The 72,089-nt window shown below is 35.0% G+C and overlaps 2 protein-coding genes and 1 non-coding gene across 3 annotated transcripts; 1 reads left to right on the forward strand and 2 right to left on the reverse strand.

Moving 5' to 3' along the window:
• Positions 1-1,956: 1,956 nt before the first annotated feature.
• On the reverse strand, positions 1,957-2,041 carry TRNAM-CAU (transfer RNA methionine (anticodon CAU)). Its single transcript is given in 2 exon segments — positions 1,957-1,992; positions 2,004-2,041. It is a non-coding gene; the product is annotated as a tRNA-Met (tRNA).
• A 10,524-nt stretch (positions 2,042-12,565) lies between these two features.
• LOC133870796 (protein TRANSPARENT TESTA 9) lies at positions 12,566-41,795 on the reverse strand. Its single transcript, XM_062308018.1, has 21 exons — positions 41,393-41,795; positions 33,841-33,892; positions 33,661-33,737; positions 33,447-33,580; positions 33,233-33,329; positions 33,036-33,093; positions 32,768-32,876; positions 32,558-32,681; positions 32,283-32,469; positions 31,510-31,835; positions 29,045-29,133; positions 28,900-28,970; positions 24,626-24,733; positions 23,842-23,907; positions 16,757-16,894; positions 14,874-14,979; positions 14,711-14,782; positions 14,530-14,588; positions 14,121-14,280; positions 13,500-13,666; positions 12,566-13,230 (listed from the first exon to the last, which is right to left on the reverse strand). The coding sequence occupies exons 1-21, from the start codon at positions 41,443-41,445 to the stop codon at positions 12,901-12,903; spliced, it is 2,583 nt and encodes an 860-aa protein (XP_062164002.1). The 5' UTR covers positions 41,446-41,795; the 3' UTR covers positions 12,566-12,900.
• Positions 41,796-68,941: 27,146 nt separating this feature from the next.
• On the forward strand, positions 68,942-69,584 carry LOC133871160 (uncharacterized). The gene has a single exon (XM_062308542.1). It carries the CDS (start codon positions 69,188-69,190, stop codon positions 69,389-69,391), a length of 204 nt encoding a protein of 67 aa, XP_062164526.1. The 5' UTR covers positions 68,942-69,187; the 3' UTR covers positions 69,392-69,584.
• The last annotated feature ends 2,505 nt before the right edge of the window (positions 69,585-72,089 follow it).

A 72,089-nucleotide genomic window follows, 5' to 3' on the forward strand; every position in this document is an offset into this window, starting at 1 on the left:
GATGATTAAAAATGGAATTTATGCTCCTAATATTGGCTGGCTGATTGCTAGCAAGTAGCAGATCTAAGCTGCAGGATGATTTATGACAAATAGATGATGATCTGATAACATGTCAACTTTCATATTCAACTATGTAGTTACATGAGTTTTGGCTCATGTTGGTTTTACACCATTGGGGTGGTCGATTATGTTTGCCTTTATGGTGTAGTCTGTTGTATTGTTCTTCTCAGTAATGAAAGTTCTAACATTTCCTCAAAAAAATAAATCGCCAACAGAAAAGGTGAATTGTTTATCATCCATTCCAAGCTAAATTTTAATTTAAAAAATTTATCTATATTGCTTATTTTTATTTTGAGAAAATTACACATATTTCTTCCAAATTACCACTCAATTGTCAATGTCCTTCTCAAATTATCAATTGTGTCAATGTCCTCCCTCAAACTACCAAAAAATGTTAATGTCTCCCGACCAACAAAAAGACAAAAATGACCCTAAAATTTTTTGAACAAGACAAAAATGTCCTTATAAAATCGAAAAGAAAAAAAAAACTAATAACTAAAAAAAAAAAAAAAACTAAAAGAAAAAAATTAAAGAAATTAACGAGAAAAAGAAAAAGAATGATTTTTTTTTTAAATAAAATAAAATGAAATGAAAAAATAACTGGAAATTATATAAAAAAAAAATGGAAGAAAAAAAAAACAGTTTCTTATTTTTTTTTGTCTCTATAACTTTTTTTTATTTGATATCTTTTTAATAATTTTTTTTTTAATTTTAAAAATTTAATAAAGGGTATTTTTGTTATTGGGGTAACATTGACATTTTTTTTTTATTTTGTAGTTTGAGGAGAAACATTAACACAATTGATAGTTTGAAGGACATTAACAACGAGGTAGTAATTTGAGGGGGTTGTGTACTTTTTCCCATTTATTTTTTATATGAATAAGCGAATAATTCTAAGAGTACTAGGGTTGGCAATTTTTGATACGACCTGCGAACCCGACACGAACACGACACGAAAAAACCGGGTTTGGGTTTGTTATAATCGGGTTCGGGTCATAATCGGGTTGACCAGATTATAATCGTGTTTGGCGGGTCAACCCAACATGATTATGACCCGATTGCACGGGTTGACCCGATAACACGATTACCCGCCAACACGATTATAACCCGATTAAGAAAAAAAAAAAAAAAAATTGAAGGTAAAAAAAAAAAAAAAAAAATGAAGGTTGAAACATGTGAAAACAGTGAAATTGATGCCATATCGGGTCGGGTAAACGGGTGACACGTTTTTTAGTCGGGTTTGTCGGGTCGTGTTCGGGTTGACACGTTTATATAATCCGGTTGACCCGAACCCGACCCGTGAACCCGAATTGCCAACCCTAAAGAGTACATTAAGTGTCCATCAAAAAATGAGATAGCTTTTAAAATTATCATTAGGCGTGTGATTAATTAAATGATGATTTTGATCCAATTGTGATTTTAAAAGTCACCCTATTTGTTGATGGACACTTGATGAAAACATAATATACTTCTAGAATTACTTTGAAAAACAAACCAGTTGTTAGAAGTGGGATTCGAACCCACGTCCTCTCACAAGGACCAAAACTTTGGGTGCGTTTGAGATTACGATTTCGTAGACAAAAAAGTGCGATTTTAAACCAAATCGCAAAAAATGAATCATTTGGCAATTGCATTTTTTTAAAAACTGCGGTTTGAAAATGTAGAAAAATGCTTTTTTAAATCGCAGGTAATAAGATGTTTCTTTGAAATCGCAGAATTTTAAAAGTTAACATGAAATTTTAAAGGTCAAACTGCGATTTTGTCAAACGCTTAAATACGTTTTTAAAAATCACATTTTAAAATCGATATTTTTAAATTGCACTTTTTAAAATCGCAAATGAACTCTTAGACCACTCAGCCATCCTAACTGGTAAAATATTAAAATTAAGCAAAATTTGGGGTGAGAGAGGCTCGAACTCTCGACCTCAGGATCACTCAGAAGCTATGAGACCTACGCGCTAGCCAACTGCGCCACCACCCCTTGAATGCTCTTGTTTTGCTAAAGGGAATTAGTCTTGCTAGGTGCGCTTTTTCACTTTCTAAATTTCACATATTTTAGATTATTTATTATTGGTGGGCACTTTGCGTGTTCCACGCCCATTGGAATCCAGGGCATCCCAACTTGAGCCTATATATAATTCTAGAAGGCGTTCTTTACGGGAAAAAGGCGCCTTGTAATATTCCCCCTTTTTAATTTCTTTTCTAATTTATTAGCATCAATTTTAATCCACATCTCTAACTTGCTTTCCTTCCCAACAAATTTTGATTTTTAAGAAGAAGAAATGTTACATATCACTAATGTTACAGTTTCCATCAATACTTGCATTTTTTTTTTTTTTTAAAGTAATATAAGAAACCACATTTTTATTCTACAATGCCGACATGACAGTTCTAAATAACTCGAGTTCTTTTTTTAAAAAAAAAAAAAATTAATTTAAAAATTGGTTGGAACTGTCATAGCAAGTGTGAGATAGCTGTAAAATAAAAATATGATTTTTAACATTACCCTTAAAATAAAAAAAAATAAAAAAAAATAAAAAGATCGAAAGATTGATTGAAACTGTCACAACATTGTCGTGAAATAAAAATATAATTTCACAATTTAAGATCTATACTCATTCATCGATAAGCTATATATAAAGCAAAATTATGTATAGTTTGAGAGTATCCACGCTTTCTGACCTGAATCTAATCTCTGGTTCTGGTTAAGATCACTATATATTACTATTGCCCAAATAACACCTTTAATGGATATCAAAAAACTTCACAATTTTTAAACTCTTCTTTCCAAGATAAAGTGATCTATTCATCATTGCACCATATAATATTCAATGGGTACTTGTTTATAATTGTTTTAAATTGAAGCAAAAGCATGGGAAATATACAGTGTCATTCTCCTTAAAATGAATTAGGTTACAAAACCACATTTTTAATCTATAACTATTTTATAAAGCTTACGTATCGGTCTAAAACAATCATTTGGATTTTTTTATTTTTTTTAAAAAAAAAGAAAGAAAGAAGGTGATCTAAGAATTAGTTGAAACTGTCATGTCAGCATTTTAAAATGATTATGGAATAAAAACATGGTTTCTAACATTACTTATGATTTATTATTTAACACATTATGGAAAAGAGAAATGCAATATACCACATTTTATTCTACAATTATCTCAAAATACTAACGTGACAATTCCAATTAACCTTTGATTTTTTTTTTATTTTTTTTTTTTGGTAACAATGATTAATCCAATGGTTGGTTGAGACTGCAATATCAACATTGTAGAATAATTGTAGAATAAAAATACACTTTCAAGCATTACTTTATAAGAAATGCTAGAAACCACATTTTTATCTCATTTTACTAATACAGTATTGCCAATCGGCCATTATATTTATATATATCAAAAAATGGAGATAAAAATTGTAGTTTATAGCATTACTCATACATTATTACCTAAGCAAATGTCCTTGCAACTGTTTTAAAAAATAAAAAAAAATAAATAAATAAATAAATTGCCAAGTAATTGTAAGAGGATATTGAATAAAACATGATAAGTTTATAAAGTCAAGGTAAGATTAAAAAATGAAGAAAGTGGAAGATTTTAGCATATGGTGTTGGTGGAACTCACTCACCACAATAAAGGTTTCTAAAAACCCTTGTCCTAAATAATGTTATCCCCATCATTGTAAACCCTTCAACACTTTAGATGGCAATCAAAGGCCATACGTATGTGTATGTGTGTGTATATATATATATATATATATATATATATATGGGGTCATTATAACCAAGAAAAAAGAGCAATCACATATAATTCATTTGGCTTCCACTAAAGCCAAGAACCCTTTTTGGTTCACATATTTTTTTTTTTCAAAAATAAAAAAAATAGAAAAAAAATAAATAAAAAAATTAGCATGATTACTTTGACCTAAAAGAGAGTTGATAAAAACGAAAGTGATAATTCTATCGAACGGCGGACGTGGGGCCTGTCCTCCCGTGATACAACAACCATCATCATTTCTTCCATCTTAGTGTGGTTTGATTAAGATATGATAATCCAATTCTTGCACCGCTTTGAAAAAGCTCTCTCATCACTCCTCATTTTATTACCAAAAGCTTGGTCTCTATCATAGGGGAATGATTGACTTTACTATCATTGCCACTGTATTTTCAACATTAATACTCATGTGACCCATCTCGATCTATTAAGAATTTTATTCAAATCCTTACCGGTAGAACACTATTTGTATTATTCTACAGTTCAAGACTATCACCTACCTGTAGTTAAAGACTATTATCTAATTGTACTTCAATTCGTCTCCTTTTTCCTTTCCCTTATTGTTGCTATATAAAAATAAAAAGGAGAGAAGAAGATAGATTTGTAATTTACTTTATTGTTGAACTAGTTTTCGAAATAACTATAGTAAAGTGTGAAGATTGAAAGCTCAAAGTCTTATCATTTGACAAGAAAAAAAATAAATAAATAATTGTGAATTCTTCCACTTTTATTTTCATGTATATATATGGGAGTCATTTTCTTGCTGATCTACCTTCCACCACCCCGAAAGGTGTGCGAATGTTTAGAAAAGTTTTAGAGAAGAAATTAATTGTTGGTTCTGGTTTCAATGATGATGAGCTCCATCTTCTTTATTGTTAGACTAATTTTCAGTATTGGGGGGCCCTTTGCTTTTTCCTGCAATTAGTGCCAATCGTATATCTTCAATTGGTGCTGATAAAACACATATTTTATCAAGCTGTTACACCCAATTATGAGAGTGTTTAAGAATGCAATTACAACAATAATATATAGCAATAAAAGTTTTTTTTTTTTTTTTATGAAAAAAAAAAAAAAAAGAAAGGAAAAAAGAGAATCGAATAAGGCATTAGATTTGTATCATTTCATTTGTACTGTTGCTCTGCTTTACGAGATTCTTATATCCTGCGTCAAAAATACCATCTGAGATGGCAATGTCGTAAACTACCACCAATATATTTGATAAAATTCTCATATACATATATTTGGCTGTTTTTGGAGAATTCTATACGACTTTCTTTTTTTCTTTTTTTAAATGTCCCAAAAATATTACATCTGAAAAGAGAGATGTGAGACGGTTTGCATAATAATAATAATAAAGTTGTTAAATGAAGGTAATATGGTCATTACTTTTATAAAAAATTAAAAAAGAAAAAAAAAAACATTTTTATTTGTATTTGTGTTTTTTAAGAACTGGGATTCAGATTCCATGAATTATTTGCAACCAAACAAGGAAAAAAAAAAAATCTCTTTTAATTCTTTCAAGTAACACCACCACACCTTTATCCCACTTTTAACTCACTATGCTGAGGGTCTAGTAGCAATTAGATTTTTTTATTTTTTTTTATTTTTAAACAATGGCCGATCTAAGATTCTGAAAGCTACTACACCATGTTACATCGGCATAATAAAATAAAAGTGTGATATATAACATTTATTTTCTTTAATTAATTATATTGTAATTCTACATACTACACAAACATCTTGCAAATGAGCAATTCTACACTACACATCTCATCTAACTGGGTTGATGTGACAGTACCCATCAACCCTAAAATTTTTTATTTTTTTTAAACAATGATTGATGGGCATTGGACTGCCACGTCAGTCCTGTATATAATATCCAGCATTACTCCACACATTCATCAAAACTGAAGTGCAAAGTCTAATAGCCAAAATTTTAAAAATAGGACAAATTGGCATGATTGGTATGCGTTATGTTTTTAATCCAAAAATTTGAGGGATGATGTAAAATTTAGAAGTACAAGTGAGAGTAAAATGATAGTTTGGGAATATAGGTAGAGCTTTCGAAATAAACAATTTTATGTTATGAATGCATTCATGCATTTGGTGGATGACCATTTAGTTTCATCTATTAGAATTCTACACATTCATGTCATCTTTTAGAATTCTATAACATTCATGTAATACATTGATGTAGCCTTTTAATTCATGTCCTATCCCTTCCTATTCCTTAACCTCCCACTATGATTCTATGTCTATAAAAGGGAGTATTGGGTACTTTGTAAAACACACAATTATAGAGAAGAATCATACATAGTTCCTGAAGAACTAGTTTTATATTTACAATCTATTTATCTTGTCTTGTTATTTTCATTAATTTTACAACACTTTATCAGCACGAAGCTCTAGCCAGTTGTTGTGTTCTTTTGATCTTCAACATCAAAAGCTATCCGTGTGATATTCTTCAATCATTGTAAGTCTCTTTAAGATTTAGTAATCTTATTATCTATTTTGTTAATTAACATTCTAACATATGCTTAGAAATTTTTATTGTTTTAAGAATCATATTAAAACATATGAATCTTATGATCCATATGCGATTAATATGAACTAATATGTTATCATTTTTATAATGTTATGAATATTGATGTTATGAATCTTAGAAATGCACTATTAAGAATGAAAATCAAGCATCCTAGCAGGATCGTGATAAAGTAATGAATGAAAATCAAGCATCCCAGCAGGATCGCGCTAAAGCAATAATTTTTCTTCGCCATCATCTACATGATGAATTAAATAAAAATGAGTACCTTATAATCAAAGATCCATTGACCTTGTGGAATAATTTGAAGGAGAGATACAAGTACCAGAAGATAGTTATCCTCCCAAAAAGCTCATTATTGTTGGATGCACCTGAAGTTGCACTCTTTAAAATCAGCTCACAGTTAAAACTGTGCACTTATGATAATATATACCATATTTCATGCCTCGAATGTGCTCCTGCAGCAGCAATATCGAGTGCGTAATTTTACAAGATATTCTGAACTAATATCTTGTCTTCTAGTGGCTGAGCAAAACAACGAGCTATTAATGAAAAATCACCAATCTCGTCCAACGAGTTCTACACCATTTCCTGAAGCAAATGGAACCTCATTTTGTGGTAATAAAGGAAACCATTATCGTGGACGTGGACGTGGTAGAAAAAAAAATATATATATATATATATATATATATATATATATATATATATATATATATTATAGAGGTCAATGGGAACGTACTCATAATTCTTACAAAAGAAATGTTCATTTCCACCATAAGTGGAACCACACTGAGGCGAAAGAATATAAAAACAAAGGTTTACAGAATAAACCTACAAAGAACTATGAAGATCGATAATTGTTACAGGTGTAATATGAAAAGACATTTGTCGCGTACCTGCCGTACGCCTAATCTAATCGACCTATATCAAGCATCCATAAAAGAGAAAGAAAAGTGGATTAAAATGAATTTTGTTAATCACAGTAATCTTGTAGTAATATATATATGTTTTCATTATGTTGTCAATTTTAATTTTATTTTGTTATTTTATTTTGATTAATGAAATTTAATATTTATTTTATTATGTATGGAGGTATGGGTCATACTGATGGAATGATTAATTCCAAAATGATTGGTGAAGATTTGTGTTTAGCAGACAGTTGTACAACGCACACAATTCTTAGAGATAAGAAATATTTTCAATACTTAATATTAAACAAAGCTAGTGTCAATACAATATCAGGTTCATCAAACCTAATTGAAGGCTCTGGAAGAGCAAATATTATATTGCCAAAAGGAACAAAATTTTGTATTGATGATGCTTTGTATTCTTCTAAATCTAGAAGAAATTTAATCAGTTTTAAAGATATTCGTCTAAATGGTTATCATGTTGAAACCACTAATGAAGGCAGTGACGAATATCTTTATATTACTTCAATAATTTCGGGCCAGAAGCTCATATTGGAAAAACTGCCTGCTTTCTCTTCCGGGTTGTATTATACAACAATAAGAACAATTGAATCACATGTTGTGATGCACTAGAAGTGCTCTAATCTAAAGATGTTTATGCTTTGGCATGATCGTCTTGGACATCCGGGAACAATTATGATGCGTCGAATAATTGAGAACTCTCATGGGCATCCCTTAAAGAACCAGAAGATTCTTTTACAAAGTGATTATCCTTGTGCTGCATGTTCTCAAGGTAAACTTGTAATAAAACCATCCCCTTCTAAGGTAATTCTTGAATCTCCATCATTTTTAGAAAAAATTCAAGGGGATATATGTGGGCCAATTCACCTTCCATGTGGGCCATTTAGATATTTTATGGTTTTAATAGATGCATCAACTAGATGGTCACATGTTTGCCTACTTTCTACTCGTAATGTTGCATTTGCTAGACTTCTTGCCCAAATAATTAGATTACGGGCACAATTCCTTGATTATCCAATTCAATCTATTTGGATGGATAATGCAGGTGAATTTACATCTCAAGCATTTTATGATTATTGCATGTCAATCGGTATTAATGTTGAGCATCCTGTTGCTCATACACATACTCAAAATGGTTTAACTGAATCGTTTATTAAACAACTTCAGTTAATTGCTCGACCTTTGCTTATGAAATCAAAACTGCCTGTTTCTGCTTGGGGACATGCAAAATATTACATGCTACATCATTAGTTCGGATCAGACCAACATCTTACCAAAAATATTCTCCTTTACAACTTACATTTGGTCAACCACCAAATATTTTTCATTTTCGCATTTTTTGTTGTGCTGTATATGTTCCAATTGCTCCACCTCAGCGCACTAAGATGGAACCTCAACGTAGACTTGGGATTTATATTGGTTTTGATTCTCTATCTATTATTAGATATCTTGAACCTTTAACTGGTGATATTTTTAAAGCACGTTTTGAAGATTGTCATTTTGATGAAAATATATTTCCATCACTAGGGAAAGAAAAGTCGTTGCCAGAAGCACGACAAGAAATCAGTTGGAATAATTCGACGTTATCTCATTTTGATCCTCGTACAAATCAGTGTGAACTAGAAGTTCAAAGGATCATTTATTTGCAGAGTATTGCAAATCAATTGCCGGATGCATTTACTGACAACAAGAAAATAATTAAGTCTCACATTCCAGCTGCTAATACTCCAGCAAAGATAGAAGTCCCTGTAGGACAATTAACTAATACAGCAGCAAATGAGTCTAAGACACGCCTGAAGCGTGGAAGACCTATTAGTGCAAAGGATAAGATTCCCCGGAAGAGAAAAGCACAAGGAAATGAAATCGACGCTCCTGAAGAGGCCTTACCCACAAAACAGGCAACGGAAATTGATCCATCCAAACTTTCTGTACAAAATTCTCCTGGAAAGAAATCCCTTGAAGAGGAACCTCTTGAAGAGGAATCTCCTAAAGAGTTACCCGCTGAAGAGGAACAGGTACCTGAAAATAATGAGATCTCAATACATTATATAAGTACAGGAGAAATAATGGATAGAAACAAAATTGTTGTCGACAACATATTCTCATTTAAAGTTGCATTTGACATTACCAGAAGTAATGATGATATTGAACCACAATCCGTCGAAGAATGTCGACGTAGAAATGATTGGCCAATGTGGAAAGAAGCAATCAGGCAGAATTGAACTCACTAGCAAAACGTGAAGTATTTGGACCTGTAGTCCAAACACCAGAAGGTGCGTCGCCTGTTGGATACAAGTGGGTATTTGTACAAAAACGTAATGAGAAAAATGAAATTGTGAGATACAAAGCAAGACTTATTGCACAAGGTTTCCTGCAGAAACCAGGTATTGATTATGAAGAAACATATTCCCCTGCAGTGGATGCAATTACATTTAGATTTTTGATTAGCTTGGTAACTACAGAAAGTTTGGATATGCGTTTAATGGATGTGGTTACAGCATATTTATATGGATCACTTGATAATGATATATACATGAAAATCCCTGAAGGATACAAAATGCCTGAAGCATGTAATTCAAAATCCCGAAGTATTTATCCTATCAAGCTACAAAGATCTTTATACGGGTTAAAGCAATCCGGACGCATGTGGTACAATCGTCTTAGTGAATATCTATTGAAGAAGGATTTGAGAATAATCCAATTTGTCCATGCGTTTTCATTAAGAAATCAGAATCTGGATTTGCTATCATTGCAGTTTATGTAGATGACTTAAATCTTGTAGGGACTCCAGAAGAGCTTATAAAAATTGCCACTTATCTAAAAAATGAGTTTGAGATGAAAGATCTTGAGAAGACAAAATTTTGTCTTGGCTTACAGATTGAACATTTTCAAAATGGAATTCTTATTCATCAATCAACATACACAGAAAAGGTCCTGAAGCACTTTTACATGGAGAAAGCTCATCCTTTGAGCACTCCAATAGTTGTTCGTTCACTTGATGTGAAAAAGGACCCTTTTCGTCCTCGAGAAGATGACGAAGAAATTCTTGGTCCTGAAGTACCATATCTTAGTGCAATTGGCGCACTCATGTATCTTGCAAATTGCACACGACCTGATATAGCATTTTTAGTTAATTTACTAGAAAGATACAGTTCTGCACCAACTCGAAGGCATTGGAATGGGGTCAAACATGTTCTACGTTATCTTCGTGGAACAACTGACATGGGATTATTTTATCCAAGAGGTTCAAATTCACAATTAGTTGGATATGCAGATGCGGGTTTTCTTTCTGATCCGCATAAAGGTAGATCTCAAACAGGATATCTATTTACATGTGGAAGTACTGCTATTTCATGGAGATCTGTCAAGCAAACACTTGTTGCTACTTCTTCAAATCACTCAGAAATTATTGCAATTCATGAAGCAAGTCGGGAATGCATATGGCTAAGATCACTAATTCAACACATTCAAGAAAAGTGTGGTTTATCCACAATCAAAGATAGCCCGACAATATTATATGAAGATAATGCTGCTTGTATCACACAGATCAGAGGAGGATACATTAAAGGTGATAGAACAAAACATATTTCACCAAAATTCTTTTATACACATGAACTCCAGAAGAGTGGTGATATTGATGTGAAGCAGATACGATCAAGTGACAATTTAACAGATTTATTTACCAAAACATTACCAACTGCAACATTTAAGAAGTTGGTGAATAACATTGGAATGCGCCGACTTAAGGATCTTTCGTCATAAACAATTGAAGCTCTTCATCCTAATGAGGGAGAGTAAAATGATTATGCTGATTGTACTCTTTTTCCTTCGCTAAGGATTTTCCCACTGGGTTTTCCTTTGCAAGGTTTTAATGAGGCAATCCTAAAGCATATGATGACACACAAGAATAATGTACTCTTTTTCCTTCACCACAGGTTTTTCCCACTGGGTTTTCCTTGGCAAGGTTTTAATGAGGCATATTCTTAGTGTATGGTCAACCAAGGGGGAGTGTTATGAATGCATTCATGCATTTGGTGGATGACCATTTAGTTTCATCTATTGGAATTCTACACATTCATGTCATCTTTTAGAATTCCATAACATTCATGTAATTCATTGATATAGCCTTTTAATTCATGTCCTATCCCTTCCTATTCCTTAACCTCTCACTATGATTCTATGTCTATAAAAGGGAGTATTGGGTACTTTGTAAAACACACAATTATAGAGAAGAATCATACATAGTTCCTGAAGAACTAGTTTTATATTTACAATCTATTTATCTTGTCTTGTTATTTTCATTAATTTTACAACATTTTATTCTTTTTGGAATTTTATGAGTAATTGAGTAATGATGGATGATAATTGGTTGGGCTGAGATAAAAATTGAAGGAAATTGTAGTAAATTGTGTTGATGGAAATTTAAGAGAAACAGATTAGGTTATTCGAGGATAATAATCAAATTTAAGTTGTATGCATTTCGTAATTGGGTTGTGTATGTTGTAAATGGGCTGAGATGAATAATGGGCTGTTAGTTGTTAGAATCATTGTACCATAGTTGTGTAAAAGGCCCCCCACGTGTGTAATTGTAGCAAATGTTCACACCTTGTGTGCTTGGCAACAAGCTCTTTTTATCTTTTTTCTTTTTTCTTTTTTCAAAAAAAAAAAAAAAAAAAAAAAAACCTTTTTTTTTTATTATTATTACTAAACAACTTTCTTTACTTTACTCACAAAAAATTCAAATTTTATTTTACCTTTATATCTCATCAATTACTTACTACTATTCAAACAAAAAAATCTTGAATTATAATTTCTTTTTTTCTTTTTTCTTTTTTTCCAAGACGGCTTATTGGTGTTCGAACTATTCTAGTACCAATCAAAGCATGGGATAAGATAGATTGCTTTTTCCAATGAGTATTCGAACCATAAATTGCTTAGGTCTAAAGAAAAAAAAAAAAAAAATCTATAGAACATCTTCTATAATTTTTTTTCAATGATCTAGATTTATTTCTACTCTTTTTTCTATGGACAACTTGAAATTAAATATCAACCATTCAAAAAAAAAAACTCTTGTAGTCCTTTCCTTCCCACCGAGCATTTTAAGTTGGAATGTTTTTTTTTTTTTTTTTTTTTCAAACAATGGTCCCCAAGATTTTGTAATGTTTAGGGTTCCATCGTTAGCAAGGTTATTCTTACAGCCTCCTGGCATATTAGGTTGCATATATTCTCCCTCCCTCTCACTGTCTCACACACTCTGACACAGTTAATTTGTAGCATTCATTATGAAAAAGAAAACAATACAGAAAGCCTTGCACTATGGGGTCGCCTTAAATATACAATGTTTTTACATGGCTTACAAACAAGGGGAAGAAAGAAGAAAAGCCTAGGGTTAGAGCTGCCAAAAGAATGAGGAAAAAAGCCCGATAAACATACAAACCAGGGCAATAAAAAAAGCTTGTATACAAAGAATGGGACTAAATTTCGGGTGCTAATCTACATTTCTGGGTATATCTCTAAGGTTACCAATTATATGTACAAGGGTGACTAGACATAATATATTGCCACCCCATGGCCATGAGTAAAGCAAACTTCAGAACGAATTGGATGGTGTTATATATGAAGAGGAAGCCTCATTAGGCCGTACAGAAGACTCTGAAGATTCTACATCTTTTTCAAGGTCAAATAGAGGTTTCAGACTTCTCTCCACCTCATTACTTTGTAGCTTAGTCTCTTCAAGAACCATAGACAAAGCAGACTTGCAAGATTCCTCGTCCCTGAATGCTAGGGTCCATCTCCCATCAACCAAAGCTTTTGTCTTCACTTTTCCATAGGCACTAGATTTAACGGGATCCAGAAACGGTAAAGCGGACGGTCGGATCCGCAAGTGTAACCATCTCGAATGCTTATCGTCAATTCTGGGCTGAAGGCAGAAAACGTGATTAAGCATTCACAGGATCACATCATCTTGATAAAGCTCAAAGTTATGGATGCATCAACAAAGTGTCAATATTCAACACCATCTCAATCTTGCCTGTGAACTAATTGGAACCGTGAAAGATTTACTCACATAAAACATCTGTGACAAAGATTCTAAACGAGCAAGCATAATTTTAAATGAAAAGGCAACATGGAAGCCCGGCCACCAAAAATAAAAATAAAATGCGAGGAAACATTTTAAGTTATACATACATTGGCGCCAGCCAACGGTGCAGAAACACGGACGGCTCCAAAATGCTGCTTCAGGGGTGAAGCCTCGGCAAGCACAATCCAGCCAGATGCTCCCATGGACAATGCTAGAAAGCAAAAATGCCGTTCTTTACCCCTTTCAAATGCAATTCTACAAGGCACAGCATCAACTGCAAATGGCAGAGACCAGAAGGACAAAGGTATACATTAAATGAAAACATCAGTCATTTAACGTTAGTGCAGGAGAATCTATTGAGTGGCATCACTGTGGAGCCTCAACCTTTGCACATCTTTACAAAACAAAATCATTCAGAAAAATAGTCACAATTAAGCATGAAAATCTCCAAAATTTCCTTTGATGAATGAAGTAACACAGTCTAAATCTAGGTTCATAAACATCAAATAGCATTGTGTATAAGCCACCCCAAAAAAAAAAAAAAAAAAGTTTCTGAGATAACCATCATTTTATTGATACCTTATCATTTTTGTAAAATCCCACCATTTTACTAAATTCAGGAAGCCCTATACATCTTGATGTGCCGCCATCCTAGTAAAATCCTATTTGTCCCCGTATATCCCGTACCATTTAATGGGGTACTAATGAGTTCAGGATAGAAAACTGACCAAGCTTTAATTCAATGCCAGGCTTTGGACCTGAAGCATCTAAACCAGCAGTTTTAGCACGAGAGCTTTCAGGAGAACTGGCTGGTGGACAAATAGGAGGTTGGTCGGGCAAAGCTCTACCAAGGGAGAATATTTGAAGTTGATGTAGGAGTACAAATACCTAAATTTGAAAGAAATTAGCAACAGAAACAATGAATTACGAATCACCATAAAGTGTTAACAAAGCCAAATGTGTAATTTGCATAAGTTTATATTTGCTCAACTACAAAATAAACTTCTAGTTTTCCTCAGGATTTAAACGTCAATGATGAAGCCCGAAATCCAGTGAGAAGTAATGTTTTACTAACTCTACCTGAAATTTCAGAAGTTTGACTAGAAGAGATGGATATTAAAAAGTACAAACACAAACCTTCACCGACTCACACATTCTTTCACCATCAGAAAACGATGATTCAGCTGCAATAACATCTGAAGTACAACAGTTACATCAGTTCAAAGAAGGCGGTAGAAAAATCCAATGAAGAAACAAGAAACTTTACAGAAAGCATTAATTAAAAATCAACCAATTTAAGAACAGTTTTCATTCTTACTGTCAGAGCAGTACTTCTGTGGTGGCAGGAGAATTGACTTGGGCTCTTTCCGAGGAGACGAAGCCTCGATTGCTACAAGTAGAAAATTTCATTGCACAAACACGTCATCAAAACATTTAACATACCAACTCAACAGTCAGAACATCAAACTTACAGTAAATACCTCTTTTGCATTTCTTCCACTCATCACAAAGGACTGTTATGAGTAGATCAGGCCAGACTCCTCTAATTTCTTGTTGAAGAGCATAAGTACAGTTCTTGTATGAATCCTGTGTGAGCAAAACAAGAAAAGTACATTATTTGTCATTTTCTTATGCAAAGATGGTAAAAGGATGAAATGTGAAACAACAGCCACAGATGTAATGAGAAAACAAAACCACCATTTTCTTATGTCATTTTATTATTTTCCAGTCCTAGAATTAGTTTTCACATTGTATTTGACAAAATGGAAGCAACAGAAAAGACAAGAAGAGCACATCTTTCTCTCGAATCCTTGAATACCACAAGGAAGAAAAACAAAGAAGAAACTCTCATTTATTTATTTTTTTGATAAGTAGAGAAACTCTTATTTATTGAGAACTCAATAATAAGTTTGATAATAACTCAAGGTGAAATAAGGTTCATTACAAGCCCTTATATAGGCTGCAAACTCTAGACCCTAGTCAGAAATCCTTAAGTTACTAGAACACCCTAAAAAGAAATAAACAAAGCAAAAGAAACAGAAAGAACATCCTAGTATTAAAATAAAGAAAATTACTAACCCCTGAAAACAAAGAAACTTTCAAATTGAGTCCTAAATAAGGAAAAACATATATATAACAAAAGCTAAAGCAAAAGACCCTAGCGGCCACTTACATTTTGGATGTAACTTCCTACAACAGCCCCCTACAACTCTCCATCTCTTTGAAACAATGACCAGTGTCAGAATGCTTTCACTATATTCTATACTCTCATTTTGAACAAATTTTGGATGTGATAATGAATGTTCATCCAATACATATTTTGGGAGTAATTGAACTTGCAATAGACCAGTTTATATTTGTTGGAATCTTAGACTTTTTCCCCGTAAATCTTATAACTTAGAAAGGTAACAAATATGTTCCATTGAGATCTCAACTTAATGAAACTAGATATTATAGTGATTTGTTTTTCTCCCGTAAGTTTTTGGACCATGTAGTAGAAGTGGCTCTTTTATATTTCTCTTTTTTAATGTTTTGTCTTTAGTTAAAAAATCAGGGGTCAACTATGTTTCCCAGTAGAAAGAACAAGGTCTCCATATTGACCTTTTATCTCTGTTTCTTGAGAAGGGATGAAGTTGTGGGTTGAATTACATATTAGCATACAAGTTTTATTTAGCTATCGTTAGTTTTATGGTTAGTGATTTTCATAAGTTTCTTACACTAAATAAGCATAAATATGTACTTGCCCATAGTAATGTGTATTCTGTCTCTCTTCTATTGGGAAGTTAGACATGCACCCAATAATTTTTAACCTACGACCATACCCTCCATCCCATTCTCGTGGGAGGAGTCTGATCTTAAAGTCCTGGTCAACTTGGTACTTTATTGATGTAATGACTTAATTTTGAAATGCCATATTTTCAGTTCAAACTGTAAATTCCAGGTTCTCTGATATAACAAAAAAATCAGACTGATCTTTGGGCCATTTTTCTGGGCTTAAGCTCACTTGGCAGCAGTGATTCATTGAACTTATTGAGGCAGAGTCTAAGGTAATCTTAACCTTGATTAACAAAAATCAGCACACACACAATAGAAAAAATTTCAGCTGATTGGTTGTCTAACTTTAGGAACAATATGCTACGGTACTACAAAGTCATTTAATCATTTTTGCATTTCTACCCTCTGCCACAAGAACTGATAACTCTTGGCACTCAACATCATTTGCTGAGTAACTTAAGTTGATAGCTATCAATTAGTACTGTCACGCTATCAAAAACCACTGAGTTCTATTATTTCAAAAAAAATAAAAAATAAAATGCCATGAGAATCCAAAAAGCCAATGGTATCACCATGAGTCTTAACTTACTTTCAGCAATTTAAGATGATGGCTGTTAAATTCAGCCTCACTATAAGGAAGCAACTGCCGCAAAAGCCAACCACCATCCCACAATGTCTCTGCAGATATAGTTGAACGGCAAAAGAGGTTGACCAGCGCATCGAGCACCTAAAATAGATATTCCTTTAGAAAAATATATATCAAGTTTCAAACTGACAGAAATTCAGAATCTTTTAACTTGGACAAAAATTTATCTAAACCAAAAAAATAAGTAAAATATCAGAAGCAAGCACACTCTCCATCCATATCATAGGTGCTTCTTTGGACAAAATAAACTTTAAGAGCACTCTGTATGGTGGCCTATATGTGCACCCTAGTCAAAGTGAAAGCTAGGGATGGCAATGGGGCAGGGTGGGCTGGGTTTCCCCATCCCCATACCCTAGCTCCGCAACTTAAAGCCTCCCTCCTTTTACCCACCACCAGTCCAGAGTGGCATAAAGTAGTGATCTCATCCCGTTCCTACATAAAATTTTCAATACTCAACCATCCTAATTGAATAGGACAAATTGAAAAACGAGGCAAAGACATCTACTTTCCAATCATGAGCCACTCTAGCAAAGCTTGCTTTCCACATATTGGAGCCTCCAAAAAACTCCAAGAGAGCCGCTACGGAAGTATCCTTCGCATAAGCAATACCATACAAATCTGGAAAGGCTTCCTTATGGGCCTTGCCCCCATACCACATGTCATGCCAAAATCTAACCTTGGCACCAACTTCCACCTCAGATCTGGTATGACTTGAAAACATCTCCTAACCCCTCCTGATATTCTTCCATAACCCCACCCCATACGACCCAACAGGTTCACACCACCCACCTCACGAACTGTCAAATTTATAGTCCACCACAACTCTCCACCAAGCCTCTCTCATGCACATAGTGCCATAGCCATTTTTCTAAGACAGCCAATTGAACTTCAATAAATTCCAAACCCCCAACCCGAGAACAAACCTTGGACTAGTTTACCAAGTGAAATTTGAACTCTTCGCCTAGCCCACCCCACAAGAAATTTTGATGAAGCTTCTCTATGCGGTTTGCAACACCAGCAGGAAGAGAAAAGAGGGACATGAATCGTAGGCAAATTGGAAAGTGTACTCTTTATAAGGGTAACCCTACCTCCCTTAGAAAAATACATCATTTTCCAACTAGCCAACCGACACTCTATCCTTTCAATAACACCGTCTCAAACAGACTTAGCCTTATAAGAGGCCCCCAACGGAAGACCAAGATACTTCAAAGGCAACGAAGAAACCCCGCAGCCCAAAATGCCAGTCAACCAATTCACATTATCAATATTACCCACAAGAACCAATTCCGACTTAGGTAGATTAATCTTCAAACCGGAGGCAGCTTTGAAGCATAAAAATAAAGCACACAAATAGCGCAGGTAGTCAAGCTTAGCCCCACAAAAAAACCAAAGCATCATCTGCAAACAACAAATGTGAAATGTTAACACTAGAGTGCCTAGACCCCACAAAAAAACATGAGAGAAATCCCCCATTAACAGTTGCAGAAAGCATTCAACTTAAGGCCTCCATAACAATAACAAAAAGAAAAGGCGACAAAGGATCCCCCTGTCTCAAACCACGGGAGCTACTGAAAAAACCAAACAGATTGCCATTCACCAGAACAAAAAAGCACACCGAAGAAATACAATGTCAAGGGTGCCATTTCCCCCTGAAACCACACCTCATCAACAAGTAAGAAATCACAATTAAAATGATCATAGGCCTTCTAAAAATCCAATTTGCAAAGCACCCCTGGCTCACCAATCTGATTCTACTATCCATATATTCATTTGCAAAGAGAATGGAATCAATGATTTGCCTACCTTGAACAAAAGCATTCTGGGACTTCGAAATAATCTTCTCCACAACCCTTCTCAACCTATTGGCAAGGATTTTGGCAATAATCTTATAAACTCCACTCACAAGACTAATAGGTCGGAAGTCCTTAAAAATCAATACCCCTAAATTTCTTTGGAATGAGAGCAATGAAGGTAGCATTAAGACTTCTTTCTAACTTTCCACTAGTATGAAAATCATGGAGCACCCCCATAATATCTACCTTGATCACATCCCAGCAAGTTTGGAAAAAAGCCATAGAAAAACCATTAAGCATAGGCGCCGTATCACTCTATTCATACCTTTCACCACCCCAAGAACCTCACTCTCCTCCAACGAACTCTCTAACCTAGAGGCTTTCTTTACATCTAGGGAGTCAAAAGCAAGGCCATCCAGCTTAGGCTGCCAGCGAAGCTGTTCTGAAAGCAAACTATCATAGTATTGCACAATGTGTTCCATGATAGCAGATTGATCAGAAGAAACTGAGTCATTTACTAACAATGCTTCAATGGAGTTGTTTCTACTATTCAAGTTGTCCACCCAATGGAAACACTTCATGCATTTATCACCCTCTTTTAGCCAAAGAGCCCTTGACTATTGCCTCCAACTAATCTCCTCCATTAAGGTAAAATTTTCCAATTCACTGATAACCAAGGTTTTCCTCAAACTGCCACCAACCTGTCGAGAACACACAACTCCTCCATAAGAATTTTTTTATGGGACTCCACGTTGCCAAACACCTACGCATTCTAGGTTTCTAAATCAACTTTCAAGGCCTTAATTTTACAAGCCAAAATGAAGCTAGGAGAGCCTTGAAAGTGATAAGAAGACCACCACCGCCTTACCCTGTCCACAAAGCCTTCTACCTTTAGCCACATATTCTCAAACTTAAAAGACTTTTTGCCTCCAATAAATCAAGAAACTTAGCTTCCCAATCTAGAGAAACTAGAAACCTATCAATTCTTGACCAAAAGTGAGAATCCCAATTATTAGACCACGTAAAAGTTCCCCTACAAGGGGAAGATTCCTGAGGCTATGCTCAAATATAAAATCAGAAAACTCCATAGCGGGACTAAAACGCAATTACTCCGATCTTTCACTAGGAAAGCGGGTGATGTTAAAGTCTCCCCCAATGCACCATGGCAAATTCCACCAAGCAAGCAAACCAGCCAACTCCTCCTATAAATACCTTCTATCACAATTGAAACTAGGCCCATAAATGCGCATAAAAGCCCAAGAGAAACCATCTTCGACATTTCTGAAAAAGCAAGGCAACAATATACTCCCCAACACTCTTCGATTTTCCCCACCACCCTCCTATCCCACACGACCAAAATACCACCAGAAGCCCCTCCTATAGATGGAAAATAGCCATTTATAGATGGACAATAACCATTTCTTCCTAGTGAAATGTATGACAATAACTACGTTAGCTATATGATAAAATTGATAATCTTACATCTCAAAAGTGAGAAACCACAAGGCCTTCCCAATAATCAGCAAAAAGTCTATTAAAAACAAAAACATCACTGTTTGTATAACAGAACTGCAAATCTTTCATCTCAAATTATCAATATATTTGCCCTTTCTCAAGGCATTTTTTTTTTTTTTTTTGAAAATTAATTCCATGATGTGTCAAATAGAGTGAGGCTCACATGAGCAACTTTCCATCAATAATTTGATAGAAAGTTTAACAGAGATCTTGAGTTACAAATGTCCAAAAAAAATAAATGATCTTAATTTCATCAAATTAGAAATTAGGGTCTCAATATCAAAAAGCACGAAAGCACAAGGGGTGGTGACATAATTTCCCAATTAATTATTTACTCGGCAAAAAGACTTATATATAAGTGAAGCAACAGGATGAAGTGGGGGAAGAAATAAATGAAACCCATGCTTTTCAGGTCTCTAGAGGTTATTTTCCCAAGAACTCCCACCAAAAGTTGCCCAAGAAGAAAAAAAAATTTGGTCAACCATGGATTTTTTATAAAACTTTTCTGGTTAACTTATTCATTCTCATTCTTATCGAGTAGGTCCTGCTAGGGATACAACTCAGCTAAAATAATTGTGCCAAGGCACACATACAAGCCTCAAGAATAGAGCTCTCATAGCGTCCATCCTTTATGGGGGTTCATGAAGCAAAAATAGAAAAAAGCAGCAGAGGATTTTCACTTCGCTTCCCATCAAAGGACAGTCATAAAAAAATAATAATAATAATAATAAAAAAAAAAAAGAAGCGAAAACCCAAACCCTCAGGAAGCATTCCCCACTACCGCACGTAAGCCTTGCCTTTTCTTATGCCAAGTGGACGCACTTGCATCACCGTAGTTGGAGCTTACCAAATTCAAAATCTCCCTCCTGCCTTTGGACTTCAGGTGCGCAGCCTTAACTTCCTGAAAAAAGTCCTATTCAAAGGCATAAAGAATCGTCAAGGACGGATTCTCATCCTCAACACTATCCGCCTCCCAATCCAAAGCCATGTTGGCCGGAAGAACATACAAAGGATAAAGGGAATCTCTAACGTCCCCATCCCAAATCTCATCACCATGCTCCCACACAACTACCTCCCCAGACGAATAAAAACCTACTGGCCACTTTTGAGATTGGGATAAATCATTCACCCTGAAGTCATCGCCCTTTTCAAAGAAATGAGTGACACAACCACTCAGGGGAGGGAAACCCTATTACCCCATCTTCCTTAACATCCAGTGTCGAAGACGACACGACCGACTCCAAAAGAAAGGAATAAGTAGAAACTTTCACGGTAAAGCTCGGGTTGAGAAACACCCTCTAAAGGAAACCCTTCTTTGAAATAGATGGCTATCCTTCACGGAATCTACCACTCCCACAAAATCCATCACTGGAAGCACTACAGTTGCTTCCTCAGCTGAAAAACTGACAGGCAACCTCATTACTACCACAGATTTTGCAAATAAATTATCATCCAACTGCACTGATCCGCCTTCCCTTGCCTTCCGGTAGTATTTATGAAATGGCTTAGATATCGGCGACACAGAAAAAGAAGAACGAATCCTCTCACCCAACTCAGTCACCCCTGAAAAAGAAACATATGAAGTGGCGAAGATGGGCTGAGAAGACCGCTCAAGTATGAGCTAAGGGGTCAAACAAACACCACCGAAGTTGCTTGGCAAAGGAGGAGAGGTACCATAAGAACCAAACCCAACAACAGAGCTTACCGGAGCCAGAGAAATCCCCTCTGATCTGTGAGAAGCATCTAGAGACACCGAAGACAACACCTCCGGTGTCGACAAAAGGGGAAAGACAAATTGTGAAGACGCAGACAACTTGGCGGAATCGACCGCTGGATCAGAATCACACCCACCTCGGAAGTCGACAGACCCAGGTCCACCCCAAAAAAGCCGTCGGAGTCGCCTCCGGCCAATGACAACTCCTGTGGGCAACCGTTGAACATTGAAAACACTTCACAAAAACAAGACCCGCTTCAAGGTCCAAAACAGGACCAGTAACCTCAGAGACCTCCATCGTCTCCTTGAACTTGGGTTTAGGCATGAACCGGCCCAAACGAAATCCTTTAATCTTACGGCCCAGACCGAACCCAACAAACCAACCTAACAACTTCCCAGCAACCCAGCCCACAACTAAATTGAACCTGATGAACAACTTACTCCATGTAAGCAAATTCAAACGCGAATTTGTCTTCCTTGCAGAGCCTACCGAGCCTTGAACAAAGAGACCTGCTTCGAGATTCTTCTTACCTAACTGATGCAGCAGCTTCCCCTTGACCATTGGATCAAGCGGAGGTATCTCCAACACAGAACAATCCATCGCTGATCTCAAAACCTTATAGTCTACAGACCTCATCGCCGAAAGGAGATCAATCGCACACGGGTCCGCCAACTGAACCCACAACCTGGTATGAGGTAATGGCTCTGACCACACCACCTCCGTGTACGACGATGGAAAACCACCCACGATGGGCATGACCGTCGCATCAGGGCACGAGTCCGACCTCACCACCTCCACAAATGAAGGTCCCATGCAATTCAAAACCATTCCCAGCCCTGGCCCCTCTTTCCCACCCTTCTTCTCTGCCAAAGAAGAAGACCCAAACCCACACCCTATCGTCGCAAAAAGGAAATCTTTTGCCTTTCTCAGCTCACTGGCAAATTTGTGCCAGCCCCACCCTCCACGACCCTCAAGGATCAGTAGAAACCCTCTCCGTCCGCCCATCCCATAAGCTGCCACCTCTAAAAACCGGCCATCTTTGTTCCCACCTCTACACACTATCAGAACCTTTGTCCCCTCCTTGAAAGATTTGACGCTAGCCAAGGAAACCCAAAAGAACCTCCATCGTCGACACTAGCCAAACGATGCATTGGTTGCTCCTCTTTTCTTCCACCCGCAACACCAACGCCCCATCCAAGGCCGAGAGCACAAAAGATTTTGACTCCACTAAGAACCTCCTTTCCATCTCAAGGCTCACCTGAAATCAGCTCTCCGTGAGATGAAAACTTCATGCATGCCCACCCACTTATCTCCAAGACACAAAACACACACGACTACACACGCCTTCAGTGGAGGAAGGCAAGCCAGAACCCTACAACAACACCTAAAGCGCGCTACACGAACCATAGAAAACTACAGCCGTAACAGCCCCCACAAGAGTACCTACCGCAACAGACAAAGATCTTCACTACAGCCAATAAACAAACCAAGGCCAGCCGAATTGTTGAAAGGGACTACATCCCGGATCACCATAACCAGATGCGTTGGAAGACAAAGAGTCGAAACTGGAAGCCAACGTGACACCAAAGAGGAAAAGATAGCACTTCTAACAGAATGCATTTTGAAAAATAACTATCAAGAAGTGGCACGTGCAATCGCGTGTGCTCTATGTCATTGTTAAAGAAGTGGCGCATGCAGTCGAATGCATAATTAAAGATTTTTTAATCTCAATGTTTCATTGCACGCGCCACATAGTTATAAAACTTCAAACCATGGTTATATGCAAGCATGTAAGGGAAGACATGCATTTTATTAGCTTAAGCAACTTCATTGGGCACTTCACACAACAGCAATCAAAAAGTAAAATGCCTCACCTATATTTTATAGCTTGAATAACACTAGACCCAAAAAATAGAGAACTGTTAACCAAGAATAAATTGATTTTTAACAAAAAAAAAAAATTAATAACAAGATGAACAAAGTCAGTGCTAAAGACATGAAATACCTGAAATCCATGTACACAAGGGCTTGCACCCATTTCTGAAGAAGAAGATGACACTCCATACTGCTCCTATTAGATATAGAAGAAAAGAAAAAATTTAACCAACTCGTCAAGCCAAGAAAAAGGTAAGCAACAAGGAGACTTGAGACAAGCTAAAATTTCCCCTACAAGAACAGGACACAATGAAACAATGAGATTCAAAAATCTTTAATTATGAATTCTTATAACTATCAAGAAGTTTGCCAAATCTGAAGCCCTGAACTAATCAATCACTATTACACATAGAGTCCCACAATTATCAATCTAACAATTAGCAGGGGGGGGGGGGGGGGGGGGGGGGAACAGATTAATTGTTACAGTTCAAGTAGACTTTAGCAGGCATAGCTCCCCTTGAATTACTCTTCTCACAAGTTAGCAAGATAGGAAGTTCTCATTCCTTTTGTGGAAATATAATACTCTGTCAAGTGGCAAAAGACACGGGGGGGTGGACTGAGAAAGAAAGTAGATAAAGCTTCTCAAATTATCCATCCGAGAAGAAGTAAGAGCACAAAATGCATTTTTCTTGAAGATATGTTAAATTCAAACTCAGCTATATGGGCAAGAAATTTGGGGTTCCATAATGACATAACTTCATGTATGACTTTATACAGCTACTTTAAAGGCACTTTTACTTCTATTCTTAGGGTTTTATTCTGTTACCAATAGATTAACATTCCCCCTTTGTGGAAAAGGACTTTGAAGGGTGGTTGGAGAGGAAGAGAGAGTGTGAGGGAAATTGCATTATTACCTTAAGCTTTTGTAGATAACCATCAAGCTCACTACAAATACCATTTCTCATTGAGCTCTCTGAAGAAAACAGCTGCTCTTCACCTAAGCCCTCACCAACCAAAGCTTGCTGCAGAAATATAACAAAGAAAGGATGGTATTTCAATTAACCCAGAAAATCAACACGGCACAATCTCTTTCTAGAGCTTTGAAAGAAGAAAAGCAGAATATTCAGTTGAAAATAGGACTGGTTAAAATCATATTATCATAATCTTAGAGTCGACACCTAGTTATTATTATGACTAAGCAATAGATGACCAATAATGCACTAAAAGGGGAAATTAATTTAAAAAAAAAATGTAAGAAACTTAATACTACAAGAACAAGAACATACACATAAGTGGAAATCAATAAGTACAAATTTACAGCATCATTGAGCCATGCACGACCCAAACTTCTGGACAGCAGCATACAAACTTCTAAGTGAAAGTGCACATGGAACTGATACAGGCAAGTACGTAGTAATCCTCTGGAAAAACTTAGATTGCAAAAGATGAAAAAAGTAGGAAGTTTTAGAAATATTCCCAGATTTAAAACGAACTTACAATCAATTTTTAAACTAGGAACAAACAGGGAACCTGCCTTTTTTTCAGGAAAAAAAAAAAGGTAAAAAGTTTAATAGCAATAAAAGCATAACTAAAAACAAGTTCTAGCTGTCAGTTTACTAAATTGGCAAAGCCTCTTGTCATCAAATAAGGGACCTGAAATTGAACCGTCCACCTACATATAGGCCCAATGGCCTCCAGTGGACCAACAAACAAAAAAAGCAATTTTAGTTACTGCTACATAGAGAGCACAATTTATAAACCTTTAGCCTTCTCTATTTTGAAAATAATTTCAAGAGCAAGAATTGCTATATATCCAATAAAGATAAAAAGCTAGAAACATGTATTGTAAGAATGCATCAAGTCCAATCTAGACTACTAAAAAAATAGTCAATAAATTATAATGAAATATATAATATGTTGCATAATGGGTGTTAAATCATTAGTTTTCTCAATAGCTTAAGCTGATAGGAATGAATAAATTTATTTATTTAATTAACATTCTAATACTCATAAGTGGCTCAAACTCTTCCTCAATAAGTGGGTCCAACACGTAAAATATTTAACTGAAATAAGTGGTAACATAGCCAAAATTATTTCTCTAATATCATACGAAATAACCACATCAGTACACTCCCCCTTATATAGAAGCTTTATTAATCTTATGAGTTGTCCCCAGGATCACTTGTGTAGGTTATGTAGGCTTTATCCGTACAATGCACCTTCGTCACTACTCCAACTATGAAAGGGTCCCAGTTTCCATGCACGTGCACCGTCTCCACTCCAACTACGAAATGAACTACTATCCACCATACCACATACCATCATTGGCTTTAATACCATGTTAAATCATTAGTTGTCTCAAAAGCTCAAGTCGATAAAAAATGATGAATTTAATCATTTAATTAATATTCTAACTATTGGGATTGTCTAATGAGGTGCGACACATCAAGAGTCCACTCTCTAGATAACAATAGGAAATGTAAAGAGAAAATCATCCATGGTGGGTCCTCTATCAAATTTTAGGAGACTTTGGGATCTCTCAAAAAGTTTTTCCACTTTAAATGCCCCAATTTCCAAATCTTCTGCAATTTCAATGCTTGCATCATCAGTAATTGAAACAATTGACTGAATGCTCCGTCTCCCAAGTACTTAAGAGGGAGAAAACCAGCCCTAACAATTCATATATCATCTACATTCAAAGGACTTGCAAGCTTCTCGACACTATCTTTAGGGAATAGTGGGTGAAATGGGGCTGGGGGAGTTAAGGGCTTTGTTTGTGGCATATTACATGTAATGTCCTAGTTGGTTTTTAGTTTTTAAATAGACTACCCATCAACTAGTAGATAGATTGATCGGTCTTTGCATGTAGGGATCATTTGGTTCGCGGAATATATTCCTGAAATGAAATGACTATTCCTTTGGAATAGCCATTATTTTGTTTCGTAGCACACCATTCCAAGGAATAGTTATTCCTTTAAAAAGGGAGAGGAATAGCTATTCCTTGATGAAGGGAATTGCTTTTCCAAATAACCCTTTTTTTCTATTTTACTTTTTTGTAAACCTAAAAAAAATAAAATAAAATAAAAAAACCACAGGGGCGGTGCGACCACCCCCACGACATGATGTAGAAAAACGAACATGGCGGCCCGATGATTCATCTGATTTTGTGGCAGCTGTTGCTCTTGTGGATCCATTCTTCTTGAGAAGTCCTTCATGCGCGATCTTTATCCAAGACAAAAGCTGTTGCAACTGGTGAATTTGTACCATCAATCACGCTACTTCGGACTAACTCCATCGGCAAAACAAAGTAGAGATGCCTAGAGTCTCCAACTTCATCACTGCTACAACAGATGGCCGATGATGCTCACGACCCGCATTCAAATTTTTCTAAGGAAACTGTCTTGGATATGACATCTTCCATCACTAGTACTGCTTCTTCCTTTTTGGCCCTACTTGCTTTCTTTCCCTTTCCATCAATTCTTTTTTTAAAAGTAAAAAATAAATAAATAAATCTTATTACTATTATTTTTTATATCTATCTTGGGTATTTTAATAATTTTTGTGCAATTTCTATGAGAGAATATACGTTGTCACCAAACTATGAAATAGGAATAGCTATTCTATTCCACCTTCTTTCATTCCAAATAATAGCTATTCCTTTTCCTAATGGAATAATCATTCCGCATACTAAACGGAGCCGTAATGTACCTAGTTGGAGAATATCGAAATACTTTTATAATCCAGGTAAGAGATATGCTATTGTAGTATATTTGTATTTCCTTTGCAGCTACTAAGCCAGTAGCCTCTGCGTGTCAAGAGAATAGGTCCCTAGAGTCTACAGTCAACTCCTAAATGTCCTTCCTTAGTACCTCTGAGCTGCTTAGCAGTTGTTCACTTACTTGATCCTTAGTACACTTCAGCACGAAGTAAACTCCTCATGTTTAATTGTATCACTTTAAGCGGATGAAGTATAAGAAGAAAAATTTCAGCATCTAGTGCTTGTGCCCGGTAAGATGCCTCTTGTGGGATGACATGCCATACACCCCTTTGTTGAGAGATGCCAGAAGACCATCAGATTATGAGGTGAAATGCTTCCCATAGGCGATGTGTTTTATGCCTCAATTTATCCATTCTTTGTTTAGTTTCTCTTGTAACCTTTCACGTCTCTTTCTATTACTTTTTCCTGTCCTTTCTGCTTCATTGGTTGAAGACGGCCAAAACTTCAAAGTTAGAGGGCATTAGTTGTGATGCTGTCTGAATGACAAGGAGCAGCATCTGTTCATCTGTCCTGATTGCAGGGACTGACTAGGCAATCCTGCATCAATTGAGTCACTCACCCCCCATTCTACTGGTTCGATGGTAATCATGCCAATACTGCCACTGGAAGTTGATAAATGAATAAGACATGTAATATACTAGGCTGTGGGGGTATTTTGTAATTCATTCCCCCCATCATAAAAGGGGACGTTATCCACTTGGGAACAATTCATGAGGCCTGAATCCTCTGCGCTTTTAACGAATTTGCATTGCTTATCAAAAAAATAATCATGAGGCCTGAATCAGTGCATGTTTGATGGCACCTTTTAGAGGGTTTTACAAGAGTAAAAAGTGATTTTGGGTGTGGCTCCACCTTTTCGTTTTTGATGTTTGGTTATCTTTGCCCAAAATCAACCGGGCCTCATCATTAGTGTGCGTTTCACAAAGAAGAAGATGGGAGGATGGAAAAGAGGGCAGGATTAAGGTTTTCGATTGTTCATAGAGTGGAAATAGGGAAGGAGAGGGGGTTGATGGGAATTCCCCATCCGGGCCCTTTTATTACACTCCATTACCCCATGCCTCTTTTCTTCTGTCTCTTTCCTCAAGTAGAAAAGCCATCACACTCCTCTCTCTCCAACGTATCCTCATAAACTTATTAATAGAACACTGCATCATATGAGTGTCCATGAGAGTAGTTCGATGTTACAAACAAAGAGTATGGCATTTGTGGGTCCTTAATCATGCAAAATGAGTAACAAAATCCAGGCAACTGTACAGTTTGCCAGCATATGGTCGCCAAAAAAAACAGTTTGTTCAAAAAGAAAAAGGAACCAACCAATCTTGTTAAAGCATTAGAACACATTCCAAAAATTATTGATTATTAAATTTCACAACATACCCATAACACTTTTTTTTAATAGAAGTTACGTACCAGTAAGAGTTTCTTATGCTGTCTGCGTTGAGGAAGAATTCCAAGACCATCAAGCACCGACTCATCCAGTTCTACAGAAGTAAATATTCAATAAGTAACGGCAATAGAAACAATGGTGAAGAAAGCAGCATTTCAGTAAGATAACCTTTTGTTTGCAACAAGGTAGCCAGCACTCCCAAGGAACCCAATACCAGTATATCATCCCCACTTGTAAGGTAGAAAAGCAAAGCCTCCCTACACATATCACAGGTATCATAATGAAAAGTATACAAGACAGCATTATCTCAAAATATAACAGAATAGAAACAAAGAAAGGTAGTAGACTAAAGAATGTAATTCTGGTCATGAGAGAGAGAGAGAGAGAGAGAGAGAGAGAGAGAGAGAGAGAGAGAGAGAGAGAGAGAATCTCCTACAGAACCCTCAATCTTGGCCAAGCCAAATTCATGTCCAAAATGACCATGGCATCTCCATATTTTTTTCTTTCAAAAAAATGTTTTCCAATATGATTCTGTTAGCAACCATAATTACCACTTTCCCCATTATGGCCACCAGAAAATACATAATTAACTTTATTAAAACCGTATCTATAAAGTTCTATTTTGGCAACAAAAGGAACAACATCCTATCATTGGAAGACCATTCATATCACTAATTTCAGGATGCCTTCACAATCTACTTTTCTCGGGCAGTTCACAAGAAAGCTTTCATCATCAACTATTGTCCAACTTAAAGTGACAAAGTCGTAAAAAATTTACTTAAAGATGCACTTTCTACTCATTCAAAGATAGAAAAAGCACAGGCAACCATGTGACCAAAAAAAAGCCAGTGAACTCTATGTTTGACTTACTTATTGTTCTCTTTCTATCATTTAATTAGTAGACTCGATATAAGATGCACAGGAGGATCAACCAAAAACGCTATATTAGCAACACAGTCAAAGAAGTAAAACGAATTAAGTAAAAATTAGAAACTCTATGTTTGACCCTTCACAGGCTTATGCCTCCTTCCCAGAAGGAAAATCCAAAACCATGGAAGATCAACTGTTCTTAATATGGTACACAGCAAATAAAATTTCTATTATCAACCAACTTGAGTAACACAAGCTGGTAGAAACTATCATTTTTTTTCTCTATAAAAACAGATATCTGGTTTAGTTATTTCCATGGATAAATAACCCACAAGCGTGTTAGAAGGCATCTTCTAAGCTTGCAAAGTCCTGTTTTCACATTTTGTTTCTAATTCAAAATCCTCATATAGAGTAAGCAATAAGAGAACTTTAATCATGTCTTTATATTTACCCAGGCTAGTACACTCATATGATGATTAAAGAAGGTCTGTGATATACTCAGTAGTTTACATCCATTACTCTCTTGCTTCTCTCTACCTCATTCATATGGGGAAAAAGTAGAGAGAGAGAGAGAGAGAGAGAGAGAGAGAGAGAGAGAGAGAGAGAGAGAGAGAGAGAGAGAGAGAGAGAGAGAGAGAGAGAGTCTAGATATTAAGTCTTTGCCAAGTTGGGAGGACCCAATCTATCCACTATGAAATTTCAGAATACAAACAATGGTATAATTTCTTATAAGGCAGTGAAGCCATTGAGGGATTGAGGACCAAGAAAATTTGAAGAGAAAGGTCACTTCAAAGGTGGACTTTCAGTTGTGAAATTGATCTGGAGAGGATATTGATGCAGGATCTTTCTAAATAAGCACCAACTAAGAAAGTATAGATCTTGGAACTGGTTCAAATATCCAACAATATAGCTAAAAGGTCAGGGTATTGAGTATTTGCCGGTTGAAAATGGTCTCAAAGCGATTATAGTGATGTAGCCAAAGGTAAGCCGGGTGCTTGCCTAGGCACTCAGGCAAGGAAAGGGTTATTTACAACATTTCAGATGAGACCACTTTACTGAGGTGCCGGGTCAAGCACCTCAGCTGAGGCTGCAAGTGCTAAAAACAAACACCGTGTTGAACTAATGGCTCTGTTCTTAGGTTTACTTAAACGGCCCACCATCTAAGCAAATCCCTAACATGGGCATCTCATCTAGTCGTATCCTACCTTCCTGATTAACAACATAACTGTATAAGGCTTGTGAGAATAACAAGTACCACAACATTTTGTCTAACTCACTTGCTACATATATTGGCAAAAAAGAAGACAAATGAATTATGACAAAAGAAAAAAGGAAACCAGCACCAAAATTAAAAGAGGATACAACTTTGTATTGTCCTAATCCCAGTGACTATATTTAGGCCAACAGTTCCAAATTAACCCATAGCCTAACATAAGGAAGAACTTCCAAAACCATATATATGCAAGAAAAGACATAACCTTAAAACTTCATGTATACTAGATTGAAAAACTATACACGATATTTGTTACGCAAGCAAAATGTTTGTGCTTTTCATGTAACCAATGTTTCGATGCAAAAAGAAGAAATTATTTTTTTTGGATAAGTTGCCTGTCAAATTTTCAAAGGTAATCATGGTGAAGAATAGTGTCAGTAATTAGTCAAGCCTCTAACTAACATCCTATTCAAGAAATCTATGAAATTCACCATATAACAGCAACAGAAATAAAATCAAAGATTAGCAGTGATTGATATGAATATCTTACCTCAAAGCCAAATGTGAACCAGTACTATCATTTTGAGTTATAACAACTTCTGGATGAGCGTGTGAAGAACTAGATAAATTTGGAACATTAACTCTTAAGTGCGCAGTATCAACCTCAGTTAGAATCTCATTTCCTGGAGGTTGGCTTTCATGAATAAAACCAGGACCAGGCATATGACCATTCATTTTAGCTTCAGAATTTGGTATGAAGGCCTCCAGCGGAAAGAAAAGAGCAGCAGCAATAGTATTTGCTAAATCTTTGATTTTGACAATGTGCAAGATACAGCAAATTAAATACAGAGCAGTCACAGCACCAATTCGTATTTCCTGGATTTACAATCCACCAAATGTTAAATAGGAACAAATTGCATTTATACAACGAAGGTGTGCTCAAAAATAATTAAAATGTTATACCAAAAATCCCAGCAGAAATATTGTCAATAAAATAAAAAGATAAATAATGGAAAGAGCTGTTAGATATTAATTAAATGATTAAATTCACAATTTCCTATTAGCTTGAGCATTTGGGACAATTGGTGATTTAACATGGTATCAGAGTGAAAATCCTGAATTCGAATCTTGACTCCACATACCCCCAATTTTAGTTAAATATTTCACGTATTAGGCATCACTTGTTGAGGGAAAGTTTAAGCCCATATATGAGGCGGAGTGTTAAAATATCAATTAAATAATTAAATTCAACACCCCCCACCCTTCATCCTCTTTCTCTCTAAATAAAAAATACAAAATAAAAAGAGGGCAAAAGTTACATACGCTAACAGGTTCTATCCTTAGAGAAGGAAGAAGTAACGGAAATATCAAAAGCCTCAAAATGTTGTCTGTTATTAGCCTTCCAACATCAGGAATCCCAGCAGAAATAACATCACTAAAATAGTAGAGATTGTCCTCAATATCATCTACAGAAGCAAGAATTGTAGAGGTTGAGTCGGGCCCTGGGTTTCTGTCTCAGTAACCAAAAGAGACATTTTAGGGGAAAAAAAGCATATTCTGCTCATTGTTACAATCAGAAAAATTATTCTAATTCTTACTTCACAGCATCAGAAACCATTCCTTTTAGAGTGATGCACTGCTTCCGGAAAAACGTAACCAAGTTTGAAAAATATTCCATATGAATGCCACTGGTCAAATATCTATTTACACAATCATCTCCAACTGAAAAATGACAACAACTATCAAAGAGGGATAAAAAGAAAGGAAGACAAAGGGAAAGGAACACAGACAGAATAAAAGAAACTCACCATGATAAACATTAAGTGTCAAAGCACGTACTGCAGTGCGGACCATGTTCTCCTCATGAAAAGCAAATTTTATTGCCTCAGCATACAGTGGAAATGAAACAACTTCATCCTAGATGCATGAAAGGGAACAGAATAATTCAAATAACAATACACACAGAGAACAGAATAATTTCTGGCTATTAAATCAAATTTATCAACTTTTGAAAGAGAATATCAAGTCAAAAGAATAGGACGATACAAACAAAAGTTAAAAGAGCAGAAAACGTACATTTTGAGTCTTCACAAGCAGAGAAATTGTATCCTTGTTTAGCTTTCCACTTATTGCTCTTCACAAAAAACAATACATGCAATTAAAAAACCAGTCAACAGAAGAATGTAAAATAATACAATGGTTGCAAATTAACAATATAGATAAAGGAAGATCGTCAACTACCATCAGGACAACTAAAATATCTGAAAACAAACCTTAAGAATGATATGTAGTAAGACAACAACTCTTCATTGCGGAAGTCAAATGAATAAGTTATAAGGTAGTTCATGTGCTCATTACTGAACAAATAGTCTGCAAAAATTTCCAATAGGCTACACCATTAAATCCATCCAACTTGTTATAACTTATGACCAACTAGAGAAACTAAGTAACTACAAACTTAGGTTCTTTCTTTACGAACCAACTTACATATAGCATGTTCGCTTTTTAGGTTCTGGATCATAATGCTCAACGTCTGCAGCAGCTGAAGTGAAATGATCATAGTTTTGCTTTTCTTTAGTATACGTACAAACTCACTCATGACTTGCTTCTCCATGAAAAATCTGCCCAGAACCAGTCTCACATAAAATTACTGACACTAACACATGTATATCAAGGAACACTAAGCATTGAGAAGTCTCACTCAAAAAAGTTTGAGTCATGCTGGTCACCATATGTTATCAACTCCGCTATTGATCTCAGCGCTTCAATAACAAAATCCTTCAGGAAGGAGCACCATATGTAACAATCGATACATCAACAAAAACAACAGCAATGAGAACATTCAGCTAAAGTAGGGCACACAAAATAGATATAAGTTTACCTTGTTAACTTCATTAACAATTTGAACTTTTTCCAGCTGCTCAGTTAAATACCTACACTTAGACTTAAATTAGTTGAAGAAGATTTAAAAGAGAAAATATTCACTAAAACTATCAGATATCGTATGTTTCAATTAATTTTTAAGATGACCCGGTACCCATGAAGCAAAAGAACTGTGATCAGTATGGCTTGCAAGGAAAAGAAATTAAGCACCAACATGAATTGAAGAGAAGATATTATTGAAGGGAAAATCAGTAGTATACCATTATACATCACACATATTTCCTTTGTTAAAGAGCATTGGCTCACATTTCAATTCAATTTAATCATCTTTTTCAACTTCATACTAGAAAGCATATTCCATTCCTCAAAGAGACAAGTTTGGATAGCTAACATAAATTCTTTGTCTAAGGAATTTTATATCTCAAGGTTCAACCATAAGCAATCTGCTGTGAGTTCTATATCCAAGAAAGGGTTTTAACAACAGATGGAGTACACATCTTACTTTAGTTCTTATCCACCACAAGCACCAGTCTATAAAGCACACACCTTGTGAGTAAGGTGAACAAACCATTTGACACAACAAGCATTGGGCACAGCTTAGACACATGTTTGGACATGTTCAATATCAAGCATGCCTTACACATTTCTATAAACCAGGCCTACATTCCAAAAAAAAACATGTCGAAATCTTTATAGCTATTATTTGAATGGCAAGGTTTTTATCAGATTTAAAAATAAAAATCAAAGAGAGTAGAAAACACGATTTCATTTCATAGTTCCCAATTGAGACCATCGCTAAATCAAAGAGAAATAAAGTGACAGCAGAAGCAAAAGAAAGAGTTAAGGAATCCTTAAACTTCAAGAGTCAACTAAGATATTAATACTTTGTTTATTGAATATGTTCAGATTTCAATACGAATGGTATACATAATCTAAATACATATATACAAAGTGCTTTCCCCCCATATCCATGTCCTACTTTTTTAAGATTTTTATGTTTCAGAATGACCGTGTTCTTTCCCATATTCAGAGTCCATATCCTTCCTTCTTAGATAGAAATTTTCATAATCCGAAGAATCCATATTACCTTAGAAATTAGGTGAGCTTGACATTCTATAGTTCGCTCACAGGACAATGTGTTTTATATCATTCTTGCTAATTGTTAGATTAGGGTAAATTGTATTTTATCTGTTGGTTATTTGATTTAAAAGATACGAATGGGTTTATCTTCTTTTATAAATAAATTTTTTTTTATATAAGTAATCAAGATATTATTAAAAGTGTAGGGTGCCCCCAGGTACACAGGACTTTTTTGATAAATAACATTCCTTTATAAATAATAACACTATGTGTGGGGGTAATTTAAGAAAATACCATACCACTTATTTTTTATGACGAGGAATCCCTCCAAAATATGGCCATTTTGTATACCCACCCCTGAAAGTTAAATCTTGAACCCGTGCAACACGCCCCCGCCATAAGGATCAAGTAAGTCACAGATTCGCCACGGGGTGTGGCCCCAATGAATTGGTTGCACTTAAAGGAATTCAAACCTTAGACCTAATGGGGATAACCACCAAGTCTAAGGCCTTCACCACTTGAGCCAACCCCTTAAGGTTATCCATAAGACTTATTTTTAATTACATTAATCTAGAAAAATCAAGGACAACTTGGGATTTCCAAATAACTGATAATATAGAGCACATTCTCGCTAATCTACAAAGGGATAAAGACGACTCTATCTTATAAACAAAGAAAGATGAAGCCAGGAAGCGTACAGAAGAAGATAGAGCAGCATTGATACAGCTTTTTTAGAAATCATGTTTCTATAGACCAATTTTATTTTATTTTTTGAGAGAGAAGTTTTTGATAAGTAAGAGAAATATCATTAAAAACACAAAATGCAGTCAAGTACACAGGGAGTATACAAGAGGAGCGTCCAAGACGGAGAAAGAAAAAAGAACAAGAAAATCAAGAAAGGTAATCACTAAGGGAGCTAGGAATGCAGCAGTCCAAGTGTACAAAGAATAAAAAAAGAAAGTTCTGAACTCCTCAAACGTCCTTTCTTTGTCCTCGAAGTTTCTATCATTTCGTTCCCTCCATAAGCACCAAATAAGGCAAGAAGGAACCATTACCCGTCCACCAACAAGCAAATAAATCTACCACCAGAAGAGGCATAGCCCAAGCCAAACTGAAGCAGCTAAAGATGGCATTTCATAAGACACAAGCAACCTCACAATGGAGAAGAAGGTAGTTCACAGTTTCCCCATTCATCTTGCACATACAACACCTGTCAATCACAATGACATGCCTCTTTCTAAGATTATCCAAGGTAAGGATCTTCCCTAGCGCTGCCAACCAAGCAAAAAAAGCCACTTTCAAGGGAATCTTAGTCCGCCAAATACTTCTCCAAGAGAAAGGATCTTCCTCTTTGCAAGTAAGGACCTTATAGAAAGAACTACCCACAAACTTCCCTTCGTAAGAAGGAGTCCACCATAGCTTGTCGCCCCCTTCACTTTTCACTCTAATGGAATATAACAAGGTGAAGAAGAAAGCCAAGACATCCACCTCCCAGTCATGGGCCACTCGAATAAAGCCAACGTCCAACTGAAGGGAACCACTCTTCAAAGAAATGTGAGCTGCAACAGGCGCATCCTTTCTGATAAGTAGAGAATTTTATAAAAAGCGTAAAAGGCGCCACTAAGCATACAGGAAGTACACAAAAAGGAAATCAAAATAGGAGAGAGAGGGGAGGGAGGAAAAACACCCGAAAAACTCAAAAACAGGAGGAAACCCAAAGACCCCTACAAAACCAGCCCACATAACCCAAAGACTAAAACATCACATCAGAGGCCCTCTTGCCTTCCCCGACTAGAACCAAAACCCCTGGCACCATAACTAATTGCGCCCTCTAGGTTCTTCACTTCACAACACCCTTTAAACTTAGGAATAGAGACTGGAGCCTCTAGACGATGCTCTGAATCAAATAGAGCCATGCAATCTAAAGAGTCCTTCTCATTCCCCTCGTGTAAGACCACCAAAGTTTGAAAACAAAGGCTAAGATCAATTGCTGCCCCGGGAGGACCACCAAGCTCTTTAAGATCACCTCCCCACGAAGAATCATCAAAAAAGGCTGCCCCGGGAGACTTGCCCACTTCTGAAGGAGAAGGGGTCGTGCCCCTTAGGAGAAGAAAGCCACGCCGAAGAATAGGCTAACAACCCTCGACTTGAGCAGGCGTAGACACTATCCCGTCCTTTGTTGGTTCTAACAAGGGGTTGGTAGCAATCCCAAATGACAGCAAGGAAGAAGCCTTGGTAACACCGAAAGTCTCAAGTGCCTCCTCAAGCAGATGCTTATCCAATTTGCCAACCTTATTCTTCCAGGAGTATATAAGCACAGAATTGGATTCCGACGGGTAAACAGAGGCATCCTTATCACGAGCAATGCCATATAAGACCGAGAAAGCTTCCTTGAGGGTCATCTCTCCACACCACACATCATGCCAAAATCTATTCCTGGACCCATGACCTAAAATAAATCTGGTATGACTACGAGACAAACTCCACCCCTTCCTTATGTACTTCCAAAGCCCCACTCCATGATACCCAGGGGGATCTAAGGAGCACCACCCGTCCCACGCACCACCGTACTTAGCATCCACAATAACTTTCCACCAAGCCTCTCTCTCATGCACATAACGTCATAGCCACTTCCCTAACAAAGCCCTGTTGAATATCCTCAAGTTCTGAATGCCCAAGCCTCCTTCAAAAATAGGGGAATAAACCTTAGACCAACTAACCAGGTGGTATTTGAACTCTTCACCTAAACCTCCCCATAAGAAATCTAGATGGAACTTCTCAATACAATTTGCCACGTTAGCAGAAATAGGAAAGAGAGACAAGAAATAAGTAGGAAGATTGGAAAGAGTGCTCTTTATAAGGGTAGTCCTACCACCCTTGGACAGATACATCCGCTTTTAGCTAGCCAACCGCCTCTCAATCTTTCCAACACCACTATCTCAAATAGACTTGGTCTTAAAAGAGGCCCCCAAAGGAAGACCAAGGTACTTTAGAGGTAACGAGGAAACTACACAACCCAAGATGTCAGCCAAACCATCCACATTATCCACACAACCCACAGGAATCAAAACAGACTTAGCCAAGTTAATCTTCAAACCTGAGGCAGCTTCAAAGCACAAGAACAACACACGAAGTTAGCGAAGATGCTCAAGAATAGCCCCACAAAAAACCAAAGTATCGTCTGCGAACAACAGATGAGAAATGTTAACCACCTCAGAGCGTCTAGAACCCACTGAGAAGCTTGAAAGAAAACCTCTCTGGATAGTAGCAGTGAGCAACTTACTTAGAGCCTCCATAACAATAACAAACAAAAGAGGAGACAGAGGATCACCCTGTCTTAGACCGCAAGCACAACTAAAGAAACCAAACGGAGTGCTATTCACCAAGACAGAGAAGTGCACCGAAGAAATGCAATGCGCTATCCAAGAACACCATTTCTCCCAAAAACCACATCTTTTCAGCATATACAATAAGAAATCCCAGTTAACATGATCATAAGCCTTCTCAATATCCATCTTGCAAAGCAACCCTGGTTCACCAAAATTGAGACAACCATCCAAACACTCATTTGCTATAAGAACTGAATCAAGGATTTGTCTACCTTTCACAAAAGCATTCTGAGGTTTCGAGATAATCTTCCCCACAACCCTTCTCAATCTATTCGTGAGAACTTTAGCAATGATCTTGTAAACTCCAGTAACGAGACTAATAGGCCGAAAATCTTTAAGATCCAAAGCCCCAAACTTCTGCGGAATTAGAGCAATAAAAGTGGCATTAAGACTTTTAACAAACCTGCTATGAGCATGAAAGTCTTGAAAAACCCAATGATATCAGTCCTGATCACATCCCTACAGTCTTGGAATAACACAATAGAGAACCCATTAGGACCTAGAGTCTTATCTCTATTCATGCATTTAACCACCTCTAAAACCTCCCTCTCCTCAAAAGGAAACTCTAACGAAGAGGCCTCCACCGCATCCAGAGAGTCGAAAGCAAGGTCATCCAACCTCGGCCGCAATTATACGGTCTAGTAAATAAGATCTCATAGAACTGAGCAGCATAATCCCTGACAACCGGCTGATCAAAAGAAACAAAGTCATTGACAAAGAGAGACTTGATGACATTGAACCACCTATTCAAGTTGGCTACCCGATGAAAAAATTTAGTGCATTTTTTTCATTTGTTTTTGAGAATGCATGTATCAAGAAATAGATTCTTCATCACTAAGCCCTATTAGCGAAGATGCTGGTAACAACTAGCCGAATATGACAAAAATCCCATTCAGAGTTTGCTTACATTTGCCCACAAGATGGGGTAGTAACAAATCTAAAGACTAAACAGAAGAGGTTACCCCTAATTCTGGAGACAATCAAACTAAGAGAATCATTTTTTTTTATTTTTTATTTTGGCAAATCCTCTTTCATCCTAGTGGAGGCATGCTTGCAAGCTCTTGTACACAACTTTTTTTTTATATAAGTAATTGAGATATCATTAAAAGTGTAAGGCGCTCCAAGTACATAGAAAGTATACTAAAGAAAACACATAGCTAGAATGAGAAAAAAGAATAAGAAAATCATGATAACTAAGCATCAAAGAATTGCAGTTGTCCAGAAATACATAGTATTGAAGAATAGAGTCTTAATCTCCTCCAATGTCCTCTCACGGTGCTCAAAAATTCTGTCATTCATTTCTCTCCATAGACACCACAAAAGACATGAATGCACCATCTTCCACATAGAACTCTGAGTGATGATGGCAGTCCACCAACAAGCATACAAGTTAATAACTTGTCTGGACATAACCCAAGATAGCTCAAAGCGACTGAAAAAAACATTCCAAAAGGCACAAGCAACCTCACAATGAAAAAGAAGATGGTCTATAGACTCCCATCCCTTTTACACATACAGAACCTATCGACCACAATGACATGTTGCTTCCTAAGATTGTCGATGGTAAGAACTTTTCTAGGGCCCCAGACAAAGTAAAAAAGGCCACCCTCAAAGGAACCTTATTCCGTGAAACACTCTTCCAAGGAAAAAAAAAAAAAAAAAAAAAGCCATCATTACAAGCCAGGACACTGTAAAAGGATCAAACATCGAACAACCCTCTTTTAGAGGGGACCTACCAAAGCTTGTATTCACCTTCCTGTCTTACTTTAACTGAATACAACACCCTCAAGAACAAGGCAAAAGCATCCACCTCTTAATCATGAGCCGCTCTTGTACACAACTTGCAAAAAACTTGCACATTGTTACAAACCTTTTGATATGTTCCCATTCCTGTTCATAATTTTACTTCATCAAGGCAGTTTGAAATAGACAGCACTTTTCTATTTCTTTAAGTAGAAAAGAACGGGACTTACAGTTTTTTCCAATCATCTTTAGATCTAGTTACTCAAGTTGATTGGAAATGTGTATTCTATATTTCAAATTTGTTCACGGGAGAAATTTCAAAACGGGTGCAGCATCCCCTTCCACTACACTATCTAAACCCCATTTTTCTTTCCTTTAAAGACTTAACAACATCTTTAACCCAATGTGGAGAACCAATTCTTCTCACCATACAACACTCGCTTTTAAAATTGCAACCTTGACCCAATCAACCCATTCACCTCACACACTAAGAAATTTCAACATATGCTTACAGTTTGCAAGCTGTAGCAACAAAATTCCTTAAATGAACTGAGTCGAAAGTGCAATTAAAACCAAAAGAATGCAGTATAGTGCTGGAATGGGTCGTAAATTCCAAGTTTAACCTTTGGTATGGAAAGTCCTTCAATGAACAACAACACATTTTCTCTTTGAATGGTAACTGACACAGAATCAGCAGGTCTTGATCTCAATGGCTATCACCCTTCACCTTTGTAGGAACCTAAAAGCTCATGGGTCCCAACACTCTAGTCACTCAGCTAAAGGGCAACACGCAAATGCTTCCACTGAAAACTCGAGGTCCATCACTTACTTTAGCGCACACCAACAAGCTTGAAAAATTCAAGTATGTCTAAGAAAGCTTTTGTTTTTTTTTTTTTTGATAAGTTTAAAAAATTTTGATAAGTATGTCTAAGAAAGTTATACGATACAATATACACATCTGCTACTTGTTCACGCTATTTCACTTGTAGGCAGTGTTAAACTAAAGTTTAAAGTTCTATCTCCCCCATGATTTCAACGAAGCCAAATGGAGCAATAGTGTGGGTGATAGTGACAAATATATCAGCTTATTAATAATCCCACCACCGCATACAAAACTCAATAAATTGGTTTTAGTCTTCATTGACAATGAATTCAATACGAATTGACCCCAAAAGTCTAAAACTCAAAATTCACACAACACACTAGAATTGATCGGGGCGAAAGCGCAACACACCGTCTAGCACATAATTACCTTAACTACTATCAATTAAGCGACAGAAAACCCCAAAACTCAACAAATTCGAATAGAACTACGAAGAAATTAGAGATTAATCGGACCTGAGTTCGTCTAAGGAGAACCGATCCCTGGATCTCCAGAAGGAAAGCCACATGGTTGGGGCAATCAGAATCCTGATTTGAGCTCACTGGAATTCATGCTCAGGCCCAATCGGAAGTAATTGCTGAATCGAAGATTAAGAATGACTCCAATTTGATCGGAGCAGCTTCGGAAAACAAGCTGAACAATGTAAAGGTAGAGTGAGAGAGTAGGGTTCGCTTTATCGTGCTCGGGCAAAAAGTGTACCGGAAGGGGATGAGAGTGAAGAAAATTCCGTGAGGAATTGGCAGAAGGGCAAGAGAGAAGGCAGCGATGGAGGTGGAGCTGGCGGTGCGGGAACGGGCTGCTTGGCTCGGGTTGAAGTTGGTCTGGGCGAACCGTGCTGGGTTCATTGGATTTAGATCACAAATTTAAGCCCGACCCATTAACCAGGACTTCAACTTCTTGCCACTTGTTAAACCAAGCTTCTATGTTTTTTTCTTCTTTTAAATTCGCAAAAAAAAAAAAAAAAAAAAAAAAAGTTAAATTTTTATTTTACTCCTCCAATTTTATGTTTTAAACTTTAAAACCTGTTTCACAATTTATTTGACATCTCAACATTGAGGACAAAGCCAAAAGCTCTTATTGGCAAGGCTAGGGGTCAAAAAAAATTTATTGGTAGGGATCAGTAAACTAAGTTTTTATTTTTTACCTTATAATTTTATTTTTTACTTAAAATTTTTTTTCTTTTTTGAAATTGAGAGGAGGTCATGGCCTATACCGGCTCCCCCTAATTCCATCCCTGTCAACAATTATTCTTTGCTTGCAATGAAAAATGTTTGTTTACAAGTCTTTATATCATTAACATGGCATGTGTTAGTGCATCTCTATAAGGGTTGGCAAAATGGGTGTAACGCCCTAAATTTTAAACCCTAAAGTATAGCGTCTTAAACTAGAAGTTAAGAATAAATAAAATGACTCTGATATTTATGAATATTTATGAAAATAAATATTCACTAGTTTATTAACACTGGATTAATAAAAGGGACTACTTATAGACCCAAATAATATTAGTGAATAATTAAATAGACAAACTCAATTATACAGTGATTAAATCAATGTAATATTATTAATATAATAATTGGTGTTGTAATATTTACTAATAATGTAATATTTATTGTGGTACATAATATTATTTGACTAAATATTATTCAGTACTACAATATTATCCGTGTAATAATATTATTAAGCAAATAATATTAATTACGAAACGAACTGGAATTGAAAACGAGTTTAAAATTACACTTTACTAAGATATTAAAATAGTAAGGACCTAATGGAAAAATACCCCCATATTAACTTAATATGTTTCAAAAACATAACGTGATAACTCTTTTAAAGGAAAAAGAGTTTAGATGTTATTACTAGAAATTAATATTAAGGGTGGGTTTGGGATTGCGATTTCGTAGATAAAAAGTGCAATTTTAAGCCAAATCGCAAAAAATGAACCGTTTGAAAACTGCGTTTTTAAAAAATTGCGATTTGAAAACGCAGAAAGGTATTTATTCAAATCGCAGACAATGGGTTGCTTTTTTGAAAATGCAGTATTTTAAAAGGCTAACCTGCAATTTTGCCAAACGCTTAACTGCGTTTTTAAAAATCACTTTTTTAAATCGCACATTTTAAAATCACTATTTTTAAATTGCACTTTTTGAAATTGCAAACCCAAACAGACTCTAAAACTAAAACATATTCTTTTAAGTGAAGATAAGTAATATTCCTGAGCGATGATGTTAACATTCTGTGTACATGAATATATATTTATTGCAGATAAGGAGCTGAGAAACTGCACCTAAGGGCTGTAAGTATCTTTATACTTTCTGAGGGTGATGCTGGTGAACTTTTCCTTAATATTATGAACACTTATTTATTTATTTGTTTGCACATGTGATTTTACATATTTTCTATTTTAATTAAACTGGTTAAAAACAAAGCTGTTATGCAGCGGGGATTTTAATTAAACTGGTTAAAAACAAAGCTGTTATGCAGCGGAGGGTGATGGTTGTCAGTGGGACCTTTGGCTTCCGTGACACTTAATAAATTAACGGGTTGAGACCTTTGGCTTTTGGTCTATTGGGACCTTTGGCTTCTAACAACAAACAAATAAACTTTAAGTGAGGAAGACCTTTGGCTCCTAGGAACATTGGCTCCCACAACACCCCAGGCCTTAGGGGTAGCGCGCGACCTCCCCCGGTCCATCTAGGGGTGGCCCGATGGCCACCCCCGGTCCTTGGGAGTAGCCACGCGCCACCCCTAGATCCATCTAGGGGTGGCCTAAAAGCCACCAGGCTCTAGAGGGTGGCTCGCAAGCCACCCCCCTCCCCAAGGGGGTGGCTACCACCCCCTTGTCCCTTATTTTTATTTTTTTTTTTAAAAAAAAAATATATATATTTTAAGTTTTTAAATTAATAATTGAATCAAATAATATTATTTTAAGATGATGTGGCAAAAATGTTGACGTGGCCCTAACGGTGGTTAGAAAAATGTATGAAAAAATGATGGAAAGACCTGTTTCAAATTCGCGAAAAAAGTTAAGCACCGAATACTTATTTTCAAAAAGTAAGGGATTGAATTCAAATAACGCTCCGACTCTTGGATTTATTAGACATTTACCCTAAATAATATTTAGAGAAAATTGAGAATATAATAGAAAATTTGTTGGAATTTGTATTGAAAAAATAATAGATAAAGTAGAAAATTGTGTTTTTTTTATTATTATTATTTAAAATACATAACATTGTAGGAGGAGTAATTATAAATACTCAATTCTCATCCTAGTGGCAATTCCCCAACCCTTGAATCTTTTTATTTTTTTTAACAAAAGTTGATCCAATGCTTTATAGACACTAGAGGTGTACAACCGATTGCGGTTGCGGTTGCGGTTGCGATTATTTCGTCATAATTACAGCCGCAATCAGGATACCTGGTTATTCCTATTTACAATTACGAACTGCGGGTTATCCAGTTATTATAAACCAGGTAACTAGTTTTTATACATTGTTGACTTTTTTCAGTTTTTTTTTTTTAATCTAATATCCGACCATTCAATATTCAATGCTAAATAATAAATACTTAATCAAAATATGCTAACAACTGTATTGTAATTAAAATATGGTGACACTTCAAAAACATACCAAACCTTCATTATTTAAAAAAAACTTGAGAAGATTCATTCCTTGAATTTGAAGGCTGAGTTTGAGGTCATTTACAATAAGAAGAGAAGAAGAAAAGAATAAGAAAATAAGAGAGAGCAGGGAGTCAGCTGGGCATGAGAAAAGAAGAAGAAAATAAGAGAAAGAAGGGAGTGGGCTGGGCGACGTGACAATGAGTTGAGAAATAATAGGAAAAGAATTAGGCCAGAAACCTAGACTTAGGTTATATATTTTTAATTTTATATATATATATATATATATATATATATATATATATATATATATAATTAAAAAATTAAAAAAACTGATTACCTGGTTATTAACCAGTTTCCTAAACCCTTATAACTCGGTAACCCCAACCAAGGTACCCGGTTATCCAGTTATCCAATTGAGGTTATTTTCGGTTTTCTGAATATCCGGTTAACGGCTAATAACCGCTCCACTTGTACACGCCTAATGGATACTGCTACATCAACCTATTGGGATGGGAGTTGAGTATATAGCATTACTCTTGTTGGAGATACACTTAGAACAATCACATCCGAGTCAGCAAATATTTAGCCAAAATTTAGCTAAAGAACGCATTTTTTTTTTTTCTATTTTAGCTACATACTTTTGCAAAGCACCTATATTTAGTTTAGCATTTTAGCTATCCACTTTCACTATTCCATTTAAAATATTATTTCTTTATCTATTTTCATTATTCTCAAATAGGAGAGAGAATCAATGTTATTTTTTTTTTTATTATTATTATTAATTTAACTTATCCATTGTTGAGCAATTTGCTGAGCACTATAGGAATTACTAAATTAGTCAAATATCTAGCCGAATGTAACACCCCCAAAATTAGGTAATTGTGTTTACTAAACTTGGAGAGTGACTGGTTGTTCCTCCAAATCAATTAACTAGTAATTGTCTTATGGAATTACCCATAATCTTATCAGAGTCAAAAGATGATGAAAGCGAAAAATCATGACATAAGATTTACTTATTTTAATCATCCACAAATGTATCATCGATTACAGACTCAGGGTTTCCAATATCATTTCTAGAACAAACTCAAAATAACCAAACCTGCTACTACAAGCCCTTCGCTTGGCATCTTCATCCTAGTGAATTTCCCGTTCTTAAATATTGGTAACCTGCTAAACCATAAATACTGAGGTGTTTAACTAGGAAAAGAAAATAACAGCGTAAATCTACTACTTAGTAAATAAATTATTATGAAACGGGTTGTATAATAAGCCTCTTAAGTGACTTCAGTAACTCTGGAATTATAAACATGCGTTTTCACAAAATGATGTGCATTGCCTTCGTTATTACGTCTCAAAAAAGGCAAGCCCATATAGTAAGCCCATGATCGTCATTCCGCACATACCGGTATACCATGTCATACAATGTAATGTAATATAATTTATTTATTATCATCATAAAATAAGTAATATTCGTCTCGAAACAATTATAAAAATGTTATAAAAATTAGCAGGCTTATGACATATTATTATTATTAAGGAAAATAAAGCATGCTCAGTCCGCTGACATGTTGCACGTTAAAATGAGACCAATTTTGTAAGTATTCACTTACCTTGTCCGCTCATTCACAAGCTCTGACAACTTGGATTCTCGCTACTGTGAAACATACTCTAACATTATAAATAATCACTCAAAAGACTAACTTAAATACGTAATACCTTAAACTATTATTAAAACCCTAAATTAGTGATTCTGGGTATCTTCGAACGTTCTAATGGTACCAGAATACATGAAAGACTTAAATCTTCTACCCAAAACATAATTGATGAGTGCTAAATATTGTATATTTGGACCCTTTAATTTGCATTTGTTAAACCTTTAGTTTTGTTATTTTCTGATGTTTTAAGCTAATTTTGGTGTTTTAGTATTTTGCAGATTATTAATAGAAAATTGCAGTTTTTAAGTAAAATTGCAAAGAAATGAAAAAACGATATATATATATATATATATATATATATATTATAGAAAAGACAAAAAGGCCATGCATTTTGAGAATTCTGGTGCAAAGAAGTGCGTGACGCCAAGACTTTAAAGTGTAGTTTTTTTAAAACCTAGCAACTTTTCTCTTGTAACCACAATACGTGATGCGGAGCGGCACCGTTCGAATGTGAACGGGAGTAAAGAAGTTTTACAAAGGTCAAATTTTTTTTTTTTTTTTTTGTTTTTAGTCAGGAGAATCTAAAATCTTCAATTAAGGTTGAAGACGAAGCCTCGTCATTGATTAGATTTCGTATTTTCATGTTTTGTTCGTATAATCCAAATATATGTTCATTTCAATTAACTTAAAAGATTAAAACTCTTTTAATTGATTGTTTCGATTAATATATGTGCAAACGTTGGATATTCAATGTGTTTCATCCAACGGATACATTGAATCTTTTTATTTAATTTGGATATCCAGAGTGATTTGTTAATCAGACGGATACATTGGATGGTTTTGAATTAAATTGAATATTCATTGTGATTTGTAGAAATGATGAATTCATTGAATCTTTCAATAGGTAATTTTATGAAAATTAGAACATGCATATGATTTTATTGCAATTCGCATGTATGAACAAACATGAGATTATGTGCTTTGATTTGGCGAGGTGGATTCTGAAAACCTTAGTGCATTTTATTTTATTTTTTTTAATTCAGCTTTATTTAGTTTATTATTTTAAAATCCCAAAAATTGGAACTAGGTTAAAATAGAATTAGTTTAAATATAAATTAATTTTTGTAACACAATTACCTGTGGATTCGATCTCGCACTTGCACATACACTATTTTGCAAACGATTCATGCGCTTGCGAGTTAATAAAATTTGCACAACAGTAATAGTCATTAACTAAGAATTTAATAGCCTAACAAAAACATGTTTTTTTTTTTTTTTAAGGGAAAATGTAATCATTTCATTAATACACCCAAAGAGTAACAAAGTTACAGCCAAACTGAGTCAAAACTTAGACCATTACAGGGACTCAGAACAATACAAGTACCCCATTTTAGTTACCCCAGAACTCAGATCATAACGATAGTTGCTACAAATAAATCTAGCCAACAGAAAGGTGCCTCTGCGTTAACATATGAACCTCTACTTCCACTATGGAGTCGGTCACAAACAATCTGTGCTAAGAAGCAAGACTAGGCTAAATCTAATACAGAGGAAACTGTCGAATACAATATGTCGAATACAAGAAAACATCCAAAACAGAAGTTGTCGTCGGAAGAAAAAACCACCGGAGACAACGCGTGTAGCACACGCGCCGCCACCGGAAGATCCCCTGCTGTAGCAGAGTAGCTACTCTGAATTCTATACTGAATTCTTTTAAAAATACAAGCCTAGAGTTATCTATTTATAGGCTTACAGAAAACCTAATTTTGATCAATTTCAGACTCTGGCAAGTAGCGTCCGAAAGGTCACCTAGCTGCATCCACACAGTCTTCTGCGACCGCCTTTCCAGAATAACGCAATTCTTTCCAAAACAGGACCGCGTCCAAACAGCTTGACAATCAAAATGAACTAAAAACAATATATTTAAAGTATGGAATTCGGATTACATAAAAGAAATGAAAAACACTAAAATTAACTAAGATACACCTGAGACAATCGAAGCTCCCAAAAGATGCATGATAAACTACTGATGCTCTGGAAAATAAAGTCAGGGAAGTATACATCTCTCTCTCACCCATGCCTCATATATATAGACGAAGATATTTACAAATATCTAAGAAAGAGATAAGATAAGAGATATTTCTAAAATATCTAAGATATTTTGAAAATATCTAAAAAATATCTAAGAAAATATCTAAAAACATCTTAAAAATATCTAAAAATATCTAGGATATTTAAAATATCAAGGAAGAGTGACATGTCACATTGTTCCAGATTGTTCCGAAAATATCCAAATTCGATCGATCGATTATAAAGTCGATCGATCACATTCGTGGTTGCCCTATCTCGATCGATTACATTTCACACGATCGATTTTTCTTCAACTGATGATTCAATTGATCGATCGATTTTCCTTAGCCGATTCTTCACTTGGCAGGAGCAACTTTGAACTCTGGAAATGACCAAATCGCCCTTAATGTATTTTCAGGTCTAATTCAGGTGTTTTGAACTAGATTTCAATTAAGACCTGAAAATAAGACAAAACACTAATACACAACAAAACGTTATATTTACAACACAAACTAGGTATAACAAATGTAAATTAAGGGGTCTTGAATCGAATAATTCAAGACTTATCACCCCCCTAAACTTACATACTGCTAGTCCCTAGCATTACAACTAGAAATTAAAATATAAACAACTAATCTACATCCTCTTTTGTGGGAAACGCGATTGCACTTAGCACATGCAATAAGCCTTTTAAACCCCTAGGCTACCCTAGTGGACAAGTGAAGTCTCGTAAAGGTTTAGCAGAATTGCTACCTACAAATATTATCTTTACAAAATATACATGTTACCTAATCAAAAGACGTATCATTACAACAATGGTTCATAATTCATGAACAACTTTAAACTAATAAACTCCATCTTCACACAATTTAAGAAAATCATAGTCTACTCACTTACAAATGGCCGACTAAGATCTCACATGTTAAAATGATGCAGTTTGATATTAACATACAGTTATGAGGCTTTCAAAAAATATAACTGTTAGCCTTATGGCGTCAATCCAATTATATTGCAAATATTTTGATGATAACAAATTATATCTTGTTGCTCTAATGTATTTACTTCAAGTATGATAGTTGCAAAGAACATTCGAGCACACATTCTCAAAGGACCAAAAAGAATCTAAGGCATTTGGAATTCAAAGCAAGAAGCCCTTAAGCTCTGAAGAACACAAGATTGAAGAATCCGTATTTTATTAGGGTATTCGTGTAAAGCTCTTATATGATTGAACTCCTGAGGCTCCTTACTCTAGAATGACCTTAGGACCCTTCATACATTGCATACATGGATTTTTGAAATACGAAAAATACATTAAAATCAGATTTCAAGTATAAAAATTCTGCTGGAATTTATTTTGTCTTTGAAAACCAAATTTCAGATTTGAAAAGTTAGCTACCCACGATTTCTGACTTTGAAAATCTGGTTGCCAACTTGAAAGGTTAGCTAGCAACGATTTCTGACTTTGAAATTCTGGTTGCCAATTTGAAATGTTAGCTAGCAACAAACTCTGACTTTGAAAATCTGGTTGCCAACTTGAAAGGTTAGCTAGCAACGATTTCTGACTTTGAAAATCTGGTTGCCAACTTGAAAGGTTAGCTAGCAACGAATTCAGAAAATCTGGTTGTCAATTTGAAATGTTAGCTAGCAACAAACTCTGACTTTGAAAATCTGGTTGCCAACTTGAAAGGTTAGCTAGCAACGAATTCAGACTTTGAAAATGTGGTTGCAACTTGGAAAATTAGCTAGCATAATTCAAATTCTCTCCAACGGTTATTTTCTTGCTTGTCCTATAAATACATGAACTTAGCTCTCATTTTTATATCATTCAATCAAGTGAGAAACAAGCAAGCTTAGAACTCAAAGCATTCTTTCTTTCATTCAAATTCATTTGAGCCTTCAAGTTCATTTCATACAAGAGTTCTAGTGAGAGAGATTTTGTTGTAAAAGCCTTATTGTATATCCTTCTCAAAAAGGAGAATTGTTATTGTGAGAGAAATCTCAAACCCGATCCATAATCTATTGTATCAAGAGGGTTGGTGTGACCCTTGTGAGGTGTGAAGGAGATTTTCCACCTTGTGAAGAAGAGTAGGTTACTCTTGAAGTGTAAAGGTTTTAACTCCACCTGCAAGGAGTTTTGTTTAGTGGATTGAAATCTCAAGTGGTGTGCTTGGGGAGTGGACGTAGGTCAGGTGGACCGAACCACGATAAATCGCTGAGTTTGAATCTCTCTCTCTATCTTTTCATTATTGTTCCAATATTTATATTGTTTGCATTATACTGCATTTTATATTGTTCTATATTCTTAATTCAGTATAATTTTTATTAAAAGAAAAGTTTGCCATCAACCCTATTCACCCCCCCTCTAGGGTTGATTATCTGGGTAACAATAACCTACATACATGCTCCAGTGTCTCAAAATTCTTTATATCTCTCACTAAATAGAATAACTAAGGCATATGCATACTTTAATATTATTTACATTATTTATTATGGTTATGCAATGCTCAACTCCTTTAAGCTTCTAAATAACTTATGTACCAAGTGTTAGGTCAGTGACTCCCAAACCAAATGGCTTTAGGGCACTAGATGTAAAACATCCCTAAGAGCATAATAACTCAAGTCAAGAAGAAATACGAAGTCAAGCTAACCATTTCTTTTATTACTTACATCTTTTGACGCGAACACTTACTGCTTAATGAGGCAAGAGGTCCGGTTACTCAATGAAGGTTTTTTTTTTTTTTTTTTTTTTTTTTTTTTTTTTTTTAATGCCCACGTCATCCATCTAACAAGTAATCTTGGTTTTCCGAGACACTAAAAACCATATGCAAGGTATTAACTTAAGTACATACCCCACAAACAATATGCCAATGTATGTCATGATTTTCAAATTTCACAAGTGAATCTTATAGCCAAAAGTAATTAAGCAGACTTAGAATCTCTAATTGTGTGATCATGTGTTCAAAATTTTAAAATTGTCAATGAAAAGCAAATCACAATTATAAATTAACTAATTTCTACAAAACAACATAGATATTCACAAAAAAATTTAAAAAATTTTGAAAATTTTTTGTACAAAACTCAGACTAAGTGTACTTCTATACTCCCAAACTTAAAATAACACATTGTCCCCAATGTGTACAAAACGAAAGCATGGTTAAGGGATAAAGAAAACCTGAATGGGGAGGTATGGCTCAAAGCATACCCCCAAACTTAGAGGTAGGAAAACTAAACCTGAAAAAGAAAACTAAAAAGAAAGTGAAAGATTAAAAATAACAACAGAATGAAATATAAACAATGGAACAGAGTTACTTGGGGTGCCTCCCAAGAGCGTTAAGTTTAACGTCTTCAGCCAGACCCGCCAACAAAAATTAATCTATATATACAAGGTACAGAAAAGAAATGAAATGAAAAAAGGAAGAAAACTAACCGGTTTCTGCAATGAGACAATGCAGCAGCAGCTGAAGTGCTACTGCATGAAAAGTCGATCGATCTACTTTTTGGTCGATCGATCAAAATTTAAATCGATCGATTATATAATCGCTCGATCGATTCTTTGCAGAAAAGAAAAAATGCAAGAGAAATGCAGACAAATAAATCTAAACAAAATTAAATATTAAATCTACAAAGGAAAGTAATAAATTAAATGTAGATTCGGTCTGGAGTCAGGCGAAAAGCAGTGCTGTTCAAAACAAAAGTCGATCGATCGAAAATTCTAGCTCACAAAAATAGATCGATCAAATTTTCTTCAGAAATAGAATTTTATAGAAAACAAACAGAACCGAATTGAAATACTAAAAACAGTTTTTATACAGAACCAAAAACAGCTTATGGACATAATCTACAATATGTACTAAATCAAACTAAATACAATCCTAAATATCCCATAAACAACCGTTACAATCCCCGGCAACGGCGCCAAAATGAACTAAAAACAATATATTTAAAGTATGGAATTCGGATTGCATAAAAGAAATGAAAAGCATTAAAATTAACTAAGAAGATACACTTGAGAAAATGGAACTCCCAAAAGATGCATGATAAACTACTGATGCTCTGGAAAATAAAGTCAGGGAAGCATACATCTCTCTCTCACCCATGCCTCATATATATAGATGAAGAGATTTACAAATATCTAAGAAAGAGATAAGATAAGAGATATTTCTGAAATATCTAAGATATTTTGGAAATATCTTAAAATATTTAAAAAATATCTAAAAAATATCTAAAATATTTAAGAAATTATCTAAAAATATCTAGGATATTTAAAATATCAAGGAAGAGTGACATGTCAACATTGTTCCAGATTGTTCCGAAAATATCCAAATTTGATCAATCGATTATAAAGTCGATCGATCGCATTCGTGGTTGTCCTATCTCGATCGATCGCATTTCGTACAATCGATTTTTCTTCGACTGATGATTCGATCGATCGATTATAAAGTCGATCGATCGATTTTCCTTAGCCGATTCTTCACTTGGCAGGAGCAACTTTGAACTCTGGAAATGACCAAATCGCCCTTGATGTATTTTTAGGTCTAATTCCGGTGTTTTGAACTAGATTTCAATTAAGACATGAAAATAAGACAAAACACTAATACACAACAAAACGTTATATTTACAACACAAACTAGGTATAACAAATGTAAATTAAGAGGTCTTGAATCGAATAATTCAAGACTTATCACCGAGCGTCCGGACGATCAACGCTGTCACTACTTTTCGCATCCGTAAAGGAGACCCAGAATATTCTGGAACATTGAGTAGCATCCAGACGTGTTGCCACGTCGTCCGGACATTTGGCAGAACCTTCCCAATTAGTGTCTTCTGAATTCAGAGTAGCTTGACCTAGCGTCCGGACAGTGTAGCTCGATCGTTCGGACAGCTGCAACGGCTGAAGCTTCTAAACATTGAAAGGCGTCCGAATGTCTTCAAAGGCTCGTCCGGATGGTTGCACAGGAACCGGCTATTTCTGAATTGGAAATAGCATGGAATCTTCATGGACATATTTTAGAAGCTTGAGAATAGACACATGGCATGAATTAAGACACTGTCCATATTACTTGAAGACTCTGAATTGAACCAATATTCCTGTTAAAAAGCAACATTTACATAAAGTGTTTTTGTCAATATAAAATACTAACAAATATTGTCGGCTCCACCAAGAGCACTGTCACGATACTGAGAATTGCTTTGACCTCCTCCGGTAACTCAAAAAACTGATTTAGCAGGGGAAAAACCTGTGGTTCATTGCAAACAACAGGTAATCCTGAAGATCCCATAGGGACACTCAAGAACCCAGGGACGATCAAGGGGGCCTATTGCTGGGGGTTGCTCTTTTTAAAACAAAATAGTGTTACAGCTACCCCAAAGTGCAGTCGTACTCTATCCGACTAGTGCACATGTGTGCCCTCTTTATTATGAACTACATATTATCTAGATGTCGATCCAATAGAAGTTACTTGTCAGTATCAGGATCCTTCTCAGCAAAATCTTTGTAAATCTTCCTCATCCTTGACCATGGCGGCATAATCATGCTTGATCTTGGCGAGAAAACCTGCTCGCTGGCAATGCTTGTCCCCCCGAAGAGCTCCAGCCTTGAGCAAATCTAATTCTTCCTTCTCCATCTGTAATGTTTCGCATAATTAACACCAATATTTTAATAAAAATAAAATGGAACAATGACGATTGACTTAATATACAATTTCTTACACATTTTATGAATTCCCTTATAAATAAAATATTTTCCAAAGATGTTTAAAAAGGACCCTTTAAATATTATTCTAAAACCATGCGTTAATCAAGTGATCAAAGTTGGATTCGAACGATAGTTGTCAGGGAACGTTTGAAGTTGGATTTGAAAGATAGCCTAGGAACGTTCAAAGTTTCCAATGAACGTTCGTTTCAACGCAAACAATTTTTTTTTTTTTAAAAAAAATGGAGACCATTTTCAACCTTTCATCTATTAGGAGTCTCTCTAAAGAGGCATATGATAGATCCTAAATCTCCCCATACGTTTTTTTCAAACCATCCTAGACCTAATGTGTGTGTGTGTGTGTGTGTGTGTGTGTGTGTGTGAGAGAGAGAGAGAGAGAGAAGAGAAAGAAATCTCATTCTTGAGGGTTGTGTCTCTCTAAGCTTGGCGGACCCTCTACTTAGAGGTAATCTAACCTCTAACCCCTTTTTCTTTTACATGTGTTTTACTGTTTAAATTTGTATTTAAACATGCTTGGCTGTTTGTCTAAATGAAAAATGTAATATGTTGTAAGGTTGTTTTTATAAAATGAATCTTGTATGAGAACATGAAGATTGAATGATATATGTTAGATTGCATAATGACAAAAAAAAGAAAAAAGAAAAAAAAAAAAAAAGAAGCTAAATGGTTATAATACAACAACTTTAATCATTCTTGCGTGATGTTTTAAACAATGGGTTGGTTGTAGTAAATATAAGTTATCACCTTTGAACATTTAAAAGATCAATGAGAATGAACTCGGTTGATATGTGCATGTATCGTGTATTAAGTGTAATAGGACTTATGTGACTTCCCAAAAGTTAAATTGCTGCATGAAACTAAGGATTTAGGTTGATTTTCTAGGTTATAGCTTATGTCAAAGAAGAACGAATGTTCAAACGTTGACGAACAAACGTTCGACGATGCCAGAAACAGATAATTAGGTTTCAACCGCATGATTAGGATTTTATGTGCAAAAATTAGGACTTCTGGTGTGTTTGTGTCTAATATTAAAGCATTATTTGCAATGAATTGGAGATTAAAAAGACTACTAGGTGGTCCTTTTAGGATGATAGCGAAGATATGGGTAGCGCTTTTCCTAGGTCGTTGTAAATTGTCTCAGAGCCACCTAGTAATGCCATCTGATATTGTCAGCACCGCATGATGTCGACCTGACGAGGACGTCAGAGGTTTAAGGGTGCGAATTTGTGACACTCCAACCTCATATTGGGAAGATGAGTAGCCCACGTAAAGAGTGAATGGTTTATAAAGAGACTCATGGGTGCTAAGTTCGACATTACTTACTTACTATGTAAAAATGAGCTTTATAAGTGATTATAGTGAAGCTCTAAATTGACTAATTCTTTTGAGAAATAGTGCACATGAGGCTAGCACTTTTCTCTAGATTGTTACATGCGGTCCATCGCCAGAATGGGTGGATGTGACACTAACACAATTGCGCAAGTATGCAAGGGCCATTGTTTTCAAAAAAATAGATAAATTCATACGAACGAGAACAACCATGGGGCTCTGATACCCATGTTAAAAAAAAAAAATATATATATATATATATATATACATATTACGCAATAGATAAGAAAATTTTCAATACCTCTCTTGCACCAAAATTAAATTTTGTTGGGGTTATTCCACATGATTCAACCCTTAATTCTCCAACATTTTCTTCCCCAGCGGTGGAGCACACTGCAAGAGTGACAGCTTTAAAGTCCACAGTCTAAGAGCACGTAAATAATAAAAAACGAAGAGATAGATTTTCTTTTTGAGAATTTTTTGATTGCTCTGATTTGATATGCCTTCACCCATCCAATGGAGGGGCTATTTATAGCCGCACTCATTGACAGGGAGATCAAGAACCTAGAGTAATGCCTTAAGCGTTAACATTTGGCCTACCAGGCGTTACGCCTAGCTTGTTAGCACTCACAGTGGAGTAGCTAAACTCAACTTTTGGCCAAAGTAGATAACAAAAACAAGAAAACCCTTTTCCAACGCATTATGCAAACCAACGCCACAATACATTGCTGCTCCATTTGTGAACAGTATCACACCTCATTTGGCGTGATACTGTTCACAAATCTAGTCTTATTTTATTCATTTTTCTCATTCTCTCTCTCTCTCTCTCTCTCTCTCTCTTGAAACTTCTACCTTCCGATTCTCTTCCTTTTCTCTCTCCTAATCAAACCTCCTCCCTACCTCGTCGAGTCGCCGTGATGGAGTCCCTGATCCTCAGGGTTATGAGGGCAACAATTTGGGGCTGGATGGGGCTGGAGAGTGAGTTGTGAGAGAGATCGAGAGAAAGGAGTCTAGCGGCGTTGAAGAGACGGGAAGGGATGGGCAAACGGCTGCTTCGTCGGTATCATCGCTGTCCCACCACATCCAAAGTCGTCGCTGGAGTATCCAGATTTATATGGGAAGCGTCGTGAAACGGCCAAGGTCCAGATGCTTGAAAGAGAGATTGGTTTTCTTAAGAACGTTTGTTCTGGTTTTTGGCTGAAGTGGGTATTCTTGTATTACGAACTAGGTCAATTTGAGTTGTGAAATGGAGATGCGGTGGGATGGGTTTGTGGGAAACAAACAGGTGAGAGAGGAAGAGAATGGAGTTTTTCTTTGTGGGCTTGTTTGGTAAGGGAAGGGGAATTCTCATTCCCCCTTCTCACTAATCCCCAAAACAATCAATTCTAAAACATTTTAACTTTATATCACATCAATAATTTTTTTTTATTATTTAAATAAAAAAAATTCACTAGAATACAAAATTTTTTCACTTTTTTATACAAATTCTTTTTACTTTATATCACATCTATCAATTCCAACTTCCACTACTAATTCCACTTCTCTTACCAAACAAGCCATATGTGTTTATGGGAAACGGAGATGCGGTGGAGATAGGTTTTTTTTAAAAAGAAAAAATAAATAAATTAAAAATGCTTATTTTAATAAAATAGAGAGAAATTTAGATAATCAGATGGAAGATGCCTTTTAAAACCCTTTAGCTAAACTAGATAAAGTGGGTTTTGGTTAGCTATTTTAGATTGAGAAATAGATAAGCCATTGGGAGTGGTTTTAGAGCATTTGTAGTGAAGTCGTCAAAGTTTCCCCAAATTTTAGCTAGAAAAATCACTTTTCTTATTTTAGCTACCTCTTTTTTCAAAGCTCTAAATACCAAACTCTTCAAATATTTTCTACTTTAAATAAATACTAATTTTTTATTAACTTTTCAACCAACCAACATTTCACTCTTCTAGAATCCTCTGTTATCCACCGGACCCAACCCTCTTCTTTTTTTGAGAAAGACCAAACCCTCTTCTAGAATCCTCTGTTCTCTACCGGACCCAACCCTCTTCTTTTTTTGAGAAAGACCCAACCCTCTTCTAGAATCCTTTGTTCTTCACCAAATTAAACAAAAATAAAAAACCCATTTATCAAAAGAATAAGAAAAAGAAAACCCATTTCACAAAGAATAGGCTTACCGTCTGTGGTTTCGCTTACGAGAGATGATCAAGAGGAGGTTTGTGGAGTCGGGCCTCAATGGATAGGTGCTTTTGGTGGAGGGTTTGGTTTGAGGTTGGGAGGGACTAGGGAGAGTGTTTCTTCTTCTTCAGTTTCCATTGTCTGAGTCTGTGAGAAGAGAAAGGAGCAGGAAGCGGAACAAAGAAGAGGATAGGAAAGAGACGAAGGAAGTTGGAACCCGCAAAAATGGAAAAAAAAAATAAAAAGAAAAATAAAAAATAAAAAGAAAAATAAAATAAAATAAAAAATAAGAGACGAGGGTCTCTCCACTCGGCTGAAAAGACGATGGTCTCTAACACTCAGTTGATTTACTGTAACAGTAGAGAGTTTGTTGCGGAGGTGTTTTTGAAGTTTCTCGTCTAATTTTAGTGATTTCGTCTATTTGACGACTTCACTACAAATGCTCTTAGTTACCAAAACCAAGCGTAACACCTGCTTTTGGCAAGCGTGGAGAGGTGCGCTTATTGTGGACTCCCCCGAAATGAAACTAAACTTAAAATTTTCATATATTTGAACTTGTTTTGAATATGTAGTGGTTTTTTTTTTTTTTTTTTTTTTTTTTTTTTTTTTTTTTGTCTAATTAACATATATAGTTCTGTTAAAAAGGGCATATATAAATAAATAAAAAATAATAAAAAGAAAAAGAAAAAAAAGGGGCATATATACATCTCAAGTTTGCTGTTATTATGATTAATTTTGTCGTTATTGTTTTCTATATTTTAAAAAGAGATTTTATTGTATAATCTAAAAAAAAAAAATGTCAAGGAGGCATTGGAAAACTTTGATTGCTTCCATTCAAATAAATTCAAGGAAAAGAGATCGCGGGGGGAGGTGGGGTGAGCACGGACAAGGATCAGAAATGGAGAGGATCCAAATGCGGGGAGCACTGGCCATCAGCTAGTCCATTGAAGACTTGAAGTGGTCAAAGGTTGCAAGGAACACGCTTTTCACGATTGTTGAAACTCTGGTTAACAGTTCATATTGTTGACTTCTTAGTTCTCACCACCTTTTTTACTTTTAAGATTTTTTATAATATATTATTTGTTTGAATTTGAATTAATTTAAATATGGAATTGTAAGAATTTATTTATAAGATTTATTTAACGATATAAAAATTAAGCTGTCCAACCACTTATTTATGCAGTTAGGTGGGTCTTATAAATAGTCTCTCACAATTATCTATTCAAATTTTTTTAAATTCAAACAAATAATTACAAAGAATCTATTTCTTTTTTGACTATCTGGATCTGGTATGTTCAGTAAAAAGAAAATAAACGAAAGGAGAATAGTCTAAGTTTTAGCCACGTGATAAATATGGGTCGGAATTTTTAATTTTAATCATTAAAGGCCCGGATTTTCATTAATCTCCTAAGGAAGGACCTGCCAAACTATTAAAAACATACAAAGTGCATTCAAATTCACGTCAACACGTCATGTCACATAAGCAATTACGCTCTTTTTTCTTTTTCTTTTCTTCCTTTGCATAATTGACCATATGGCATGATAATTGCCTATTTGCCTATATTATGTGACATGTTTTTATTAGTTTGACATGGATAAAATAATAAATGACAAGTCCTCCATTAAGACATTAATGAAAATTTTAACAGATAAATTTATTTGTCACAAGGCAAAAACTTATATATTTAATTGTTAAAATTAAAAATTCGGACTTTTATTTGTCACATAGATAAAACGAAGGCCACTAGTTCAATCAGTTGCGGACCACGCTTCATAAAGCGGAGGTCACTAGTTTGAATCTCCCTCCAACTCTTATGTGGACATGTCAAAAAAAAAAAAAAAGATAAAATGGAGGCCTTATGGAACAATTTTCATTTAAAAATAAAAAATAAAAAATTAGATATAGTTATGCCCTTGTCTTGAGCAAGTGCAAATGAAAACTAAAAGAAATATTCTATTAACAATTCTGTTTTGATTCGGACAATTTGTTGTTTAACATATTTAATTAGTATGAGCTTAATTATAATATGCAAAGAATGTATATCCTTTTTCAAACCAAAGTAACAAATTATGAAAAGAAAAGTAGCTAGAGTCAACTAAGTGACTTGGGTTACAAAACATAAATATTAGTCTTCGTAGGATCTGTGAATCATTTATAAAGGAATTAAAAATGTTAATCCTTCTTGGTTAAAAATATGGAGCTACTCTGGAGAACTTTCCATATATAAGCCAGATTTTTGGGAAACGGATTCTCTCCATTTCAAATTATACGAAGAGGAGCCAGTTAACTATAAAACAAGTGATAAAATTGTTCAAAAATTGAAATGACAATTTTATCAATTATTTTATAACTAATCAGTTCATCTCCATTTCATTTGAAATCGAGAGTATCCTATTCTAGATTCTTGAATGCATGGAGGCATATTCGTATTCATTTTCGTTTAAGGTTTGCTTATTTCGACGTAATATTGCTTGTAGCTTAAACAAGCAATTGTGAGAAAGCTACTATGAGGCCTACTTGTTCGGGCAGCTCGAGACTTGCTCTTGCTCGAAAAGGTACGCCCTATAAGCTAGGAGCCCTTTTGCGATAGCCCGCTCGGAGCTGTGAGAAAGTGGCAGAAAATGGATTTTATGTTGACGAGAAGCGTAAACCTTTTTACGTCTCATGAAGGTTATTTTCCTTGATCAATTGAAAACATTTTCAAGTTGACAAATATTTTACCCCGCACTAAATACAAAAACATAAAGAAGACATTTTTTTAAAAATATTATACCCCAAAACAAAAGAGGAGTAAGTAGAAATATATAACAAAAAAAAAAAAAAAAAAGATGGGTAGCGATGGTGGTTTGGCAACCCAAAAAAGGAAACCGGGTGTAACAACCCTTCTCAATCAGGTGGCAAATATTTTATTAATCATTGATTTAAGCCCATAAGAATAATATTATACAAGTTACTTTAATATATATATATAATACTGCTTGGTAAACAATCAAACAGGTTTCAAAGTGTTAATGACCCATGTTAAAAATAAAGTTTTAAAATATCTGTCTTTAAAGTTTTAATAAAAAAAAAATTAAATATGCGGATTTTTTACTCTACCAATCAAGGAGCCATTTGCTTATGAGCTACAATATGCTTAAATCTATGGATTTTTATAAAAAGAAAATAGATTTGACCTTGTATCTCTCTTTGAGAAACTTTATTTATGCTCCATTTGTTTCGATGTAAAATATTTTTGGCATTTTTCGGTGTTTAGTGGGCGCGAAAATAATGATCAACGGAAATTATTTTCAGTTTGATCGTAAAAGCCTCTTTAATTTTTGGAAAATGATTTACAATTTTGAAAACCGTAAATTGTTTCTGGATCTAAACTCCACCGCCGGGCATTGGAGTTTGTTAGTAGCCCAATTCTACTGCCGAAGATCATCGAATTTTGGTATTTGATTGCTGGAATCCAGCGGCACTGGCCGGATTCCGGCAACCGCCGCCGGAATCTGGCTCGCAGGAATCCGACGATGGTGGCCAGAAGTCGCCGGGTTCCGTTTTATGCCGTTGGTAATTTTTTCGTACGAGCCAAACTTCGAAAAATATTTTCAGTAAATTCATTTTTTTTCTGAAAAATGATTTCGTTGGAAATATTTTACGACAGAAAACATTTTACGTTAAAACAAACGGATAAGTCGATAATGCACAAGTTTTCTTCTCAATTAATTTGGAGGAATTGTATCTAATTCAGTCTATTAAGTTGACATTAGTTAAAAATGCATGTAATATTTATATACATTTTGAAAAATGTATGTGAGAATCCCATTTTCTATTAAAATACACGTGAGAATCATATATATTTTGAACACGTACCAGTTTAATATATTGAATTAAAGAAAATTAATGTAACTCAATTTAGTGCAAAATTTTGTTCTTTGATAATTGACATATTTCAACCAGATTGGAAGATTCTTGTTGATATTTAGAGGCGTGATGGGATTGAGGTAAGTTTTTACATTCAAATTCAACCCAAAAAATTATATTTAAAAGAAATAAATATGAGAGAATATACATTTGACCTCTTGGTTGATTTGTCCCAAATGTGGGAAATTACCAGGATTTAACAGTTTGTAACAGTTTAATCCAGTCAAAATCATGTCAAAGTGTAAAAGTCAACATAGTGGTGTAAAAAGAGCACACGTCGGTGCGTGAAAATCACGCGGAGACATGGAGAGAAGTGTTCTGGAGCAGAGAGGCGGAGAAAGATAATGGTGTAGCGTGTGGGCGGTGAGGGTAGACCGATCAAAATCTGGCTAAGATTTTAATTTGATTTTTGTCTTTGATATTTAAACGTTTTAGTTTCTTCTTTGAATAATTTAAAAGGTTAGTCTAATATGATTGGTTATAGGTTGAGCATGTTGATTTAATATTCTGATTATCACCGCAAGGAGAACAGGTTACAAACTAAATTGAGATAATTGCACTGTTGGTCTTTAGGGTTGGCCATAATTATTTTTCACTCTCTGTGATTTAAAAAGTTCATGAGAGGTCCTCGTGATAAACAATAATTATAAATCAATTCTAAACACGTTTTCCATCTAAAAGCTAATAGATTCCGTTAATCAGTCACGTCACACTTAATAAGAAGCCGACCTTTGTCCATTACAATAAATAAAAATATAAAATCTAATAAAAGTATAAATAAATAAATAAAAATTTTGTTTTTTTTTTAAAAAATAAAAATAATAAAAAATACAAAGGGGTAGCTCCCCACTGGCAGCCACCCCCGGCCAATGGGGGGTGGCCGGGGGCAAATCCAAGCCACCCCTTTATTTTATTTTTTTTAAAAAAAAACAATTATTTTTATTTTTATTAGATTTTATATTTTTTTATTGTAATGGACACGTGTCGACTTTTTATTGGGCGTGACGTGGCTCACTAACAGAATCTATTAACTTAGTGGATGAAAAATTGGTCCAAGAAATGATTTGTAATTATTGTTTACTGCGATAGCCTTCCATAAACTTTTTGAATCATAAGAAGTAAAAAATAATTATGTTCAACCCTAAAGACAAACCGTTCAATCCATATTTTACGGCATAATAAACAGAACATAAAAAAATATTCTCTTAACACTTAATTATATCATAAAAAAACATTTTTTTTTTCATTTTTCAATAAATATTTTCTGCTAATAGACAAAATCCCAAAAAGATGTCTGGTTTTTATCTATTTACTGTTTACAGCTCTCGTAGGCAGCATCTGAGCTTATTTAATATTCAGATATAGGCTCAAGAAAAAGACTCTTTCACGTACGCGACACACGCTTCAAGACAAAAAGCACCACGTAACTCTCACAACCTTCTTTCAAATCCGCGTCGGCGCTTACGTTGAAGTAAGCATCTCACACGTGGACAATAATTTTTTAGGTAGATGATACATGCATTACGAGTACGCTACAAATGCACAATATCAAGGTACATTGGGGTGAAGTTCACACATGTGAATCCCTTCAATGTGCCTTGGTGTTGTGCACTTATAGTGCATTTGTTGTAATTTGAACATTTCTCAATTTTTTAAAATTTAATGGTAAATTTTTTTAAAGATGAGTGATTGGTGCACAACAGTTGTGCACCACTCTAGAGACATGAGATCAGTCCCACATGAGACTTATGTCTCATGTAGTGGAACCTACCACGTGGGACCCATGTGATGAAACCTACCACATAGGACTCACCCCATGTCTCTAAAACCTTGACTTGACAGTAAAACTAAGCATTTAAAGCAGTATTTTTTTTATAATAGTTAATTTTTACTACCACATAATACAGTTGTTGTGCAAATATATAAGACTTTACTAAATAACATTACTTTTTAAGAATTTAATAATTATCAATTCAATTATTATTATATTTTAAAAATAATAATTAAATTAAATTCGAAAAAAAAGTTAAAATTTGAAGAAACTCTATAAAATACCCTTATAAATATCAAAAAAAAAAAAAATCTATCCCTTAATTAATAATTTGAAAAACCCTGGAGAGTTGGAGGTGCGATGAAACCGTAAATAATGGTATTAAATTTTTAATCTGGACTGTCTTCGCAGTGCTGGTGTCCACAAGGCCGACGGCTCGTGATGTCTACAGATCCGTGGGCCCCGATGCCAACGTGACCGTCACTATTTTACTGGCGGATTCAATATGCATCGACGTATTGTTTTGTTTTAGGCTTTTTCGTCCACTGTTTTGTTTTCATTATCATTTTTCCACTGTTTTGTTTTCGTAAATATATATTCTCATTAGTCATTATCATGGGTCCACTGTTTTGTTTTAGGCTTTCTCTATTTTTTTTTATTTTTTATTTTTAAGCAAGCAGCAGGGAAAATGAAAAAGGAGACTACTACAGCATATCAAGCAAAACAAAATAGTTAGGCAACTCAACAACAGTATAGGTAAGTATAAAGTAAAATGAAATGTGCCAAACGAATGAATTATTGGCACAAATGTCAAGAAAATTAATTGCCGTAACTGACAATTTGTGGCAAGAGAATGGACACAGATCTCGGAAGAATGGTAAACCCCTCCAAGAGGCAAAAGAAATGGCACGAGAAGATCCTTCAACCCGTCTCAAAACCCCATTGAGAAAACATTGCAGTAGCACACCATAGCAGCTAGGATGGCATTGATGGAAATCGTATCCAAATTACCAGCATAAGGCACCAGCTCGATGTTCGGAGAACTCCTCAAAATCATCTGCAACCAAATTTGAAGATCACCATTGGCAAAATAATAAATCAACTATAAAAATCTGGCATGGGAGAGAGTGGAGACAGAGCTAAGGACTAACTGACTAAGGTTTCGTTTGGTTTGTAGAATAGATCACTGAAATGAAATGTATATTCCTATAAAATAATTATTCATTTATTTGGAAGGAGTCGATTCCTGGGAATAGTTATTCCAACTATTCTCTTACGAAGAAGAATAGTTATTCTTCTAAAAAAATGAGAGGAATAAAAAAACTACTCATATTATTTTTGTATTTTCTCTCAATTTATTTTTTTTTAAAAAAAAATTAAGAATAAACCAACGTGTGGTTGGCCGACCACTCCAATGTTAGTTTTTTATTTTTATTTTAATTTGAGTTTTTTATTTTAAAAAAAAAAATGTGGGATTTTTTTTAAAAAAAATAATTTTGATTCAATTCTAATTAAAGTATATTTGTTATCACTTAGCTAAGGAGTAGGAATGATTAGAGAAATGATAAAATTATAACTCTTGCACAACCCCAAGATACATTGGGTAGGACCCACATGGATGAGTTACACCCCATGTGTCTTGGGGTTGTGAAATAATTGTACAATATGGGTTGTACATGAATCACTCATCGAAATGACTATTCTATTTCATTTTTTTTCATTCATAGTAATAATTGTTCTCTTTCTTAATAAAATACTCATTTTACAAACGAAAAGAAACGTAATTGCATAAACCAAAAAAGCACTGGAAAGGCAAAGGCAGGAAGTCTCGCTTTACAAATAGATGTCATTTTTGTCATTTGACTTGCGGATTTGAAGCCCCTATCCTAATAGTAGTTGAATGGGGCCACCGGCACACTAGACATCTATCATATAAACATTAAACTAATTAAACTCTTTAGAAAGAGCATCATTGTAAACTTGTAGTCTTATCTCTTCGTAGATCAAAGTTTAGGTGAACCACGTTAAATTCTTAAATTATAAATCTTGTTTATTATTATATTTCTTGTGTTTCGTTCCAACACGTACGTTTAAAGAATTCAAACTTTTCATAGAAGAAAAGAGAGAACAAATTTCCATTTAGAAAAGGACCAATTCTAATTTTGATAATATCGGATTTATTTGTTTCTCATTCTTTTTTATACATGCAAAAGTATATTAGTTGATTTTGACCAACAAAATTGGGAGGCTACATTTATGTTTGACCAAATTAGAACAATTTACAATGCTCAAAAGGAAAAAATACGATTTTTTTTTTTTTTAAAAAAAAAAAAAATAGTATAATAGTAGGGTATACAATGTTGACATTAATATTAGACAAAAAGAATTAAGATCCCCTCAATTTATTTGCTCGAATTTAAAAGAATTCAGACAAGTGATTGTCTAAGACCACTAATGGGATTCATTGACCACATAAGTAGTTGGACAATCCAATTTTTATTTGGTCAGGTGAATCTCATAAATGGTCTTTCAAATTATTTACTCGAATTCTCTTAAATTCGAACAAATAATTTGAGAGAATTCTTATCTAGACGAAAAGTTGTTTTGTTGACCGGTTGGATATATATAATCCATACAAAAATTTATGGCACTTTTTTTGGTTTACAAAATGAGTAATGATTGAATACCACCCAAAGATACAACTTTTCACCACCTTGCCTATGTGGCAAGGTGGTCCCCTACTACTTTTTGAATTTTTTAAAAATAAATTAAGGTAGGGGACCACCTTGCCACATTGGTAAGGTGGTGAAAAGTTGTATCTTTAAGTGGTATTCAATCATTACTCTTACAAAATAGCATCTGGTGTGAACAGGAAATACAATTAAATGCATATATATACTAGGAAAAAAAAAAAGAAAAAAAAAGAGGATAATTACAATTACCCTTCACCAAGTACACCTCATTTAGATATTGTCTCCATAAACTACCAGACATGACTCCATTCAACAATCAATTTTTAGCAAAAATAAATAAATAAATCCTTCCGTTAGCCAAGGGCGTTGAATTTGACCGAAAAAACGAGAGTGATATGATGTGCTCATTTTTACCTAAAATAATGAAAAGTAAAAATACAAAAACAAAAATACTAAAATAAAAAAAAAAAAAAAAAAAAAAAAAAAAAAAAAGAAATAGGAAAAAAGAAAAGAAAAAAGAGGATGGTTGAATCACCATGGAGCTACACCGAATCAGATGGAGGTAGGCAAGCTACGCTCAGGCATGCTTGGGTGGTGGGCAGGATGTAATCAGACATTTTAATAGGAGGGGTCAAATAAATTATTATTATTATTATTTTTTTTAAGTAGGGGTTAAAGAGTATATATATAAAGCCAAATTTTAAGTAAATTAAACATAACCTAATTTTTCTATTTTTATTATTCCCTTCAAATTAAAAATCAATAAGCAAATTTGAAAAGAAAGTTTTTTTAAAAAAAAGTAAAGAAAACCGTTGTCCAAAGATTCAGAAAATAAAAAATAAAAATAAAAAGTCTCAATTTCTGTACAAATTGAGAAATTTCAGTTTGATGAATTGTGTGCTTCTCGGCGTTCTCGCAAGGTTTTACTAGATAACATGGCTCTGAAGCTAACATTCTCTTACTCATTTTGTTAGAACAGTCCACTCTAACTAACACAGTAGCTCACTAACTGTTATACAAAACAATGAAACACATTATATTCTACACAAAACGTACACATTCTGCTAAACGCAACACAAAACAAATAAAATACATATCTTCTAGACTTTTCTAATGCCATCTAGCTATATTGAAATGAATTCTCATTTTACGTTATATTTGCCACGTATCTTTAAGAAATCAAGCTTTATCAGGCGTGTGACTCCTCGTGTCCACACTTGTCTTCCTCGAATGCACTGCTTTACTAAATCCCTTTAATTTACTTTGAACTAAACCTCTGCAACTTTGTAAAACTCCTTCCATGATTACCTTTCTTAGATATGTCCGTTGCCACCAATGAAATATTAAAGAAAAAAGTTTTGACAATAAAGCTATCATTCCAAATGAGATGAAACCAATTGAAGAGATGATAAAAGAGAATGGGTCAAGGGGCCAAAATTTTTTTTTGCTAGGGGCCAATAGGCAAAAAAACCTTATAATTTTTTTTCTTCTTAAAAGTTTAGGGGGGATCATGGCCTATAACCCCCCGCCCCTCGGTCACTAGTGGTGGGCAAATGGGTGATCCATCTCCGACGTGTTTTGTGGGTGGTTTGGCTACCTGAATCATCTGGGGGGTTGGTTAGGCCACCTCGAAGGTTGGTTAACCACCCTTTTTTTTTTTTCTTTTTTTTCTTTTTTTTTTTTATATGTAAGTAAATTTATTTTATAAACTCATGTTATTTTCATCATTTCACATTAAAAATTGAAACTTGCGTGTCATGTGTTTATTTGTCCATTTGATTTAACGAGTTCAACTATGGGAGATTTTTTTTTTTGTTACTTTGGCCAATAATTGGTAGTTGAAGGAGATATGTGTGATGAGGTTGTAAAAATTTCTTACAAATTGGTTTGTAGGAAATTTTATACAACCCACACATAAGAGTGACATGTGTCCATTAAACATGTGAGAATCACATATTTTTTTTATTAATGCTATTAAATAAGCATGTGAAAATAACATGTGTTTCTCACATGTTTAAAGGACACATATCACTCTTATGTGTGGGTTATATGAAATTTCATACAAACTGATTTGTAAAAAATTTCTGTCCATTTGTAAATGAGTGATAGATGGTGGAGTAGGTGTAATTAATTTTTTATAGAAAGCAAAAAAGTAAGGATTAAATTTAGGAGCAACTTCATTTAACCTTTTAAATTATTGTCGCTTTTTTTGCAATTATCCCCTAAACTTAAAAAAACTATCAATTAAGTGTATTTATTTTTATATTTTTTTTCAATTTCACCCATTCGTTAAGATTTTTCGTTAAATCCTGTCAAAATTTCGACAATACCCTTATTATATTCCATTAAATCTTGACCAACGCCTAAATCCTTGAATTTTTTTCCTAAAAAAATTATGGGTATTTTGAAAATTTTAACACCCTTCTGTTAGGATTTAACGAAAAATCTTAAAAGATGTGTGAAATTTTTTTTAAAAAAATTGAATGATGGATACACTAAATTGAGAGTTTCTATTTTATTTTTTAAGTTTAGGAAGGTTATCGCAAATATGATAAAAGTTTAGAGAGGTTAAATGAAGTTTCTCTTTAAATTTAATAAGAGCACTAGTAGCAGTTTCTTTAAATTTCATTATATTATCTAAATATAAGAAAAACTCTTAAAAAAACCATTTGAATCAGATTTCATTATTGCTCCCTAAACTAAGAAAATATAAAAGGAACCAAAAGTTGTACCCTAGATCTAGAGAAGCAAAAGTGGTTCATCAAACATTATTTTAATATTAAATAAAAAAAAAACTTTATATTCACATATCTCATTCCTCTAACATTGATTTGAAATAATATTTAAATAATTTTTCTCTTTTCTCTTTTTTTTTTTTTTCTTTTAACATTTAATTTGAAGAATATTTAACTTGTATTGAAAAAGAATAATGAAAGATACATTTTAATAATGAAGAAAAAAAATGATTTAATACCTTAAATTAAAGAAAAGTTTAATAGAAGTTGGTGATGGCATTGTAAGAAAGAAACGTTGAAAGCATGGCAAAAGTCTGGTAAAACCTAGAACCTTTCCAAAGGAATATTCTGTCCAGTAACCACGCCCTCTCTCTATAAATATTAATTAGTCTCCCACACCATTGCAAGGCTTCTGCTCCTTTTAATTCATCTTTCCCCTTCCAACCTGAATCCAAATTAGCTTAAATCTCAGATCCAACTAAGGTTGCAGCTAGGTTGCTCCATCTGGCCAGCAGGAAGCAGCTAGAGCAAAGGAAGTCGTGCGAGCGAGCGAGCAAGCGAAAGAAAGAAGAAGGAAATGTGGTTTCTGTTTGTGTGCGATGAGGAAGAGAGGGAGTTGGGAAGGCAGGAAGCTCCTGGATCGTGCCCTCACTGTCAAGGCAAAGTGCAGGCCATGGATGTTGAGCGGCAGTGGAAGTTCTGTTTTCTGCCCGTCTGCTTCAAGATCAAGAGGAAGTATTTCTGTACTTTGTGTGCCAGGCGCTTGGAATTGAATTACTAGTGCCTAACCATGACAGCTTTGCTACTGATGATTTCTCCATGCTTTCTCTTTGTCTCATAACTTTTAATCTCTCTCTCTCTCTCTCTCTCTCTCTCTCTCAAATAGCATAAGGAAAAAGGGATTTTTGTATATAGGATTTGTGATTTAGCGAATTTCCTTGCTTTTGTTGAATGGATGAGGATTTTGAGTGCCATAGATGCTCTAATTTGTCATGTATTTATGAATTGCAGATGAATTGCAGATGAATTGGAAGAAAATTTAAACTGGGTTTGGGTGCGGATCAGGATCTCCTCAAACTCTTTATTCGAATTTGAGAGAATTCAGGTAGGTGGTTGTGAGAGAGCATTTATAAGATCCACCTGACTGGATAAGTAATTGGGTAATCTAATTTTTATTTGGTTAGGTGGGTCCTATAAATGCTCTTTCACGATCACCTATTTGAATTCTCTTAAATTCGGATAGAGAATTTGAGGGAATCCTTATCCGGTGAGTGCATTGATTGCAAGGACTAAAGCATTTTTTCCTCTAACAAAGACGAGAGATTCGAACATGGGTTTTTATTTCCTCTCTCTCTTAAATGGTATCAAAATTTTCTCAAATTATTTATCCGAAATTAAAAAAATTCGGATGATGAGAGATCACTTATATGATCTATTTGATCGGATAAGTGATTGGACAATTCAATTTTTATTTAATTAGATAGATTTTATAAGTGATCTCTCACAATCATTTATCTAAATTCTCTCGTATTCAGACAAATTCATAATCCCACTAATTGTATCAAAAAAAAAAAAAAAAAAAAAAAAAAAAAAAAAAAAAAAGGCAACAATTGTTAGTATCTGTCCCCCACCGGTTGGGTGGGGGGTTGTGTCCAGATCCCCATTCTCCCTACCCCCCATCCAGCAACTTCAAATGATTTTCCGAAAACGATCTTTTCAACCATTTTCATATCTCTGTAAATTTTGGGTGGGGAATCTATAAGCATTTCCAATAGGAGAGATGTTCGGTTTTATTCATGTGGACTTTTTTTATTCATTTCTTTTACAAAGAGTCTACATATGAATTTTATAAGAGATGTATGTGAGACTTACATATGAATTTTATAAATTCAATGATAAATTTACAAAAAAAGAAAAAGAAAAGGAAAGACAAGATATACACAAAAATAAAACCAAAAACTTTGCTTTACTGTAGTATCAAAAGTAACCCAACATAAGCAATTTATGAGATAGTCCAAAATATTAAGGGTTTATTTAAATTTATGGTTTATAATATGTAATTTAAAAACACAATTTTTACAAACACAATTAAATATTTGATAAAATTACGGTTAACTTTTAAAAAATGCATCTTCTTATATGTGATTTAAAATTGTATTTTTATAATTTTTTTTTTTTATCAGCTAAATCGTAATACTCCGAAGCAGTAGGTTGGTGAGAGAGAACACAAAATTTGAATAGAATATTTTAAAAATGAGGTGAAAACCGACCTTTAAGCCCCGATACAATCGCCACCTAAGCTACAGCCGTGTTGCACGAGGGTCTACCTCCTGTTTTCACTCAATTGGATTATTCGTTCGACACTTTGATTAGTTTTTGTTGTTCTTGTCGCTAAGTTAATTTTTTTTCCATTAAAGAACATTGGTTAGAGTGATTTGATGGGTAAGTTTGCCTTAAATTCAAGATTTGAGATCATAGGACCCACACTGTCATGTCATGCATGTGCCCCAATCACTAATAGTCTGGCTAGAGCCTAGACTAAGGCAAGTTGATGATTTCTTTCTGCGCACCATTAAATTTGATTAAAAAAAGATAAATCGACGTTTGAAAGTGCGATTTATATATATATAAAGAATTTTCACCTCATAACTAAATATATGTATCATCCGCTTTACTATTTTACATATTTGATAAATTCTTTGGTTATAGTCGAGGGTAGAGAGGGGTCAAATACACCTCTTAAAAAATATCCTTACTCCTAGTGTATATATATATATATATATATATATATTTCTTTATTTATGTCCCCAGTCCCCTAGCTCCCCTTGGAATGCCCCCCTCACCATTTCATTAATGAGCAAACTTGCCCACCCCTTGCCGTGAGTTTTTATTTTTGTCATAACTCAACTCTGTATTTACAGAAATGGCTAAAGAGGCGAAGGTTGAAGACAAGCTGAGGCGCCGAGCAACTTTTTTAATTTCTTTCCAAAATGCACCGTTTAGAAATTAGACGTCTAAAAAAGTCAAGAATCATCAATAAGCCTACAAGTCTACACACTTGAGACTACACCTACAACTAACTTTTAGATCACATCAATTTCTTCTTTTTTTTTTAAAAAAATATAATCAGATCAGATGAAAATCTACTCATCTATAACTATAAAACAATATACTCTACAAGTGATAGGCTACAACTTTTTTCAGAAAAAGAAAAAAGAAAAAGAATAATAGATAGGCTACAGCTTCAATTGACCTTTCGGATCACATCACATTTTTTTTTTTTTTTTATAATAATCAGATCAGATCCGTGTGGCTGTGTGATTCGGTGTGACTTGTGAGTCGTGTGACCGTGTGCATGGTAGCATGTGGCTTTAGAACTTAGAAGAGGTAAAAAAAAATTTGGACGGTTCAGATTTTTTTTTTAAAAATGATGGATCAGATCACTTGGAACAATAAAACCCTATTGTTATTTAGAGCTG

The sequence above is a fragment of the Alnus glutinosa genome, chromosome 6 (genome assembly GCF_958979055.1).
Source record: "Alnus glutinosa chromosome 6, dhAlnGlut1.1, whole genome shotgun sequence".
In the NCBI taxonomy this organism is placed as follows: Eukaryota; Viridiplantae; Streptophyta; class Magnoliopsida; order Fagales; family Betulaceae; genus Alnus; species Alnus glutinosa.

Excerpts from the sequence above, each read along its gene's own strand:
- LOC133870796 (XM_062308018.1), bottom strand. The coding sequence starts at position 41,445 with ATGTGGCTTTCCTTCTGGAGATCCAGGGATCGGTTCTCCTTAGACGAA. Across the intron at positions 31,836-32,282 it reads TAAGGATAGAACCTGTTAGC|GAAATACGAATTGGTGCTGT; the intron begins GTATGTAACTTT and ends TTGTAAATCCAG. Across the intron at positions 24,734-28,899 it reads AGCATAAGAAACTCTTACTG|CAAGCTTTGGTTGGTGAGGG; the intron begins GTACGTAACTTC and ends ATATTTCTGCAG.
- LOC133871160 (XM_062308542.1), top strand. The coding sequence starts at position 69,188 with ATGTGGTTTCTGTTTGTGTGCGATGAGGAAGAGAGGGAGTTGGGAAGG.